Genomic DNA, 72,089 nt, shown 5'->3' on the forward strand with positions numbered 1-72,089 from the left:
ATGTCTCCTAATCTTATTTATTTTTAATTTCTAATCTTACCCAATCTTCTTTTAACAATCAGGAATTAGTAAACTTGCATCTTTAAGATAAATTGCTTCACTTCCACACTCTTTTATTACTAAAAAGAACAGACCCAACATACTATGATAGCCAAAAAGCTCTATGGGCTCTGAGATCATTTTAACATGGCCTTCATTGTTGCTACCTCATTTGCTTAGGATGGCCTTTTCAAGTGAACATTATTATTAATATGAAATACATCAAAGTTTTATTTGTTTCTAGATAGCATAGCCAGAAACCTCAAATAATTTCACTTAATTACAAATTTCACAAAATAGAAAATACTAATATCAACCATTTAAATTGTATTTACTATATGCTGGGAATGTACATATATTAACTCATATAATGTACTATAACTCATATAGTAGTGCAGTATTTAATTTTTATTCCTGCATTAATTTGCTTAGGGTAATGGACTCTATTATATTAACTCATATGATTTTCACCAGCCCTTTTGGAGGATGCTATTTTATTCCTATTTTACAGGTAAAAAAACCTGAATCATAGAGAGGTTAGGTAATTTGCTGAAAGTCACACACTGCTCTTAATGTAGTTTTTCTGAGTTTGTAACCATGAAGTCTGATTTTAGACCCCAGGCTCTTAATAAGTACACTTATGCTGACTTTCAAAAAATAATCTTGAAATTAAAACCATAACAAAAACTACTAGTTTCAATGAGCTTCTATGGAAGTCAAGAGCAGTGCCATTTCTTAATGAAATTATGACAGGGCTACCACATATTTCTGTAACTGAGCACCATTTAGAATGTTCCAACAGATGATACTGTCAAAAGAGAGTACACCGATTGTTCTACTTTGGTCAATTTTGCTGTCTATGAAGTTTTATTTGACTTCTTGCTCCAATTTTTAATCTGAGGAAATGAGTAAGATATTGTATATTGGGAGCTGAAATGGTGAAGTGCAGTGATCTTTAATCATATGAACAGAGTTCAGATTTCATATTCCAGTACTGCAGATAACTGCCTGCATGCCTTTGCCATTCAACTGGTTTTATGTGCGGTTTCTTCATCCATAAAGTTAGGATAATAGGTCAGCTCTTGGACATTCTAAGGACTTGAATTTACAACATTAAAACCTGACCCAAGTAGGAAAGCTGCTTGAAGTAACCAGTGTCTTTCTCCAAAAACAAAACCATATTCTGCTCTTTTACTCTGCTAGTCTGAGAAAACTATGGCTCACAAAGACCCCCTACCTTTGCTCACTGAAATGTGAGAATGTGCACTCAAGCGGGGAAAGAAGTACCATTTTTTAAACAGCTTCTGTCAGCCAGTTAGAGAAAAGGGGTGATGTATAGGGAATGTTTCTCACCACTTTGATTGTTTTACAGATTCAATTTTAAAGATAGATATGAAAGAGAATTGCAGATAACATATGTATCTCAATTTATATCTTAGTAACTTTTCCTGTTGTTCTATGTGTCTGACCAGTGCCCAATTCTACTAGTGTACCATAGAAGAAATAACATTATTGCCTGTATGATATTTCCTCCATTGTTCAAGACGGTGTTTATGCTGGTATGTAATCAGAATGGTCAATCCAAACTCTAATGCTGTAAGCCTACTGAATATTAGTTGTGTTTCAAGGCCCCCTCAGATGTGGATATAGGGCAAAGGACTACACGGAATTCATATAGAATGGGAATAGATGAGTTGATCCCAGCAATGTCAACACCTAAGCATGAGAGATTGGATATAATGGCAAGAGAACCACTGGCTTTTTGATAGGAAAAAATACATATGACCCTTGTGCTTTAATATATTCAATGTCAGAGGTCTGGGTAGATAGGGATAATGGCAATTTAAATCATTCAAACTATCATGTATACATGTATTTATCCATGAAGGACAATGCATTTTGGTTGTATAAATTAATGCCATTGATAATAACTCATGTCAAGACTAATTATGGCTAATTATCATGTAACACATAATGACTTTAAAGTTTAACTGTTTCAGATGAATGTTGATATGTTTTATGCATTAGTTTAATAAAATCTATGCATATTATCTCAGTCTTCATTATTTTATTAAATATCATGTTTGCTATTCATGCCGTCTGGTATATAGAGAAGGTACCACTGTCTAGTCTTCTGTATTGAAATGCAGTTGGTGATTATGAGTAATGAGAAGGGATAAGACTGCATTCATGTCAGTAGGGCTGATCTATTTTCTGTAATGTTGCATTGCCAGTATCAGAGATGACATGCACGTATGTTGTGGATAATGCATTCATAGATTCTGAAGTAAGATATGGAATAGTTATGGATTCCTGACAGACATTTCCAGACTCCAGGAAAAAGTACTGAAATAGTCTATAGTATGCTGTATCTATGGGATATTGGGTACTTTTATTTATATTTAACTGTGGTTTTCAGATTTAGCATTGATAAAAGAAAGAGAATACATAAAGTTAAATCCATTAAAGTGAAAGAATTTCTCTACTATTTGCGATATCAGTGTGAGACTTCATACATACAGGATTTTTTTTTTTTTTTGGAACAGCAAAATGACAAAATATCTCACCTATGCCTCTTTCCTCTTTGAAAATTGTGCCTAGTTTTCCATTTTTTAAAAAATTCTATGCTGACACCTTAAGGTTGTAATACCCTGCTTAGAAGTTTATTATTATTGTAATGAATCCTAAAACAGTATATAGGACATTTTAAAGTGTGAGAAACCTTTATGCGAGAATGGAAAACAAATCAGTAATGCTAATATTCTTGCATTTGAAGAAGTCCACGATTACTAATGCATAAAACCTGGCACTTAGTGTAAGAGTGAAACAAGGATGAAAGCTTTTCACTGTTCGTTGTCAAAACATTTTTTGAAATTCTTAGGCCTGGAAAATTAGCTTACTGTCATCACAGCAGTATTTTGCCATGAGAGCCATTATTTTAATTCCTTACTTCAATTCCTGTTGAGAAGTCAAGCTCTGCAGCATCTTGTTTTACATAAACTAAACATGATTACAGATATGGTATGTCTCCATATGACAGATGTGGGTAATGTCAGAAATGGGAAATAAGATAACGTGTTTCTCTGAACAGTTGCCCTGCCCCATTTCAAAAAAAAAAAAGAAAGAAGAAAAGAAAAAAACAGACTGTTGTTTATTTATTTCTAATGATTTTAATGTTGCTCTGGTTTCTTAGATGGATTAATTAAGACTTAATGATTGTTTAGGAAAGAAGGAGCATGGAATTGATTTTCAGTGCCTTTTCTTCAAGTGGCTCTATGAATTGGGAAAATCATATCAAATTTATGTTAAGGACCTTCTCTTCTCATTCAATATCCAGTGACTCTGACTTGTGAGTAATTTTATATTAAAGCCATCATAATAGGTCTCTTAGGGGTCAGAATTTACTACAAATATTTATATATAAAGAAAGAAGGGAAATCATTTTAAATAAATAGGATAAATAAGAAGATGGACAAAGTGAAATATTAAAACCAAGGCAGCAGTTAGCTAATCCTACACTTCTGGAAACTTTAAAAATATATTTTATTATTTTTTTTTTTAGCATTGATTTTGGATTCAACAAGTACATGCGCAGGTTTGTTATGTGGATATATTGCATGATACTGAGGTTTTGGGGTACAGATGATCCTATCACCCAGGTAGTGAACATAATACCCTATAGGGATTTTTTAGCCCGCACATCAACCTTTCTCTCCCTGCTCTAGTAGTCCCCAGTGTCTACTGTTCCCATCTTTATATTCGTATGTACTCAATGTTTAGCTCCCACTTATAAGTGAGAGCATGCAGTATTTACTTTTCTGTTCCTGCATTAATTTGCTTAGGGTAATGGCCTCCAGTTGCATCCATGTTACTGCAAAGGACACAATTTTGTTCTTTTCATGTCTGCATAGTATTTCAAGATGTGTTAAATTTTGTTTATCCAATCCACCATAGATGGGCACCTGGGTTGATTCCATGTCTTTGCTATTGTAAATAGTGCTGTAATGCACTTATGAATGCATATGTCTTTTTGATAGAACAATTTATTTTCCTTTGGATATTATTACTGGGTCAAAAGGTAGTTTTAAGCTCTTTGAGAAATCTCCAAACAATTTTCCATAGTGGCTGAACTAATTTGGATTCCCACCAATAGAGTATAAGCATTCCCTTTTTTCTGCTGCCTTGCCGGCATCTGTCATTTTTGGACCTTTTGGGAATTGCCATCCCTACTGGTAGTATAAGAAAATGTTGCATTGTGAGTTTGATTTGCATTTCTCTGGTAATTCATAATGATGAGGATTTTTCCATGTTTGTTAGCCACTTGTATGTCATCTTATGAAATGTGTCTGTTCCTGTTTTTTACTCATTTTTTAATTTGATTATTTAATTTTGCTTGTTGATTTAAGTTTCTTGTAGATTCCAGATATTAGACTTTTCTTGATGCATAGTTTGCTAATATTTTCTCTCATTTTGTAGGTTTTCTGTTTACTCTGTTGATAGTTTCTTTTCCTGTGCAAAAGGGCTTTAGTTTAATTAGATCCTATTTTTCAATTTTTGTTTTTGTTGCAATTGCTTTTGGGGACTTGACCACAAATTATTTGCCAAAGCCAATGTTGAGACAGGTATGTCTTAGGTCTTCTTCTAGGATTTTTATAGTTTGAAGTTTTACATCTAAATCTTTAGTCTATCTTGAGTTAATTTTTGTACATGGTAAAAGGCGGTAGTCCAGTTTCATTCATCTGTATATGGTGGGCCCATTATCCCAGCACCATTAATTGAATAGGGAGTCCTTTTCCCATTGCTTATTTTGTCAACTTTGCTGCAGATCAGGTGGATGTAGGTATGTGACTGTATTTCTGGGCTCTCTAGTCTGTTCCATTGGTCTGTATGTCTGCTTTTGTACCAATACTATGCTGTTTTGGTTACTATAGCTTTATAGTATAGTTTAAAAATCAGATAATATGATGTCTCTGGGTTTGTTCTTTTTGCATAGGATTGACTCGGCTATTTGGGCTCTTTTTTGAATTTAAGAATAGTTTCATTTTTCTATTTCTGTTGAAAATGGCATTGTATTTTGAAAGGAATAATGTTGAATCTAATATTTTATACAAAATTTAAAATTTGCAGTTTTCATAGGACAGATTTTGGCAAATAATAACTACAGGTAATTTTGACTATAATATAATATGACTTAAACCATTTCCAAATTTTCTTAGCAGAAAAATCACATCAGTGATGCTTTTAAAGGAGTGTTTGGGGGCAGCTGTGTAATTAATGGATTGGTCTACAATGTTCTGTTAAGTTAGGCATTCTCACCTTTTCTGAATTCAGTAGTTATATGTATGATACCTAAAATTTATTAAAGAATAACAGAAGCAGATCTGCAATTATATATCCAAATGGACATTTTGCTCAGAAATACATGCTTATTTATTGCTTGACACACAGCAAGCTAGTGTTTCTTAGGTCAATATTTACATGAGGCATAGGTGGTTTGGTTGACACAGCTATTCCCTTAAGCTCTACAGTCAACTTTTTACCTCTTTACATGGGACTCTGGCAGAAAATACATTATATGGCTTCTTCCTTTAATCAGTACTTCCTTCATTTTTGACCTTGTGGACAGAAGTCAAGTGTAGGCCAAAATGTACAATCTCATTATAAACCGTAAGTTATCTATGCTCATAAACACCTTGTACTGTACTACAACTCTGAAGCCGAGGTCATTTGGAGTAGTCTTTCAAAGGATCCATTAATAATTTCCAGGGGGGAGAAAAAGGACAGGCTCTGGTAACCAACTTCTTTTGAACTTGTTTCTTAATGATGATGCTACTTTTGAATAAACTGGATCCCTGCCTTGCTTCTACAGGAAAATGAGAGATACATATTCTTATTTATGAAGAATATATGGATTTACAATCATGATCTGTAACAGTCTTATTAATAAATGACCCTGCTTTCTAACCTTTGCAAGAAAATGTCCAAATCAAGATTCTAAAAATATATTATTTGGGGGAATATTTCCTGTCGTTTAATTGATGTGCAGTTGACAATTCTAAACAACAATTATTTTGAACAAACTTGAAAATGTTTAGACTATAAGATTTTGTGATACCAAGCAAAAGGAACAAATATTTAAAATTTCTATTTTAAGAAGGAGAATTTATAATCTCATTTGAAATGTATATTTTTATATTTTCCACATATAATTCTACTTGCTAATATTTTCAAAACAATTTAAAAATCAATTTTCAGTACTGGTTAGTTCAGTAATGAATTGGTCAGTAGAGGGATATATTTTAAATATAGTAACTGAAATAATTAACTCTTCTCAATGATACATTTTCAAATAATTCTCCTTTTATTATTGGGACATCCCAGTCTTGCCAGAGAGACATAAATGATTATTTTATGAAAGAAGAGAGTGATAAGATTATCTCAAATTATGCAGTAGTTAATACTAGTACTTGAATACCTCTGATAAATTCTAAATTCCAGTTCAAATCTTACATATTTTATAATCTATGCATTTTTAAAATTGCTCATTAAATTTTTCCTGTTGAGAAGTCAAGCTCTGCCATTATTTGTTTTACATACACCAGGTATAATTATAGAAATGATGTATGACAGCAGCGAGTAATGTCAGAAATAGAAAATGAGGCAACATTTGCCTCTGGACAGTTACTCTATCACGTGTGTGTGTGTGTGTGTGTGTGTGTGTGTGTGTATTTTGTTTATATATATAAATGTCCTTTGGTGTAGATTTTTGTAAGACAAAAATTACTGTTTAAGATATTACATGGTGATTGATATACTAATATTTTATATTTCACTAAGAAAAATGCTGCCAATCAAAATATGTCATCGATTGTAATATGCTATTCTGTTTCCAAGTTAACATGTAAATAAATTTGCATACTAGATCCAGCTAAATGTAACATGATAAATCCTGCTTTCTACATTTAGAAAATCATTTACTTTATTTATTCTAGTTCTTAGTTGATGGTTTTTTTATTTAAATATATACTTTAATCTTTTGGGCTGCAAGGGAGTATTTTGCCATTTACCATAAAATACATTAAAATATGGATCAAATGAAAATATTTGACTAAAATCAACCAAAATAAAGTTGTTAAAATCATCATGCATGGCTTTCTTTATCCCAGAGGTTTTAAAGAATTACCATTGCAGATTTTGCCCTTCAAGAATTACCATGAATCAATATACATCCTTCACCACAGTGTTTGAGACCTGAATAATTATAGTTCTATATTTTGTTGATCAAATTCTACTGAATGACTAAGATACTTGATGAATAAGCTAGTCTGGCTAGTTCCAAATTGTCTCAAGTTCTTGATAGTAGAATGAATAAACACTAAATCATAAGTCAGTCAAATTTAGATTTTTGACACTGTTGTTTAGTAAAAAATGTTTTAAATATGGAAAGTAATAAGCAGATTTTAAAAAGTGAAATAACAGTTACTGGGATGGAGATTCCTACTATGCTATATGAATATGCTCAGTTTTAGTGAGAAGTATATTTTGAACTGTCCATAATTCCCAGATAAAACAATCAAGCAATTTCTTGTACAGTCTTGTAGATACTCTCCTTCCTTCTCTGCATGTGTTGGCATATCTTGCCTTATGAAAAATAGATCTAAATAATAGACTATTTCATTTATCACCTTAAATTTTAAATACTTTCCCAGCATATTTTAAATTACATTATACGTTTGAATCAGAAAGTTAGTAGCTCTCACAGTCAGATGTCTGATGGTTCTATCCTTGAACTAAAAGATTTTACAAAGTTTTCTGGATGTCCCCATGCCCCTCACCTAGTTTATTTAACATATGTAGAGAAGTTAGAATTTGGCCCAGGTACAGTCTGAATTCCAGATATTGGAAATTATTTAAATTACTAACTTCTCAATGACCACTTTTTTAATAGTAGTTCAATTGGCTTGGAAGTTATACCTTATTCTATTGTATGACTCTTCAGTGTTGCCTACTTTTAGCAATATGCAGGTATACTTAATCACCTAGATTATGATCATGAAATCTCAGCAAATCTTTTTAACTCAGTTGACCTCAACATTATTTTGATATTCTTCTAATCCTTCCTGTTGCTAACCCCACCCACCATTATTACATTTTAAGGTATTACTTCAATAATTCAATCTTACGATAGCCATTACTGTGTCAGAATATTTTTTTACAGACTTACATGCCATACTATTTTAAAACAAAAAAGAAGGCAAAATTCTATTCCATATACAAGATCTTTCACATTACTAACTTACATTATCATAAATACTATCATAGCTAAACTTTTTTTGTTTTTACTTGAGATATAATAAACAAAATTTTGAATAAAATGAAATTCATCATTTTATTTCAATTTATTTATTTATTTATTTATAGACTGATTCTCATTCTGTCACCCAGGCTGCAATGCTTGGCACTACCATAGCTCACTGCAACCCAAACTCCTAGGCTTAAGCAATCCTTCCACCTTAGCCTCCTGAGTAGCTGGGACTGCAGTGGCGCCATGATGCCCAGCTAATTTTTTTAATTTTTATAGAGATAGGGTCTCACTATATGGTCCAAGTTTGTCTCTGATTCCTAGCCTCAATTGGTCCTCTTCTTTTGGCCCCTAAAATTCACCACTTTAAAGCATACAATCTATTGTTAGCAGTATATTCAGAAGGCTGTGCAACTGTCACCACTAGAATATTTCCATCACCCCAAAAATTCCAGAATGTTTCCATCATCCAAAAAACAAATACCATATCCATTCACAGCTAAACTTTAGTGAGTGTATTTTGTGATTAGCTATTATACTGGCCAGCTTATGTATATTATACCAGACTGATAACATCCAAAGATGTAGATAGGAAACATGTTTCTCTCTATTTTATAAAAAAAGGAAACTAAAATAAAGAGAGTTTGGTTAGTTTTGCTAAATGTCAATAATACTTGACTACTGCCCCCACCTTGCAGACATTTTGTATTCAATAAAACTCCAGTTCCTTTATCTTCCTGAAGATGAAATGGACCTAGAGTCACCTTCTTCCATATAGACAGAAAAAAGACTAATAAGCTATGGGATTCATATCTGCCTTTCTTCATCTTTATACTTCAAGAATGCATATCTTGAATTCTCTAAGAGGATCCTAAAGCTAAATCATTTGTCCTGTTGTCTGACCACAAGTCAGAAGATGTGACTTGGGGTCCATAGACATGAAAGTCTTATATACTGAAGAATTGTTTCTAATAGAGGCATATTCAGTTCTTTCAGCACAGCTGGAAATTCCAATTACATTTTTCCTATGAAAAGCCATGGTGTTTAGGTAAAGAAGAAATTTCCTACTGGTGCAATACGCTTTGGTAGGTATAAAGTTCATTTTGTAAATTGTCATGAATATATAATCTAGCCTGATACTCTTGCAACAGAAGAAGATGGATGTCTGTAACAGCAAGTTTGCAAATAATGTTTTTTCTTACTACAAACTAGATACTAGTTTGTAATAAATATTAGTTAAATAAGTAAATTTGTGAATGGATGAATACATAAATAAGAAGTTGAAGTTGCCTGTACTGTCATAAAGTAATTCATCCTAAGTATTGCAAACATATTAGGACACATAAATGAAATATGCTTGATTTTATCTTGGGAAAACTTATGCTTTGTCAAAAACTAGACCCTATATTAATAGTCTGCAAAGTGATTATACTTACATGAGAAGTATTACACTGAAATCTCAATCTTATAAATTTTCCGTAAGGACAAGTTTACACTTTTTTAGATAAAGTTACCATGATGCTTTCTATTTTCCCTCACAGTAAATGTCTGTTTGTTTGTAAAGTGGTGCCAAGTGCTTCCCATAATAATTGTTGCAATACTAAACACTCATATTCTATTAGTACATTCAGTTATAAAACATTGAAGCACCCGGTTCCACCTACAAAGCAAGATGAACACTTAATTTCCTTTGGGTGCTCTGTGAAGGGATGTTTTGGAGAGTTCTCATAGCACTCTGGAAGATCAGTTATTATAATATTAGTCTCTTAGTGTTGCCAGATTTCTTCCTGGTCCCACTCTGCCTGACAACACTTTGCTCAGGTTTGATAGGAGGCTGTAGTTGTAGTGATATAATGGATAAACTACTCTCTGAAGGATCAATATTGAGAACAGAAGTTGCCCACATCTTCAATAGATAGTGTAAAAACATACTTAGCCTTATTGGAACATCTAGTAACAATATTTGTAGGTATTACTTTTATGTAAATTCAAAATTTTAGTGGCTTAAAATTCAGTCCTAATGCTATCTTTGTGCCAAAGTGAAGATGAGCATTTCCATTTGGGAGAAGAATTTTAAATATAAAATGAGTGCAATATGCATATGTGTATGTATAAAGTTTAGTTTAAGAAAAGTAACTTTTGTGAAGTCTTTATTATGTATATTACACTACTTTTCAGTTTCTAAAAAAAAAAGAGAAAACTCTAAAACGTATTTGAGAAAAATCCAGCATTGTTTGATTCTTCGCTTTTGTTTTCTTTTCTTAAAAACATTTCCTCCAGAAATTTGTAAAAGGCTTATAGCAGATTAGTTCAATGGTCAGCAAATGATACTGCTGAAGCCTAAATTAAGTTTGAGTCCAAAATCACAGTCTTAACATTTCCTAAAAGTGGAGACTGCTATAAACTTTTAATGTGTATTAATTCATTAAATTTTATAGATCAGTTTTATAGATGGATACACATATACACAAAAGGCATTTAAATTGTAAATAGTAGAGCAGAGATTTGAACCCATCTCCTAAAATGAAAGCAAATTATCAAAGAAAAGTTGCAACAGCGAAGTTGTGTTTGCATTTTTGTTTCATTTATCTTAAACAAGATACAGTAAGGAATGGATTAGAGAGCTCTTCCTAGGGCTACAGTTGATCGCTTCAGCATTGCCTATATAGTTAGACATACGACCTGCACACTTGAACTTAACCTCAGTCCTCACAATCTGGAAGGAACACTTTGCTTGCCTAAAATGAGGATCACAGCATTAAAAGTATTTGTCCAAGTTTATAACAGCTGGAAAGGGACAGATATTTCAAGTCAAGCACAGACCTATCTAATGTGAAATATATTTACTTTCCACTTCATGCCACTGAGACAGGAAGTAGTTTGAACTAGAGCTTAAGGGACTGAGCTCCGGGTTATGGGAAATTTTCCTTCAGTGGTAATCACGGTGGCTGAAAAGGAGAGGAGAGTTGGGTTGTTCTACTGTTGGTAAATGGTATGGCACTGTGGGAAACAGACTCCCAGACAGCGTAGTACTGATGGAGGATCAGCCATATACTATTTTATATGGAGGATCACATGCATCTAAAATTGCAAATAAGGCTACAGCACTGTTACACAAATGATATATTTAGGATTTTTACTATTAGACTTTGCATTTTCACTATGAAATTCACCCATTTTTAGCCCTCATTATGTGCCTTCAATATGCCAAAACCTTTATCAATTCTTACACATTTATAGTCAGATCAAAGTAGTTTTCAGTTATCCTAGCAACTAATTTCTATGTATTGAATTGAATCGGTCATATAGTCATTACATTGCACCCACTGGTTGCTTAATATACTGCTAGGATTTTTATGTTGTTTTTATCCATTTAGCCTCATATCATATTAGATTTCATGGATCAGAGACTTTCACAGAGTAGGGTTAGCAGTTCATCACACTGCCCTGAAATATACTTGAAAAACATTTACCAACGTTACAGGTGACCTCTAAGAAAACTGATAAGACAGAATGTTTTTACCTGAAAAATAAATGGCAAAATGCTGGTTTCACCTACTTGTTTTTCACCTGGAGAGTTGTTGCTAAGCAAATGGCCATCTTTGCCTGTGTGCATGTGTGTGTGTGTGTTGTGTATGTGTCTATGTATGTGTGTGATGGTGGTGGGAGGAATGCACAGGCGCGCACCAGTATTCTTCATTAGTCTATCACTTTTCTTCTCTGTCTCTTGTTTCCTGAGATTGAGCTTATGATCCGCATCTCTTTCCCTTTTCTGCTTACATCTCTTATGACATATTGTGCTGCCTGGAGTCTTATTTCTCATCACAAAAAGATGAAATGACCAACAGAAACAAGGTTTCTCAGTGAAGAACTCAATCTGTCTGCCACAGGTTTAGGATCCTGAAAGCTATTCCTATTGCTTAAAAAATATTTCTAGCAGTTGCATATAAATTTATTACCTCTTATATTCAAAATTATTTTGGCCAGGTTCACCATGATGTCAATATTAATCAGGAACTTCAAGCTCATTGGTTATCTTGGCCCCACTGATGTAGTTTTTTAAAAAATTCTTGCCACATCAGTTGAAAAGGCTGTTATGTCCTCAAAATTGGTATATACTTATTCATAAACTACACAAATATGCATATAATACTGTAGTAATTTTTTTTACATTATTTTACTTACACAAATATAAATTTTAAAAGAGAATGAAGGAGAAATTCGAATATTTTGTAACCATTCCTAATGAATGCTCGTGTACCAGCCCACCATACCACACACCCAGAGGACATCCTTTGATTTAAAAGACATTGATATTTATTTCTCTGGACTATTTCCAATCATGATATGGTTTATATCTGTGCACCTTCATGCTATCAACCTGTGTGTTTTTATCTAAGAGAGTTGAGACTCCTATTGAGATTTTCTATGTATGCTAGGGTTTCTGTGAGATTTATGTATTATGTTCTAAGCATGCTGTGTTGAACTAAATAGGAACCAGGAAACTACAGCCTGTGAACTAAATTTGGTCTACTACTGAATTTTGTAAATAAAGATGTAAACATAACCATGACTGATGTTTCACATATTATCTAAGGCTATTTTCACACCACAAGTCAGAGTTGCGAAGTTGTGTGTCTTGTAAAACCTAAAACAAATTATTATTTAGACTTTTACAGAAAGTGTTTGTTGACTCCAAAACTCAATAATCAAGTGTTCTTTCCAGCTAGTGATACTTATAAGGAAATTAATATCGATATCTAAGAACTCCATCCAGTAAACACTGCCACACTTACTCATGCAAAATAATGTGTGAGTGGGTTACAATTCTGGCATAATTATAAATATATGATAAACAAAAACTGGTTTAATAATGGATTTGATTTTTTTTTACATTCTATCATTTTATTTATAGTATAGATTCCTATATTTTCTTCAGTTCCTCTCACAATTTAACAGATATACAGTTGGGTGTACCTTATTATTTGAAAGTTAGCTACAGATTTCCAACGTAGTAACTAACATTATAGAAGGATTTATATTATCTTTGGAGAAACAAAATTTTAAAATATGCTTTCTGTACTTCAGAAAAGATAGCTACACATGCAAATATTATAGCTGATATAATCACTCAACCTTTTTCTAACAAAACAACACTTTAAAAATTATAGAACATTATAATATATTACTATTTTTACTTATTTCACTTAGTACTTATAACCTAGGAGATAGTTACAATGCCAATTATTAACTGTGCTTCTAAAATTAGGATATAGAGGCTTAGGAGATTTTAGGAAGTTTAAATGATTTGTCTAAAGTCACATGATCATTAAGTGACCAAGTATGACCTTGAACCTAGTTCTCTATTCAGGCCTCCCAAATGCCAGGGCTATGGACTAGTGCAGACAGGGACTGGTCTGTTAGGAACTGAGTCACACAGCAAGAGGTGAGTGGCAGTGAGTGAGCATTACTGCTTGAGCTCCACCTCCTGTCAGATCAGCTGTGGCATTAGATTATCAAGGAAGCATGAACTCTATTGTAAACTGCATATGTGCGGGATCTAGGTCACGTGCTCCTTATGAGAATCTAAAGCCTGATGATCCCCATCCACCTCTGACTCCTTCCGTAGAAAAAATTGTCTTCCACAAAGCTCATCTCTGGTGCCAAAAAGGTTAGTAATCACTGCTCTAGATGACTGTAGATTACTGTTGGCCTAGTGTTAACCCATTTGTGAGGGTTTCTTCTATGTCATCTTCCACTGTTAAATAACCTGAATTTGCATTTATATATTAAGTTCTCATTAAAACTTTATGCTTTTATTAAAATGAGTTTTGTAGACATGAATTTTCTGATAAAAGTTAGCTCCCTAACAGTTTATGCAGGCTTTGAGAAGCAAATGCTTCAGAAGTATTATCTATTTCTCTTTACAACAAGCATTGTGTATCATGTGATGCCCTTTTCATACAGCCACATGTTGAAAATCTAATCTGTGTATATGAAAATCTACATAGGCATTGAGAATGCTTAAGACTTATAAGACTAGGCACCTGCCTATAAAAGGACTTCTAATCCAAATGGAGACCAAATTTAATATGATGTAAAAAGACAAGCTATTATAAGATATCATGTATGAGTGAGTTAGATAGGCTGTATCATAAGAAATCATAAGAGAACAATTTCCGGGGACTAAGAGGGTCAGGGAAGTCTTTAAGGATAGGGTATATTTTATAGGGTACAGATTCTCGTCATAAATAAAGAAGCAGAGAGAAGAAGGAAAAAGGCATTATAGATGTGGGATTTATTTATATAGGTTCAAAACATCAAATAAGAAAGAATTAAAGAGGGAGAAAGTCTTTAATATTGATCTTTGAGTCTTTGTTGTGGCTGTTGTTTTCTTAAAGTAAGGACTGTCGTTTAGTTTCCTTTTGAATGATCATCAATGTGAACAAATAATGGAGTTTTACCATTGACAAATCAAAAAATATATTGGGGGTGTGTGTGTGTGTGTGTGTGTGTGTGTGTGTGTGTGTGGAGGAGGAGGTGTAGAAGAAAGGGGTGTGCTTTCCTTCCTAGTACAGATTCCCTTTTTTAATGAAATAGTCTCTCACACATGGTTAAATAAACATCAAGCAACATATTTAGTTTGTCAGCTGTTCTTAAGTCCATGTATTTAAGTGCACTCCTAGGGTTCAGGCATCATTTTTGTGTTACTTTTTGGCCTTATAACCTCTCAAATGCTCAAACTTGAAATGCATATAAAGTTTATATAACTTCACCTCTCTGCCTCTTTCCCTCTCTCTTTTTCTGTCTTGTAATTTGTAATTCACAGTACTTGCTAATTTCCGGTTGATAGAATTGTTTGCTGTCAAATCCTGTAGCCATAGAAATCAGTACATCCACACTCTACAACATAATCAGTGCACATGTCTTCTCAACGTCAAAGCAGCAACTCTTATGTAGGATGATTGCTCTTACGATATGCTGTACATCCTGACCACATTTGGGACATCCCTAAGTCACAGGTCAAATGTGTCAATTCATTTGATAAGTGTGAAAAAGATGATGAGAGATAATTCTAAACCTGTACCAACTAATCAATCAAACACTATGTTTGCAACCTTTAACATTTATTATTCTAACTTAATTCAGTAATTCATTCCAGGAAAGTAGATTTGTGAAATTGCTTAGAAGATATATGCTATTATTGAATATTGGATTATAATGAAGAGGTTCATTTTGTATGGAGTCAACACATTTGCGTCTTCCATACCAAGTTGCCTACACACAGATTAATTGTTGATATTTTAAGGAGGTATAACCCTTATATTCAGCCCAATTAAAGTAGAATAAACTTAGCTTCTCTTAAATCTCTCTGTGGCCTAAGTGTAAAATTTTTCGTTAATTGCAAAACACTGATTGTGACTGTATTACACTGTAAATAATCAGATGAGAAGTATATGACTGCATTATACTAAAATCAGATGATTAATAAGCACTCAGCTATCTTCATGACTAAGAACAAATTTAAAACCTGAATAAAATTGGTGAATTTAGAAACTCCATCTATTTGTGACACCAAAAACATCACAACCAATGCTATTTCCTTATATCAAAAATATAATAACACCCCTGTCTTACTTTACCCATTGCTTGGGGTGCTATCACAAAGCACCATAGACTGGGTGCTTCATAAACAACAGAAATTTCTTTCTTATAGTTATGAAGATTAAAAGTCTCAGATCAGGGCCCTAGCATGGTCTGGTTGCAGTGAGGGCCCTCTCTTGGCTGACAGATGGCCGTCTACTCACTTGGCAGAAAGACAGCAAGAGAGCTGTGAAGATCTCTTTTATTAGGGAACAAATTCCAGTTATGTGGGCTCCACCTTCATGATCTAATTGCCTCCCAAAGGCTCCACCTCCTAGTATCATCACACTAGGGGTTAGGATATCTACATATAAAATTTGAGGGGACACAAACATTCAGTCCAATTGTAATCCCCATTGCCTTTTTCTTTGTAATTGATTACAATCTTTAAAACACAGTCTTCAATATCGAGGTAACTAATTATTGATGTGTATGAGAATCTTGAACAAGCACACTGCTGTATTACAGTACTATTATTTTGAAAGTTATTAACTTCATAATATTTAAAATAATGTCTGTAAATTTAAGAATTAATATTTATTTCAAAGAATTATCTAGAAGCATGCTTATTTATCCTTATGCCTTAGCTATAAGATGGACATAGCAGGTTTAAAACAAGGAGAAAGAGAAATATTCTTAGTAGATATTCCATACAAGTTATTTGGGTGTTATAATTTAAGAAAATTGTAATTTACTCAAATGATGTATGTACAGTCTCTTAAAATAAGAGATAATTGTTCCTGAAAGTAGTTGAGAAACAAATATATGGTCATAATTTATTTTAATTATTATCAGATGTATTTGCTTCAATATTTATATAATGTTTTTAGAATATTCATACCAATAACAGTATGTCTCAGAATGTCTAACTTGCCAGAACTTTTAATATTCAAAATGGTAGCTTTTTAATGGTCAAGAAGATAAAATAGTGTTTTATCATTTCTCTTTGCCTCCCTAGCTAAGGCGTAGGAACCCCTATAAAGAAAATAAAAGGGGTTATTTTCATTTTTTGAAATATATATAATGTGTATGATAATGGATTTTATCTGGCATTTTATATTGAGATAAGACAAAGCCTTTTATGTTAATTATACTGTTATTTGCATGTAGAACATGTTTCTTAACGGTTTCAAATAAATATGAGTCTTCTGAGAGGCCAGGGCTAGGAGTTTAAGCAGTTTAAGCTTGTCACCCTCCACATTCCCAATTTTCTTGTTTCTTCTAATGCATTTCTAATTTCTCTTCTTTTCTCCTTGTGTCATGATTGAATTAAAGTGTGGCAATGACAAGTGGTTTGAATACCAATGCCTCCCTATCACATGTACTCTGCATACAGTGTTAACATTTCAGGTTTAGTCTAATAAAGGAGATACAGCATTTTGTCCTCTGGTGAAATTGTCATTATTTCTATTTCTATTTTGGGTTTGCCTGCTCCTGTCTGATTTTCCTTTAGTGTGAACTGTTTTGCTACTCTGTGCTATCAGCTATAATGGTGATGATTTGTAACTAGTTTCCTTCAGAGGATATGCTGTCAGGCTGTTACAGAGAGCTTCCTTAACTTACCATTTAAATGTATGCTGTTCTCTTTACACTTAGATTTTACTTAGACCATTAGTGGAATTTTCTCCTTCTTCTCTATTTGTGTTTGTTGTCTCCTAAGTTATGTTCTCTACTGTTGCAAAATTCCTTGCTTGTTCTGTCCACACATTTGACAGTGACATCTGTTGAGAAGGGGTTGTGCATACCAAGCTGAAAACAAACAAAAAAAAAGATTGAATTACCTTGGATACTCAGAAGTTTTATTCATGTATTCACTAACAATTATTCATTGCAAACATCTAACTATGTGCACTTCATATCCTTTAGGGTCGGTGACAATAGACCTATTTTGCAGTAGATTTCAGAATGATTTTGCATTTCCTGAGTGCACATTACAAAGGTGAGGAAAACGAACCTTAACGTATCCAAAGCCAATTCACCCAGTGACTAGCACAAAGATTTACAGCTGTAAAAGATCTTGGGGTTTAACAGATGAAACAACTGAAGTTAGGGAAATAAGGATTGGTTTCAAGGTACTATATTTAATTCAATATTCTAGAATTAGCAGCAAGGCCAGAATTAAAATCCAAATCTCTATCCTTGATGCCCGCACTCAAACATGTGGCAGTGCAGTGGCATGGTGAAAAACAGCTATGTGAAAAACAAAAGGGTCTTGATTCTGGAGTGCCTCCTGCCTGGATGCTTCAGGGGAGGAGAAAAATACGACAGCAAAAACATGACAACCCAGGGGTGTCCTCAGGATTTTATTCCTGCCAATACATATTTTAGTTTAAAAAGAGTATTACCACTTCTTTTAATGAAATCCTTGCATACATGGCCAACAGTGAATTTGCCATCTGGAAGAGTAAAGCCATCACAGTAGCTGCAATGGCATGCCCATCTGGATCAGATCAGCCTAGATTAGACAGTCAGGCACAACCTTAACCTGGGAACATGGAGTGCAGAAGCTTGCCAGTACCATTTTCACCTTCGCAGAATGGGTATTTGAAATCAGCTTAGACAGAGGGATAGCAATAAAAGAATTTGGTCTCTTAAGAGGACATTTTAAGTTTTAAAATACAGGTACACCCAGGTGTAAAGGACAAAGATCTGAAAGTTATCTGCATATAATTGTTTGAATTTCAACACCCCCCCCCAAAAAAAAAGAAAAAGAAAAAAAATGTTCTACTCATGTTAATGATTGAAAGTAGATTTAAGCTGGATCATGTTCAACCAGAAAAGTTTCAGAAGAAGACAACCAGATGGTGAGAAGTCTGAAAACCATGTCTTATATTTAATGTTGTTAGGAGGAAATGTGTAGGGGGAAAACACTGAAACAATCTCTAAAATATTTGAAGAATTATCACCTGAAAGAGGAAGCAGACATTTCACAGAAGAAAGAATAAGAAACATTGAATATAAATTCATAGGAGGCAAATTTTGAAACAGTAACCACAAGAGAACTGTGGAGATTTGTTATACAGGCTATTTTATGAAGTTGGTAAATGATGATTAACTCACTGTCTCAAAAGTGAAGAAGAGACTAGTTGACCAAACACCCCCTGATTGGGATATTTAATGATGCCAACAATGAGTAGAGGGCTAGATAGGATTACATAGGTGTGTTTTTTGTTTTTGTTTTTTGTTTGTTTTGTTTTGTTTTGTTTTGTTTTTGACGGAGTCTTGGTCTGTCGCCCAGGCTGGAGTGCAGTGGCATGATCTTGGCTCACTGCCACCTCTGCTTCCCGGGTTCAAGCGATTCTCCTGCCTCAGCCCCCAGAGTAACTGGGATTACAGGCAGACACCACCACACTCAGCTAATCTTTTTTTTTTATTTTTGGAAGAGAGGGGGTTTCACCATGTTGGTCAGGCTGGTCTCGAATTTCTGACCTTGTGATCTGCCTGTCTCAGCCTCCCAAAGTGCTGGGATTACATGTGAGTCACCGTGTCCAGCCCTGGGTGGGTTATTTCTAACACTGAGATCTATGATTTTGCATAATTATTGGTATAAAATATTTGGTTATGTTTAGAAATGTATTATTTATCCTTAAATATTTTTTCTTTCTTTCTTATTTTGGAGATACTAAGTTATTTTCTAATATTTCTCAGGGTCCTTGGAATTATTCTATCTTCAGCCATTTGTCTGTAGATAATTCATTCCCATCAAAATTGAGAATTTAGAATATATCAATTACTATTTGTAAAGTGTAGAGGAGATACAAAGATGAATGTGGTATCCACAAGTTATAGTAATATTAAGATTATGGTAGGTGAATTGCCAAAACCAGAATTAACAGAGAAGGCTATTTAAAAATGCAGATTCCACTGTGCAACCTTTAAAAAGAAATGAGATCATGTCCTTTGCAGCAACATGGATGGAGCTGAAGACCATTATCCTAAGTGAACTAACTTGAGAACAGAAAAACAAATACCAAAAGTTCTTACTTATAAGTGGGAGCTAAATATTGAGTACATATGGACACAAAGAAGGGAACGACAGACATGTGGGCCTACTTGAGAGAGGAGGAAGGGAGGATGGTGAAGATTGAAAAATTACCTATTGGATACTATGCTTATTACCTGGATAGCAAAATAATCTGTACACCAAACCCCAGTGACATGCAACTTATCTGTATAATAAACCTGCACATGTACCCCTGAACCTAAAAGTTAAAAAAAGTAATAAATACTCCAAACATACTGTTTAAATGCAGATTCTGAGCCGTAACCTAGCTCTAATTTTAGAATCTCTAGAGGTAAATTTGAAAAGTCTACATTTCTAAAAGCTTCACAAGTGAATCTTAGGTAAATGAATTTTGAGAACCACAAGTTAGGAAGCTAGAGTACATTTGCATGAATTACTGGAAATATGTGAAATCTCTGATACATTTTACAGAAAATTAACATGTTTAGATATGGATGTTAGGGATAATGGGAGAAAGGGGTGAGCAGGCAAAGGATGATAAAAATTACAAAAAAGGCTACAGGTATTGCTATGTTGATAATTCATTCATGTAATTGTTATGTGACATTCTGTCAAACACTATGTATAAGGGGTGGGAAATAAATAAAATGAATGTGAAGTTTTGTTCGAACCACAGTTTGCTTGGTATCTATAGTAAGTCTCTGGTTGTAATGTGTTTTACCTTCAGCTGTTGACATCAGAATTTGTTTTGCAAGGAAAAGGAAAATAACGTTGAAGTCAGGTTGGACATAGCGTGTACCAAGCTATATGGCTAAGCAATGAAAGAATCATTGGTGCCGCAACATCTACTCTATAAATGCAGCAATGGTCTTGGTTTCAAATTGACCTTCGTGTTCACAGGGCACCATTAGCTGTAATATGCACTAGGTTTATTTAGCTGTAAGGAAGGATGTAAGATTGGAAAGAGAACATGTCAGCATGATTTTATCAAATACGTTTTCCTCTGGAGTTCTTACTGTCATCTTGGCACTGCTCCCCAGGCAGCACAAGGGGCATGCTCAGTTTTAAGGGTTGAGACCCCATGAGTACATGATGGTCATTTCAGCCTAGGCAAGGCTCATATATAACAGTCCGTGAGAGGAGCTGACAGACCTCCTTAGGGGTCATATCCAAGAAGTACCAGACAGTGAAGTTAAGGCTTCTCATTTACTGCGTGTTTTTGTAGAGTTTTATCATATAGATCTTCGGGGTCTATATATCCATTCAGGGTCCTCCCAGTACAGATGTAGTTCTCCAATCAGAGTTAATAAGCAAAGATGCCTAGTAACACAGTTTCCTGTTCTTACATTTCCAAAGGAACAGAGCTGAGGAAGGTACATCTTAGAAAATCTTCCCACAGAGATAAGGTTTATATGTGCTCTTAAACCTTTCTCCCCAGCTGGCTTTGAGCAGTATAGGATAATGAGTACGGTGATTGAAGAAGATAATGTGTAGCATGTATGTGGAAGTACTGGAAATAAAACTGGAGATGAGGGAGATAGAGGCGGCAGGCAGTGCAAGACATAGACACTCAAACCTGCATTCAAGAAGCAAGAGGGCCACATACACTGGTTTAAATGACAAATAATGGGATTATGAAGATATTGGCAGTGAAAATGGGAAGATGGAATAGATCAGGTAACCGTTATGGAGGTACTGAGGCCAGAATGTAATAACCTTTGTCAGGAACTCAAAATGGGTTATTAGTTAAACTGATTCAGGGTGTACTGTGAGTAGAATATTTTTGCTACTCCACAGAAAGAAAACTATGAATGTGAAGACTTTAAAGCATTTATGTAGAAGAAAACATATTCATAACATATCGTTATAGAAGATGAAGCAGATATCTTGGATAGATTATTCTAGAAATTTAAGATAGACTCTAAAGCTTTAATTTTTACAAAGACTCTGGAATCGTATATCTAATACGGTAACTCACTTTTATCCAGAACACAACCAACTTCCCCCCTCCCCACAGAAAATGAGAGAAACAAAGATGAAAAAATGATGTATTCATTGAGCAAATATATATTGAGTGCCTTCTATGCACAAAGTACTGTCTAAACACTTGTGATTTATCAGTGAACAAACCTGATTAAAATTCCCCATAATCAAAATGATAAATAAATGTTGGATTAATATAAAATATTAGTTATTTCATAAAATAAAGTATATAAATCAAATAAGTTATAAAAGTTATATCGATAACAAATGAGAAATACTGTGGAAAATGAATGAGAATGCAATAAAGCAAGTAAATGACTTTCATAGTTGGCTTAGATATGTTTTGAATCTGTTTTTTACTTAAAATACAATTATTCTGGAGACTATAAAAACAAAATGTGGAAAAAGTAGATATCAAGTAATGTACTCAGTTTTTACTTTGCAGTTAATAATAATTATGCACCTTCAAGGGGGGGATCTCTTTTTTAACAAGTAGGTTTTCAGTAATAAAAATAAATGTAGGTTATTGCAAGTACTTAACAAAAGATACAAGCCTTGTCTCATTGTATTTTATTCCTTGACAGAAATGAATATAATCCACTGAAAATCTTAATGTGATACCCATATCAATATTTGCATCAATAACTTATTACTCCATGAAATCAACAGAGAATGAATTTATGAATTTGGGATTTATTCAAATTTTATTTTTCTCTCTCTTCCCCTACCTATCTCCTCACTTATTGAAAGGATAGGAAAGGACACCTAAATCGTTTGACTAAGTAATACTTCTCAAAAACTCCTGGATAAATAAAATACCTCGTAAAGAGTTTTACGGAAACAATGCTTCCATCATTACTGGAGGCCTGAAATGGTGGCTATATTACAACATTTCAGATGGCTTCAGATTGATGCTATATATACTGCGTGTGCTTCAGCAGAGCTTATCATTTCCCTCCCACTACTCTGGTTTGGAAACATAAGCTGAATGCACAACATGTGCAGGAAGCTCACAGGAGCCCACTCTTTCCTCTAAATCAGAGCTGGTACAGAAGAATTTCTGAATAACCTCAAAAACTAGTGACATTAACTGCTATCCATGGGCTTTAGTGGGATCAGAGAAAACACCATGAAATCAAGTGAAAATAGAGTGTGTCTGCATTCTTTTTTTCTAAAAAGAGCATCCAAAACATTAATCAGATCCTCTAATATTCTCACACCTTTTAAAAAGGATAAAAGTACTATTCCTCTGTTAGCTTTAGAAGTTCCAGAGATCCAAACTGAGCCAATAACACCCTGAGTACATTGATGCGTGATGAGGGACTGGAATAGAGCCATATTCTTTTATCTCTGTGTTTCTAGACATGGCAGTGGCTTTGGATTTGGGCTGACAAACTACAAGCTATTTTGCATTGCTATGGATATTATAGTTATCTAAACATTCTCAGGCTGCTATAGGAGCCTGCAGAGATGAGAAATAAAGCCAAATGGCCCATGGTCTTAAATGGCACATAAGCAGGCCAATGAGAGGAACCAAATATTGGATGATGCCATGATTCTATCCAGTAAATATCGGCAGAATTGAGTAGGCCATTTGAATAACTGAAATTGTGGTGGATATCTGAAATGCCTCAACACAAATTCTGTGACAGCTTACACAAGGTAAAGTTTCACCCTGGAACATATTTATTTGTTGATTATAAGCACCACAGTATTTTATGTGCACTTTACCTCTTATCGATAATACTAGAAATTTCTCTTTAATTCAATTTTCTAGCTATGCTGGTTTCAAAAGTTACATCAGTCCATAAAATTTATAAAGTATTAATGTATATTTTAAGAAAATTAGTTACTTTTTGAAAAATCTTTCAAAAATCCTCTGAACCCAATATAGTGGTTCACTCACAAAAGAGAGTAGAGGATAAACGTGACATAATCTAGTTGAATAATCTGGCTCTTGCCAATAAGAGGCTTTTAGTTCCTCAACTATTGGCACATGCCAACGATGTAGAAATGGGTCATTGTCCAATGCATGCTGATGAGACCTCTTTCCTTATAGTAGGAAGACCACTGGACTCAAAGGCAGAGGAACTAGACAGGCGAACTAGCCACCAACCATCTTCCAGCTGCCGTCTTTCAGCTTTGGGATTTTTAGCAAATCAAATATTTCTTTCTCTTTTATTAACTAAAGTGCATGCTTACTGGGATTTATTTAATTTTTACCTAATGTCATTTCTCTATTCTACCATCCCATCCAGAATACCATTTTTATTTATCATGTCTCTGTATGCTCCTCTTGGCTGTGACAGTGACAGACAACTTTATCAACTATAGTATAGTATTTATGTGAAGTTTCCTTTGCTTTTAGTTTTAGAGACAACATTCATTTCCAAAGTTACTTAGGGCAACACCTACTGCTCACCCCACTCCCTTTAATGAGATTGTTTCCTGAATTTGTAATACAGAGTCTTACGTTACAGCCTGCATTCCATCCTAGTATCCCACAACTATATATATATATATATATATATATATATATATATATAATTTTTAAAATTAGCCCTAAGTTAAGGTTCACTCTTTGTGCTGTAAGGTTCTATGAATATGGACAAGTGCATATTGCCACACATCTACCATTACAGTATCATAAGGTAAAGTTTCACTGTCCTAAACCTTATGGGCTTCATCTATTCAATGTTATCCTCTCCACTAAACCCCATATAACCACTGATTTCTTTACTGTATCTATAGTTTTACCTGTCACCATTTTGGACTGGTTTGGTTCACTTAACAAAATGTATTAATCTATATTTTGTATGGCTTAATAGCTCATTCATTTTATAGTTGAAGTATTCTACTCTATGGATATACCACAGTTTGCTTGTCTATTCACCTACTGAAGGACATCTTGGTTGCTTCCAGTTTAAGAAAGTTATTAATAAAACTGCTATAAACATTTTTGTGCACGTTTTATGTGGCTATATATTTTCAAATCAGTTTAGTAAATAACTAGGAACGTGAAAACTGGATCATTTGATAAGACTTCATGTAGCTTTGTAGAAAACTACAGAACTATCTTCCAAAGTGCATGTACAATCTTGAATTTCCACCAGCAATGAATGAGAGTTTATGTTGTTATATTGAGAGGTGAAGCCAGCTGGACTTCCTGGGTTGAGTGGGGACTTGAAGAACATTTCTTACAAGAGGATTGTAAAATGCACCAATCAGTGCTCTGTAAAAATCCACCAATCAGTGCTCTGTAGCTTGCAAGAGTATTGTAAAATGAACCAATCAGTGTTCTATAAAAACAACCCAATCAGCACTCTGTAGCTAGCAAGAGGATTGTAAAATACACCAATCAGTGTTCTGTAAAACGCACCAATCAGCAGGGTCCTAAAAGTAGCCAATTGCAGGGAGGATTGAAAAAAGGGCACTTTGGTAGGACAAAACAGAATGTGGGAAGGGACAAATAAGGGAATAAAAGCTGGCCACCCCAGCCAGCAGTGGCAACCCACTCAGGTCCCCTTCCATGCTGTGGAAGCTTTGTTCTTTCACCCTTCACAATAAATCTTGCTGCTGCTCACTCTTTGGGTCTGTGCCATCTTAAGAGCTGTAACACTCACTGTGAAGGTCCATGGCTCCATTCTTGAAGTCAGCAAGACCATGAACCCACTGGAAGGAACCAACTCTGGACACACTATATCCTCACTAACAATTGATATTATCAGTTGTTTTTTTTAAAAAAAAATTTTAGATACTCTGCTACATATGTAGTGATGATTCATTGTTGTTTTAATTTGCATTCCCCTGAGGGGAAATATTGAGCATATTTTCATATACTTACTTGCCACCTATATCTTTTGCTTATGTTTTGAATGGCTTTCTTTTCTTATTGATGAGTTTTAAGAATTCTTTGTATATTTTATATACAAGCATATTATTAGGTATGTAATTTGCAAATATATTCTCCCAGTCTGTGTTTAATCTTTTTATTCTCTTTTACAGAGTATACATAATTTTAATTAAGTACAACTTACCAAATTTTTCATCATTTATACTATGTGTGCTAAGTATCAAATACACAGGATCTCTTCCTTCACAGAATATATAACTTAGTAGACAATAATTATTTTTTAAAAACAGGAAAAAATTGAAGCAAGATACAAAAACATATCAACACATATCAACTTGTTCATTTTATAATTGTCATAATTGTCAAGGTATATGATTTCTCATTATTATCTCTTTTTTTTCCCCTGAAACTAAGAATATGAGGCATTATTCATATGCACCATGCTTATGGTGTTGTACCTAAACATTCATCACCAAATCAAAAGTCACGTAAATTTTTCTTGTGTTTTATTCTAGAATTTCTAGAGTTTTATACTTATATTTAAGCCTACAATCCTTGTTTGAGTTATTTTTTGAGTTTTGAGTTATAAAAGTTATTAGTTCTATGTCTAGTTTCTTTCATTTTTTTTTGCATATGGACATACACGTTTCAGCAACATTTCTGGTAACAATTTTCTCCATTGAAGTGTCTTTGCTCTTTTTTCAAAGATGGGTTGACTGTATTTGTATAGGTCTATTTCTGAGCTCTCTATTCTGTTTCATTGATATGTGTGTGTTCTTTCATCAATATCCCACTGACTTGGTTATTGTAGCTCTACGGAAAGTCTTGAAATTAAGTAGGGTGAGTCATATAACTTTGTTCCTCATGTTCACTATTGTGCTGGATATCCTATGCCTTCTGCCTTTCCACATGAATTTTACAATCAAGAATCAGGTTGTTCATATATACAAAATATCTTGCTTGGATTTCAATGAGAATTGTGTTAAATCTATATTCATGTAGGGAAAATTTGACATCTTGGCAATATTGATTGAGTCTTCCAATCTGTAATCATGAAATCTCTCTCCATGTATTTAGATTTTCTTTGATTTCTTTCATCAGAGTTGTAGTTTTTCACATATAGACTCTTTACATCATTTGTTAAATTTATACCACGTATTTGATTTTTTGTACTATCATAATTGTTTCTTACATTTGAAATTCAAATTCTTCATTTCTCATGGAAGAAAGAAGTTTGTGTTTCCCTAATTACCATTTGCCCTGAAACTTGCTGTACTCACTTGTTCATTCCAGGGAGTTTTGTGGACTCATGACTCTATTTTTTTTAATCTACAAAATAAGGTAATCATAATCTCTTCCTGACAGTATAGCTTAAAAATTAACTATAATATATATGATAGTGGCCAGTGGAGAGTCTTACACATAGTAAAACTTACTAAATAGTCATTGAAAATTTCATTTTAACAAGAAACATTGATGTAAAGACTGACTTCATAATTTTTTGAAAAATCCTAAGCAAAATATTTTCTTTTTTTGATTAAGTACTTCTGTCATTAATTAAAATGTAATCAAAGAAGTATATAGTAATGTGATTTTATGTTCTCCATAACTGACTCTTTTAATTTTATTCAAATATCATGTTTGTTAATTTGTGTATGTTTTTAATTATTCTTAGTGTTGCTTTCTGTTGCAGCATTTCTTATGTAAAGAGCTGAAAATCTTTCATAGAAATGCATAAATTATTGTGCTAAATATTACTGTCAATGCTACAAAGACGCTGAACCCAACTTAAAGAAATAACAATCTATAATTAATTTGATTGAGCAAGAGGTACATACAAAGGTTAGAAAAAAACTTTATAATCCGCTCTCTTTGACTTTGTCATTTCTTTGAATTCTGTTTAAGTAATTAAGATAAACAGTAATGAGGGAATGGAAAAGCTTGAAAAGCTGCAGGGGTCAAAAATGGTGCAATGGACAAAAAAGTGGACAAAAGAGACAGTTTATTACCTAAGCCAGAAAAGCTAACATAAAAACTGATTTCCTCTCTGTGCCCAACTGGCCCATATATTAGTCCTATATTAGTAATTTCCATTTCTATTGAGCAAGGGAATTACCTTTTATGTTATTATTAATCTTTGATATTCCCATGCTTCACACCAAAAATTTGGAATCAGTAGGTCTTGGCTTCACCCCAAGAATATGTGTTTCAACAATAATCAGTGTGTTCATGGCACATATTTTGAAATAGTATCCTAGAGAATCATTTATACTCTGTGGACTAACTATCAAATACACAGGATCTTTTCCTTTACAGTGTATATAATTTAGTAGACATTAATTGGTTTAAAAAGCAGGAAAAATTGAAGCAAGATACAGAAACATATCAACACATATCAGCTTGTTCATTTCATAATTGCCCAAATTGTCAAAGTGTATGACTTTTGATTCATGATTATCTCCGTTTTATTCCCTGAAACTAAGAATATGAGTCATTACTCATATGCACTACTTCTTTTTAATTGTTTAATTTTAAAATTGAAATCTTTTTGTATTGGGGTCAAAGTCAAGTCTCAGTGGCTAATTACACTGAGTGTTAAGCTAACTAATCAGACACCCGATTTGTGCACCATAATTGTGAATAACTGTATCTGGTTTTGTGAGGGAAAGAAAAAGCATTGTTTTCTCTAGAGAAATCCTGGGAGCAACTCCACTGGAGCTATTCACAATTGAAAAATGGTCAGGCAGTTTGGACAGGTATGTAGAGGAGAAAATCCAACTCCAATATGGAGCCTGGCATAGTATAGCACTACAAACCAGCAAGGGGCTAATGTTCACAGACTGATTCCTGCAGGTGCTCACACTCCTAGAATTGTAATCGAGTATCACAAAGGGAGCAACTTCTTGTTTGCACTCTGCTTGGTAATGAGACTCATTGACCTTGTTGTCTTCTTGTAGTCTGGGATTCTTGTAGTCTGGGTTACCATCTCCAGCCTGTGTCTATTCTGAAGATTGGGGGAAATGTCTTATCTCCCTTCCCTGTCAGATAGATGGAAGTTGCACAATGCCACAAGGATAGGCAGAATGACGAAAGCCATTTCGTGAATAAACCATGGGTTGATACAATAAAACCAAGCTGCTAAATCCAAAAGGCTGAATAGGATCTGGCAGCCAAAAGAGGACAAAGAACTAATTTTGCTGATGAGTAAAGATTATAATGATAAACTGTTTAATATGGTGGGAATAAGCTGAACCTGAAAGAAGTCTGAAGGCAGTCTACAAATGCATAGGATGGCTTTTATTTCAAATACTGCTTCTTCTTTATGGATATGTTGGGTGCATTTAAAAGGGCCAAAAATACAAAGACAACATGTGTACTAAACAGAGTGCAAAAAAGGGAGAGTATATTGCTATGCTCATTCTTCTTGGCATTCCACTCTCTTTTCACTGTTAGTGGCCTTCTACCTGCTCCAACTTGGAAATAGAAATGCCGGTTCAGTCCTAGCAGAGGTAATAGGCACAGAGTAAAGGTACATCAAAAACCGTTGTGGTTACATCAGTTTCTAAGTATTAACCTAGAGAAACTGAAAAAAGAGGGACAAATATGGTTTGGTGGTTGAAAACACAGTCCCACTATTGTATACCTCGCATCTGCAAAGTCTGTGTTATTTCTCACATATTCCCATATTATGTAGATGAATTTAAGTAGTTTGTATGTGAAAGGGCATGGAATGTGTAGCAGACCAATTCAAAGGACCAGGAGACTATCAGCGGTATTATTTACACTCTATAACTTCTTCACATTTTTATATATAAAATACTTCAGAATGGATTATCTTATATTCACTTTGAAGGCAATTAACATAGGGGTTATTATATTCATTTTCATGGTGAAAAAACCAAGTTCCTGAAAGATAAAGGCTTTTCACCACTTTTTCCACATTCAGCTATCCAGCAAGTGGCAGATTTGATATGTAAGCTCAGATCAATTCTTCTTACTCTTTGTCTGATATGCTTTCTCCTACATCCAGTTGTCTTTCTCGTAAAGCAAAAACAACCCTATAAACTCAACGTTCCTGGATGCGTTGATAATTTCAATAGACCTGTTGAATCCATTCTTTTTTATCGGAACTGGAAGACCTAGAGCAAAGGAACTCAGGATTGTATCAGAAATATAGAAGGAAAAGTTTGAATTGTGATTCAGTGTGGTGCTAGAGTCAGCTAGCACAAAATCCCAAGAGCCATCTCTTCCCAGCTCCAGGTTCAGTAGCATCACATGGCTAGCTTGAAATTAACCATAATGGGAGTATTTCACCAGAAAGACTGGCAAATGCTACAATCTGGGATTTTTCATCCAGAGAGATAGTTATTAAACATTTATTAGGTCATCACTGCATCTAACTTGTTTGTGCTGTTGGGGTGGGAGATAGGGATATGAGTAATGAATAATGAAAAAGCATGGTCTTTAGAGTAAAAAAGACTTTAGTTTGAATTCCAGCTTTACCATTATAATCAGGTGACCTTGGCCAAATTACCTACTCTCTGAATCTCTAATCCTTCGTAAGTATAGTATTACTTAGTTGTTAATAGGAGATAATAATACCTCCTCGCAGAGTCTCAGGATTAATAATCATGTATGTAAGTGCTGAAATATAAAAAGCAGTCAATTTTAGGTGCTAGTGTTAGTATTATTAGATATCTCCCTGCTTTTTTTCCTTTTGTGTCTAAGTTTCCACATGAGTAAAGTTAAAGTTACGTTAGTGCTCTGTGAAAGATGTATGACATTGGAAAAAAAAATCTTTGAAAACTGATGACAGTTTGAAAACTGATGACATTTTTAGAATCTGTAAGACCCTTTAGAAACAGGTACCATTATAATTGTAGCTATTTACTGTTAGTACACAATACAATAAAATATCAAATCCAGCTAAGGGAGAGCTACATTTGCCGAATTGAAGTAACAGGAGGTGAATGGTACTGCTCTTCTCCAAAGGATCTGTGGATTTATAAATTGGTAGGAACATAGGATTTTGATTATTTTGTTTTATATGATTCACAGTGCCAAGCACTGCAATCTCAATTTTATCCTGGACCATCCATCTAGTGCTTACTTGGAGAGAATAGTGCCACCAACATTACCCTCATAAGCACGGCCAAATGCCCAGGTTTCTTTTTCCTGTTTGGAGAGGAATGCACTCTAGAGAACATCTTCTGAAGCCTAAGCTATTTTTTTTTTTTTCCCAGAAGGACAACCAACTCTTACATCAAAGCAACAGTTTAGACAAGGAGTGAGATTTCTATAAGATATGTTTTACTCTAGCATTCAGAGATTAAGAAACATGAGACAGTAAAAATATTGTGAGAATATATGAGTAAACACAGTAGAATTGAAACCAGCAACAATCCAGAAGCAAAAACAAGCACACAACAATAAAATAATAAAAAATGCTTTTGTTTAGTGAAAGTGTCAAAGAGTGTGTACTGCTCTGAGTAACTTAGACTTAGGGAAATCTGGCACCTTTTTGGTCCTTCAGGCATATTGCACTGAAGAAGTTTAAAGGAAGCTGTAGTGCATGCCAGTGCCATGGAGAATAAGCTACGCAGTGGGAAGCCGCCCCATGGAGGCATGATTTTATGCTAAAAATAACAGCTTTTGAGCTACTCCGTTTCAGCTTATTCCATGAAAAGGGTTACTAAGTATCAAGCATGTTGAAATGAGTCACATGTGTGATTATGTATACATCTTTTGAAACCTGGTAATGAAATTATAAATAAAATTATAATTAATAGCTTTGATTAATGAAGTGGTTAAAGGGCCTCTCCTCAAGAGAAGGAACCATGGTTGTAAATCAGGAATCCATTGAAATGGGTGTTAAATTTCCTACTGCTTTTTTTTATGCAAATGGATAAACAGATCTTCAGGACAGTGGTTTAAGTTGTGAACTGTGAAGCTTTATTGTAATGATAAACTTGTTTATTGTTTATTCATAACAGTAAATAACAAAATAACAAGGTATGCGGTTTTTTTTTTTTTGGCCTCTTTAAAGAGCTGTACCAAAATCATTGCCTTTAAAAAGAAAAAAAAATGTCCTGCAGAATTGGCAAAAAGACCAACAATCCACTAAATAGGCCATTCACTTTACTAGGAACAAATATTTCACTTTAAGTTCCATGTGAAATGACATTTTGCTAGAAGATATTAGTATCAAATAATCTGAACATTTGTGAACGATAAAGTTTAGCTACTTTTGTGCTATCTTCAAAATGATATCTTAAGGAAATTTTGCAATTGCTTAATTTGCTTTGTGATATCAGTAACATCAAAGAAATACTAATAAAGAAGAAATTGGTTGGAAATAGACACCAGTTTTCTCAGCCCCCTCCCCCCAGTATAATTGGTCATGATTGATTTCCTTTGTTTTCTTAATCACTGGAAAATGCTTTTCTTCCCAGTTTCTTTGGGAAAACATTTAAGGAGCAATAACAGGGCTACTACATTGCTTTGTTTCTTGACTGGATTTTGCAGTCCTTCTATCTGAACCTTCCAGCTCTTCCACAAATTGGTTGATATTTAGGGTTTGCCTTTATAACTAAAGCAATCTGTAGCTAAGAAAATTTTTTAAAAGAACGTTTTCTTTCAGGCCCTAGGGAACACAAATGTATCAGACCAAAAATTTGATTTTATTTGTACTGAAAATGGTAGAGCACTATAACAAAAATCAAATGGTCTAGTGGTGCAAGCAAATAAAATAGGCCTTCTCCCAGGGAAAAAAAAAAAAAAAAAGCCTAATGGAGTTCGTGCTTCAAAGCATGAAAAGTAAAGCCTTCTGACCATAACAAAGCTGCATGGTATTTTGTTTTTGTCAAAAATTTGGACTTATATAGGGTTGGTGGACAATAACAGAAAGCAACCATGAATCCATTGACTACTGTGCAACTCTGCACCAGCTACCCTGGATTAGAGTTGTCTTCTCAGGCAATAAATACGTGCACTGGAAATGATAAGTTTCTGGATCTCTGCAAAGCATCCTTTTCTTTCTTTATTTTTTTTTTTAATTCAAGTAACAACAAATTATTAGGTAGAAGGTTTTATTTGATAATGTCCAGAGACAGCGTAGCAATCTAGGCAAGGCAAATTACTCTGTATGTTTAAAAACATCTTTTTATACCTAGTTGGATTTCCCTGGTTCTTAATTAAATGTTAAAATTCAAATCGCTATTGACTGAATAAACTGGAAATTTTAGGAAAGTAATTGTAGAGCTGTTAAATTTAGCGCAGCATTCTCCTTTAATATGTAAGACACTGGCCTAGACCATAAAATAGCAACTCTAGTTTTCTTTTAAATAATTCAGACATTTATTTATTTATTTTATAATTTCAACTTTTATTTTAGATTCAGCGAGTACATGTGCAAGTTTTTTATATAAGTATATAGCCTTATGCTGTGGTTTAGGGTATAAATGATCCTGTCACTCAGGTTGGGGGTGACATGTGGCTTTGCTTATATGGTTTTTGTGGATCAATTGCTTAATGTCTCTCAAATGCAACTCCCCTTTTGTAAGAGGAACGATGTTTGGGAAGTAATAAGACCAAACCTACTCTGAGCTTCTCGGAGAGAGTCAAGCTTGTAGAATTTGTGATGATGGTGCTTAAAAATGATAGACCATTAACCATAATGCCCTGATGGAAAGGAGTTTGATTTCATTGGAAAAGTAGGTAACAGAGATAAATATATTTTCCTCCCTTCAGATACATGTAATAATAGGAAGCCTATATAGATTTGATTTATAGTCTTCTCATGATTTTCATCTTTTTGAGGTAATCTGGGTATTGGAATATCTATTATTCAAATTTAGCAAACATTTGTTGTACAACTAATTAAGATTCAAGTACTCTGTTGGGCATGAAGGTTTTAAGTTAATACAGCATTGTCATGCCCCTCAACACAATTCACTGTAGTATTAATGCAGAATTAAATAAAAGCTAACTTGAGGTATACAGAATTTTTAAGAGAAACAATGAGGAATAATTCTGGTAAAGAAAAGACAGAAAAAGTGAAAAAAAAAACTGTCTTTTAAGTTACACATTGAAGACTGAAAAAGGCCTAAATGAATGAAGAACAAAGGAAGGATATTCATTACAAGCTGAGAAAAGTACTCTGAAAAAGAAAATCCAGAAAACATATGAAGGGTTAGGGAACACATTTGGTGTGTTTTTGCTATTGTGTTCTATTAATAGCTGTGAGGGAAGGTTTTTAGTCATAATATTGACTAATAGTAATGCTCTTTGAACTTTATAATTTGAGGACTATCCACTGGGAGCTAGAGATCCTGAGGTGGTGTATTTGCCTTTTGTTTTTGTTTTTCCCCAGTACTGCTACCTGCAATAGGTATTTCACAGTCCAGTTACCTCTGAACTAGCTGGTATTGCTACATTGGAAGAAATGTGGAGTATTTTTCACCTACCCTCATACCTCAGATTACATATCTGAATGTTATAGTGCTTTCAGATCATAATTAACTAAATTTTATATATTTGTAATCAAGTACATATGACGTTATGTGTTTTGTATTAGAATTGATGATTCTTTTATTACATATGCAGTATTCTGCCACACAATACCTATCTGTTCAGTTCAAAGATGTGAAAGCTAACACTGAAAGAAGTTAAAATATTTCCAAGGTTCACCAACTAGGTATTTATAGATCTAGATCATAAACTCCAAGATTTCTCTTTTTGCTCTTCATAACCCTTTTTTTCTTACTATACTATATTTTATTGCTCTTTTTTTTTAATCAATAGATGCTTTAACAGTATAATTAAACCCAATTTGATATTGACAACCGATATATAGTGGAACATTTATTTCTTAAGAAAGAACGAGAAATGCTTTATTTTCTCTGGTATTGCCAGGTTCCGTTTCATAACTTGAGTAGCTATGTCAGTATGAATTGGTTAAAAATGTGACAGAAGTGGAACAGTTGAATTTTGCTGAATTTACACAATTCTTCTTTGCAGAACTTGACCTTGTTACATAGAATAACATATTAGTGTACTTGCTGTATTTGGTACATTGGATTCCTACCGCTAATTTAGCAGAATTTCACTTCCATGCACATGATCCGTAAATGACAGCAATTTATTGGCTATACTAAAAACTCAAAATATTGGTCTTCTGTTTCCACAATCTTTTCTTAACATATTAATTCTTAGGACAATAAAATGTTCACATGGTACCTACAAAATAAGACAAATTATTTCATCTCTCTCTTCTCATGTTGCCTCAACTAAATTGATGAACAGAGGTAAATTGGGAACAAGACTGAGTCACAGGCTTAAAATGAGTGTGTTGAGCTGGCATGACTCAGAAATTCCAAGATGAAAGATGTTTAACCATAACTAGCCTTTGGGAAGCATGAGTTACATAGATTTTCAGGAAAAAAAAAAAAAGTGTGGAAGACATTGAAATGGGCAAGATAGAAAAAAGAATTACTCTACTAAATAGGGTACCTCTCCCTAAGTGCCACTGGCAACTTAACAACTCTGTTGTAGAAGACCAAAACTGACTCAATTTAACTCTTCGCCCAGGCTGGAGTACGATGGCACGATCTTGGCTAACTGCAACCTCTGCCTTGCGGATTTAAGTGATTCTCCTGCCTCAGTCTCCCGAGTAGCTGTGAATACAGTCTCCCGCCATCACACCCAGCTAATTTTTGTATTTTTAGTAGAAACAGGGTTTCACCATGTTGGCCAGGATGGTCTCGAACTCCTGACCTTAGGTAATCCACCCACCTTGGCCTCCCAAAGTTCTGGGATTACAGGCATGAGCCACTGCACCTGGCTGAAGACCAATAATTTTATAAATGCTCCATAGAAAGGCAAATGGGTTGTGCTTGGTGGAATGCAATTATCACCCTGTGGATAGAAAAGTCTTACATCTTATGTAAATTTATTTCAGCATCTTTTATTGCCTAGATATGTGTAGTTATTTGAGTTCTCCTTTGAACTGGTTGCAACATCCTACAACTCTCCTCATTAGTGAGTTAAGTAAATTGACACACGTTTGCTGAAAATTGTATGAGAGTCACAATTTTAGTTTTTTATTAAATCTTTTAACAGTATAAATCAATGGTTCTCAAATTCTACTGTGCATTATAATCCCCTCGAGGGCTTGTTAAGGCTCAGATCACCAGGCTCCATTTCCAGAGTTTCTGATGCAGTATTGGTGGGTGGGGCCTAAGAATTTGCTGCATTTCTAGCAAGTTCCAGGTGATAATAAAGCTGCAGGTCCAGAGACCATGCTGTTAGAACCACTGGTATAAATTGTAGTCACTTAGGCTGATAATTACAATCCCCAAAAACCTTCATTTTTACATAAGTGAAAGATGTTCATTCTAACATCTATTCTGAAGCCCTAAACTATTTTCAGATTCCTCTGTGAAAAAGAATGTTCCTAGCTCTTTCATTTTTCCCCTTCTGGCTGGATAAATCAGCCTCTTAAATTTCCTAATTTGGGCATTAGAAATAGTGGCAGCTTTTATCAAGTGACACGATGGGGAATAGGAAGGTATCATAGAAGACAATATAAGATTCACTCTAGACTAATTATGTAGTTAATTACTCAAGTGTGTGAACTTAGTCTTCAAAGCAGTCTCATTTGAGCTGAGGAAAAAGCTACCACAGACAATTACAGGATGCGTGTGATGTGAGAAGGGGAAAGAGAGAGCTATTGTTGGAAGAACAGTGTAAATGCTAAGCAATGTAATCTGAAATAAACATAAGTGGAACTGTGTTTTCCCTAAGTTCAACGCATAATAGGTCCTTTCCATTCTAATTTCTATGATTCATTTGCTCATTGGGACAAGTTACATATTTTTCTTCTTTCTCCTTTCCTGTTGCAGGATATGCATTGTCTTTCCCTATTATGGCTATTGAACTTGTTATGCATTTTCATTGTCAAATAGGAGGGTAGCAGTGGAGAGTAACTTCCATGAGCAAGTATCTCTTTTCTATTTAAATTAAAAGGAACATATCACACCCATGGGTGAACATCATGTACCTGACCCCAAAATGTGACCTTTGTTTTTCTTTTGTATTTTTATGTTCTGAGAGAGAGACATGTTCTGAGAAATAGACAGAGAGAACAGAAAGAGAGAGAGACAGAGAGAGAGAAAAGGAAGAAGACAGAAAGGAAGAAAAGAAGAGAGAGAGAGAGAAAGAAAAAAGAAAGAAAGAAAAGAAAGAAAGGAAAAAGAAAGAAACAGAAAGAGAAAGAAAGAGAGAAAGAAAGAAAGAGAGAAAGAAAGAGAGAAAGAAAGAAAGAAAGAAAGAAAGAAAGAAAGAAAGAAAGAAAGAAAGAAAGAAAGAAAGAAAGAAAGAGAAAAGCAAGACCTGTCATTTGTATGCTGATAGTGGGAAAAATAGAGACTGAACTTTCAAATATAATACTTTTTAAAAGCCTTTTGTGAACCTATAAAACATAAGGTAAATTAAATCTAATTTGCATGCAATTTGTCATGTATTTAGAGGTTGGTGGCAATTAAAAATGCAATTTGCTTTTAACACTATATTTCTCTTTTATGTACGTTAAAAAAATTCTTTGACACATTTCTGTCATGTTCATGAGATTACAATAGTGCACTCTAGTGGACAAATTAAATTATACAGCATATATTTGTAGCGTTTTCATAATTTTACACACGAGTTGACCTGTATTTAATTCAAATAAGGAGGCAGTAATCACACTTTGAGTGGTGGAAAACAATGTGTTATTTTAATAGGAAAGAGTTTGTGGATGGGACAATATATCTGAGTGAATTTGCATTTAGAAAGCAGGTTCTTTTCTCCCCCATTCTTTTCTTTCCCTGTCTTTCCTTCTATTTTTAATCAATAAACCTTCAATTTAACATTATAAAGGAAATATAAAATTGGGACTTGAAAGCTGAGGACATAAATGAAATGTGTTATTATCATCAAGTTTAAAGCCATTTTAGGGAGTTTTGCTTTGGTAGACAAAGCTATTTTAGCAAGTGCATTATGCAGTCGTAACTCCTCATATTCTTTGAATATGGGTTGTCAGGGAAATAGAATATCAGAAGCATCTAACCTAGAAATTCATAAAGATTTTCTCACTAGTTGATATTCAACACTAATAATTAGAAGGAGTAAAAATATCTGTGCAATATAACCTTACTTACATTTTTATCTCTGAATGCAGCAATATTTTGAGAGTAAGATTTTTGCCATTGTCATTTTCAATTATGTAGTAATGAAGCGTACTTTATTTTGAATTTTCCAAAGTAATCTTATTTTCCATACTCTTAAAATATCCACAGGTAAAGCTTAGTGTTCTTTTTTAATTTCTAATGTATTATATTATTGTCCTTAATCAGTAAGATATTTTTATGTTTATGATGCTTACAAATTAAAAATGATTTGAGATGTAGTAATTTGTTAATCTTCAGATCTAATTTTGTATCCATAGCTAAAATATGAGAAAAAGAAATACAGAAAATAATGAAAGACAAGAGTTTTACAATCTTGTTCAAATACTAAGCACCTAAATTCTCTAATTCAAAGTAAGGTCTTAGTCCATAAAAAAAAAACAAAAACAAAAACAGAAAAAAAAACCTCTTTCTCTTGAGCCTTATATACCAAAGTATGCTGACAAGAAGTAAACTATACCCTAAGTGACTTACCCCTTTGCATGTTGCTATAAGAAATGGTTAGTACAAGCAACTGCCTTGTAGAATAGAATGATCCAATGGATGCTGCAATTGTGACTGTGGTCTCTCAGGAATACATGTTGCCATATGTTTCTCTTAAATTTACCCGAGGTTGCTGTGCAAATCCTTGAAGAGAAGCAAATGAGTATTGTACAACATGGAAGTTGTAAATATTGGCTGAACTGCTGAACATGTGAAGAACACGTCTAAACTAATCCCCTATTCTAGTTCAGGCTCACTCTTGAGACTCAGCTGGCACTAAAATAATCTTAAATTTTGAACTTACTGCTTCAGGTCAACACATAACGCTGTTAGCAAGGGAGGCAAGACTGAAGTAGCTGCCTCTACACATTCTCACTGATCCACTTTTATGGAATTTTGTCAAATTCAACTTAGCATGTACATACATGTTCAATGTAAATGAACTTATTTATATATTTTATTTTGTTGGTTTTAAAAAAGCTCTAATATTGAGACAAAAAAAATTCTGACTTATTTCAGAGAACCAGATATTATGCTATGTGCTGTCTCAGTTAAGGTTATTTTATTTCAAACGATAGAAACAAAGCAACAGGAATGTTAAATATTTAGAACTAAAATGTGGTGCATAACTCCAAAATCGGAAAAAATAAAAATGGTGCCTAACCAGTGCCTGGGAAATACAGGTGCTGTGACTGAGCAGGAGATGTCAGTATTGCAAACTTATGGACCTTCTTTTGAATGTTCCATTAAATAACTCAATATGAGAAGCTTTTGTCTCTGGAAAAGTTTCAAATCCCCATAAGAGAGAATCTAATTGGCCCATATTGCATCAAACACTACCACCTTAGTCTAATCCTCATGACTCAGTTGATAGCAGGATCCATGATATTCAGGTTCATGATATCAATCTAAAAGGAAGAAATTCAGGCAAAATTAACATAAGGAGAGAGTTTATTTGGGATAGCTTGAAGATTGTAACTTGGAACATAGATTTCAATTGTCTAGAGTATACATTTTGATGAGTAGCAGTTACAAGTAGTTTTTTAAATAACTTGAGTTGTTTACCAAGATTTACATTAAAATAACATAAGCTATCGATTGGCTATACATTGTTAAGCTATAACATACGGGTTATAGTGTCTGGTGTGGCATTACTGGGTTAACTTATAGTTAATTGTGTTAATATCAAGCGGTTTTAAGACGTGAATATATAACTCAAAAGGGGGAGAATAAGACATGATCATTGTCTCACTTTAATGTCTCTCTAGGCCTAATCATTTAAAGCCTCACAATCTTTAAATAAAGAATAAATATTTTTTTTTCTCAATGAGAATCATTAGAACGAAGGTAATGGGAAAGAGATACCTTCACAGGAGAGAAAGGAAGTTGAGTAGCCAAAATAATCACACATTTAGTATATTTCCACTCTTGTCTTCTCAGCACTACACACATACCCATATACTGGCATTTTAAGAATATTCTCCTTTAACAAAATGCAATCATCTTCCATGTTACCCAAAATGAACTCTCCCTTTCCAAAACAGGCTAAAGTCATTCTTATTTAATGTCCATATCACTGTCATGGGCCAGTGGTGTGCTTCTTCAAGTCCTGAATCATTCCATTATTCCACGACTTTTTTTTTTTTTTGAGACAGAGTCTTGCTCTGTTGTCCAGACTGGAGGGCAGTTGTGCAATATCGGCTCACTGCAACCTCTGCCTCCTGGTTCAAGTGCCTCAGCTTCCCAAGTAGCTGGGACTACAGGCACATGCCACCACACCCAGCTAATTTTTTGCATTTTAGTAGAGATGGGATTTCACCATGTTGGTCAGGATGGTCTCCATCTCCTGACCTCGTGATCCACCCGCCTCAACTTCCCAAGTGCTCGGATTACAGGCGTGAGCCACACTACTTACCTTTTAATCTTATTGATATGACGCAACTTATGAAGAATACTCCAAATGTTTAGGGAGGATTGTTTTCTTCTTTAATGTCCTTAGGTCTATGAAAGAAAGAGTGTGAATGTTTGGAAGTTTACTTCAACTGATGCTGCTACAAAACAGCTAATGCTGCTGTTAAACTCTGGGCTTCTTTCCATACCCTGCTGGCTTTTCACCTCCTCAACATCTTTGTAACTATTTCTTTCATTAAATTTCCTCTGTTAAATTATCTTTCATGGCCTTTGTGATCCTGACTGTACTCAGACTGATATAGCAGTGCACCAGTAATTTACTATGTTTGTTATCATTGTACTAACATAAACCAGTAATTTACTATGTTTGATATAATGTTTGATATCAATGCCAATGTGCAGATTCTTTATAAATACTGTACAACCTTCCAGAACTTTATGATTCGCAGCCACAGCGTCTCAGAAATGAGAAACTAAATCCAGGAAAATGTAAGAGAACCATCCAATGTCTGATATTTGGGGAATAAGATGGGACTAGGAACCAGCTTTGCTGACTTTCAATTTGGTATCTTTTAATTTCTACTTTGCCTTGTATTTATAAACATTATATTTCTGCTTATGTTTACAATTCTCTACTTGATACAAATTCACCTATTTTTATAACTGAAATAACAATCCCAAAGTGGATATGTAGGCAGAATTTTCAAGGTTGAACAATTTATAAATTTTAAGATGGATTGTCTGCAAGTCCCTGCTTCTGTGCAATAAATAATACTCAAGTGACCTGTAAGAGTTAATACAGCTTGCAAAAGAGCTTAATTTATTCCCAGGATATAACCCATACACAGGGAGAATGTGGCTCATTAAATTCTTTTCAATGCCTCCCAGTAGAGAAGTTTGTTTTTGGATCAATATTATGCCCCTCTGGATGTAACTGAATCACAATTACTCTTGGGAACATGCTAGCTTTTCCTTTTGGGTGTGGGCCTCTTTGCAAGGATATTGTTCCTATGGTTATTCATAATTCTGTTTTAAAAGCAAACCGACTCACTATTAAAAACACCAAGGCAATTTAAGAACAAAGAACAGAGTAAAATGTTTTTTTAATTAAATACAAAATAAAAAGAATGATTTCTTTATTCAATAGTTTTTTTTTTTTTTTTTCTTTCCAGCAGCTAATAAAAGAGCTTATCCTTCTGCGGGTATCTTGTTTTATTGATAGTTTTTGCACCTGAAGAAAGATGCATCTTCAGGTAGTCAGATTTTGTAATAGAAACATTCTCTTGTTTTTGTTTGTTTGTTTGTGTGTTTGTTTTTTAGGGACGTAGTCTTTCCCTGTCACCCAGGTTGGAACGCAGTGGCGTGATCTCGGCTCACTGCAATCTTCGCCTCCCGGGTTCAAGCAATTCTCCTGCCTCAGCCTCCTGAGTAGCTGGGATTACAGGCACATGCCACCATGTCTGGCTAATTTTTGTATTTTTAGTAGAGACGGGGTTTCACCATGTTGATCAGGCTGGTCTCAAACTCCTGACTTCGTGATCCGCCTGCCTCGGCCTCCCCAAGTGCTAGAATTACAGGTGTGAGCCACTGTGCCCGGCCCTTTAATGACATATTCTTAGGAAGTATTCTCAGAAATCATAGACTACAGTGCAGAAACAAGTGTGCTTCATTAGATGCTACTTTATCTTATTTCTCTTTCCTTCATATTAATCAGATGTTGTGGTACTTACACACACACTCATTTATACATTATACATTATATATATACATAATGTATACATTTGTATATATAATGTATGTTTATGTTGTACATTATATTTATATATAATGTTCCTCTGGAGTTAACTGCATCACAGTTTCTCTTGGGAACATGCTAGCTTTTCCTTCTGGGTGCAGGCCTCTTTGCGAAGATGGGTGTTGTTCCTATGGTTATTCATAATTCAGTATATATACACATACTGCAAAATAAAACTGTGTTTAATGATGTTGGACAGTTGGATGAAATCTCAGCTATTGTGATAATTGCCCCCATATATCATAATGAAGTGATTAAGAGTGAGGACCCTAAAGTCAGATTCCTGTGTTTAAATCCTGGATCTACCATTTGCTAGATTTGTGGCCTCAGGAAAGCTATTTTGAGTTTCCAAGTCTCAGTATCCTCATCTATATACTGAGCTAAAAAATAGTATCTACTCCATTAGAACATAGATGAGAGGACTAAATTAAGTGAAGGAGTATATGGAAAATGTCTCATATTCATAAGTATTTAATGGATAGTAACTGTATTTATCATGCAGACCTTTGTAAACTCCATTATTTTTAAATACACAAGTAGAAGTTCATTAGTATACTGGGTGTCAAAGAAAAGTTGCACTAGACCAGTAAAGCAGGCAGGTGTCTTGGTCAGATGTATTTCTATAACAAAATACCATGTACTAGATGGCATAAACAGTAGACATTTATTTCTCAGAGTCTGGAGGGTGGAAAGTCAAAGATCAAAGATCAGGAAGATTCAATTCCTGGTGAATGCCCTCTTCAACTTGCAGAGGGCCACCTTCTTGGGTCCTCACATGGCAGAGAGAGAGAAAAAGAGAGGGAAAGAGAGAGAACATCCTGATCCTTTTTTTTTTTTTTTTTTTTTAATAAGGACACCAATCACATGATGATGACCCAGCACCCCTGACATCATCTAAACCTAATTATCTCCTAAAGGTCCCACCCCCAAATACTATCACACAGGGTATGAGGACTTCAACATATGAATTTTGAGGGGACAAAAACATTCAGTTTTTAAGGGCCAGGATGACTTTCTTCAAGACTATTGCAATAGGAAAAAGACTGTATTCAACTTTACTAAAACAAAAGGTAGGAGGATTTTTAAACACTTGTGGATATTAGAGAAAACCTGGTCAGTGTGATGAGGCCACCTGTGTTTGCTAATTCCTGTGTATTGAAGTTAGACTCCTACTCTCCCAGTGAAACAGAAAAACAGGGGCCCTACCTTGATAACATTTCAAAGGAATGGCTCCCAGGTCCCTGAAAAAGACATTTCTGGGCTGTGAGAGATTCACATCTCAAAAGGTCCAAGAAAGGATTTGCAATTACAAGTTTTCTAAAGTGTGTGGTCTAGGAAAGTGGACATCAGGGAATTAGTTTGAATGAAGCCTTTCTATAGCGTAGTCAACTAAGGGAAACTTTAAGGGCATCTTGGTTCTAGGCAAATACTAATGTCCTAACAATCCCATCTTTAAAAACAAATCTTGCAAATTTTATAGATTACGTAGTCCTCATGAATGAGAGACACATAACATTTCTCTGCTGGTATCTATTGATTGCCTCTTCAAATTACAGATTTTATAAATACAAATAGTGTCTATAGTTTATTAAGCACAATATCATTTGTGTCATTACCACATATCTGTCAAATATTTTGTTTTCATCATTGGCCATGGGGGATTTTTTGTTATGATTCACACTAGTTTTAAATAGAATAGACAGGTGGCAAGCTTTTATATTTGGAAAGTTTAGTAAACAAAATATTTGAGTCAAAGTTATAAAGTCACCGGGTGTGGTGGCTCATGGCTGTAATCCCAGTGCTTTGGGACGCTGAGGTGGGTGGATCACTTGAGGTCAGGAGTTGAAAACCAGCCTGGCCAACATGGTGAAAGCTTGTCTCTCCTAAAAACACAAAAATTAGCCAAGTGTGTTGGCATATGCCTGTAATCCCCGCTACTCGGTGGCATGAGGCACGAGAATCTCTTGAACCTGTTAGGCGGAGGTTGCAGTGAGCCGAGATCATACCACTGCACTCCAGCCTGGGCTGCAGAGAGAGACTGTTGCCAAAAAAAAAGTTGTGAAGTTGTCCTATGTCCTATACAGAATGAAGACAGAACTAATAGCATAAGTTTCTAGTATCTTCATAAATTAGAATGGTAAAATGTATCAAGCATTCTGTGATGATTACAAAATACAAGATATTGCCTGAAAACCTCAATGAGCTATAAAGAGTTGCCAGGGTTCAACTGCTGTTCATTTATGAGGTCACTGTTTCTTGATAGCATTAATTATCTATAGTGGATATACAAATATATGTTTCCAGTATTTCCCACTGAGAAGATCCATAGCTTTTTCTTCTCCCTGTAGTTACAATACATCACATTTCACATTCCTCATGGATTATTTAAACTCCTGACCAAATGCGTCAGTCCAATTCCCTCACTTGTAAAACCTACTGATATCCATGAGAGGCAAAAACTCAGACTACCTCATGTGGGAACACTAAGAACAAAAGAGAATATGATTGCAGAAATAAGGCATTGGCCTTCTTTGTGTTTTCTAATATGTGCAGCTAAAATATTAAACTCCAAACAGTTTTCAAGGCTTATTGTACACTTTAAAGTCAGGACGTCTTTGTTTATTAACAACAAATCATCCTTTTAAGCATACATGGATCATAAGTCAATCTTTCTTGAATTTCATGTAGTTCATCTCCATATTTTGCTTACATCAGCATCTCAAGGGCAAAACATTTGCCTTATCTATTTTGCTCATGAGAAAGTGTGTTAATATGCTATATATGTTCATTCATTATGCACATTATACACATCTTACATTAGTATGCCATTTAGCTAGTTATTTACAAGTAAATGTATGTAAAGTATTATTGAAATATAATATAAAAAAATATGCTCTTCACAGTGAGTTCCTGATATTTAATGTAGTAACTGGTACATAGTAAACGTTAAGTATGTCTTTGCTAGAGGAATGAAGGTGAGATGGGAAATAGAGAGGGAAAGGGAAAAAGAAAGAATGAGTAGATGAATAGTTGGATGGATGGATACATTTTGAGGAAAGAAAGAATTTTGGTAGAAAGAAGAAAGTTTGTCATGTTTCAGGGGGAAAATCATAGACTTTGAATGAGAAACATGTGTTTGAGCCTGGATCTTTTTTAGCTGTGTGACCTTAGCCTTAGTTTTACACCTGTAAAAAATATATAAATAGAGATGGTAATAACCATCTCATGTGTTTTCAGAATTAAATCAGAGAATGTGTGAAAAATACCCAGTTTTACAATACCTGAAATATAATAGGTGCTCCATAAATGTCAGTTTCTCCTTTTTGCATAGCTTGGCCTGATTTTACCTTAAAGGCAGGTTTCTCAGTATTTTCAAGTTACAGTTGAACAGATGATTTGAAGGTGGGGAATGACACAATTCCAACTCTTAGCACATCTCCCTCCTGTGCTGCTTCTTTTGGGAGTTTGCCACTAAGCAGGCGCCTTTTTTAACCTCAGTGTTTGAATGAGCTCATCTTTAGAGAAAGTTTCCTTCTTGTACTCTACTTTATTCTTTTAGTAGGCAATATTGATTTGTAAAGGCAGGTGAAGCAGCCCGTGAGGCATATGACGGTGCTATATGAAGATCAAATTACAATGTAAATAACAACAGTTTGTGACCAGCCTGGGCAACATGGTGAAAATCTGTCACTACAAAAAATAGAAAAATAGCTGAGCATGGTGGTATCTGTCTCTGGTCCAGGGCTACTTGGAAGCCTGAGACAGGAGATTTGCTTGAGCCCAGGAGGTCGAGACTGCAATGAGCCGTGATCCCACCACTGCACTCCAGCCTGGGTGACAGAGCAAAACATTGTCTCAAAAATGAAAACAAAAAGAGAGGAACCTAAATAATTAATTAAGTGAAACATGTGGTTATTGTGGTATATTTTTAACTAATATGTGAATTTGAAAATTAAATTTGCATAGCATTTCTTATCTGAATAAAAAGAGAATTAAAACATAACCATATTTGAAAGAGAAGAGTAATTGTGTCAATTAAAAAAGATAATATTCTTTTTTGACCACAGAAAAGGGGTAGAGGATGCCTGGCACAGAAGAAGCAATACACCGTTCCTTGACATAAGAAAAGAAAGATTGTAATATCACAGATATCATGGAGGAAAGAAACTACAGATGACTGACAACAGGAGAAGATGAATTAAAATGTGCTAACTGCAAGAGGGCTCACAGTAGGAGAAGAATGAGTACTGGTTACTCTTTCTAATACTTTAAAAATAGTACTGAGCACTAATTACCAAATGATAGTTAAGTCATGTTTTCCTGAAACAGAACTCTTTTCTTCAAAATTATGGATATTCTTTTCTTTTTCTTCGCTAACATACAAAATGAACTCTTTGCTTAAAAATAAAAATGACTTCATTCCATGCTTGCAGAAAGTAATATATTAGGTACCCAGAATTCAGTGGCTTCTGCATTTTTTTCTTTTTTATGTGGGTGTCAAATCTGTTGTGAGAATATAACAACTTTTATTATGCTTAAAGTACATTTAGCATAGCATGGGATAATATGTATTTTACATTATTTAGGAAGTTTTAATATTTATGAAAAATAAGCATTACATATGCTTACCCTTCTCACAGTGTTGAAACAGGAAAGTGAATCAACATTTGACTTTATGTAATTTTCTAATAGATGGTTAGATAGAGCATTTTTTGGAGTCCAATATGTATGGAGACTCACAACTCACCCAAAATTGGATGGGAAATTTAGGGTTAAGAATGAAAGGTATGGTAAAATAAAATAAGGTAAGGATATACATTTGGGAGAGTTCCATGGATATTTGTCTTATTTTTGGTTTATTAGATAATCATTTACTGAAAATACAATTTTACATATTTTGAACATTTGCTTAAGGTTTGTTAGTTTTACTGTACCAAATCAAGTTAGTTTTTAAATTGACATAGAGTCTTTTTTTTTTTTTTTTTTTTTTGAGACGGAGTCTCTCTCTAATGCCCAGGCTGGAGTGCAGTGGCACAATCTCTGCTCACTGCAACCTCCGCCTCCTGGGTTCAAGCAATTCTCCTGCTTCAGCCTCCCAAGTAACTGGGACTACAGACACACGCCACCATGCCCAGCTAGTTTTTTTGTATTTTTAGTAGAGATGGGATTTCACCATATTGGCCAGGCTAGTCTCCAGCTCCTGACCTCATGATCAGCCCACCTCAGCCTCCCAAAATGCTGGGATTACAGGCGTGAGCCACCGCACCCAGCCGAATCATAATTTCTTTAAGGTTATTGCAGCAGTCTGCAAGTATGGCCAAGCACATCCCCACCTTACTGCCCCTGAAACATAATTGCTTTGTCTGCCTCTTTTCTTATTCACCCTCATTCTTGGGGATCTGCTCAGGCACCATGCCACAATCTTCTCAAATTCCCATTTGTCCTTTAATTCCACAGTTATTTATTTTGAACCTATTATTCCAGGTGCTGGTAATAAGGAATGGCACTAACAGATGAGCTCTCAGGCTTCACAGAACTTCTTCCTGATGAAAAAGTAAATAAGCACATAAAAAAGTTTGTGATAACTGCTATAATTAGATTGTGATAAGTGACAAAATAATTGACTAGATTCTGAGACAGGTCAGGCTACCCTAATAAGATGAAACTTGACTAATCGACTCACACCAAAGTCCCTTGTCAGGTGTAAATGTTTTGCTATTTTAGGTAAGTACAAGGACTTGGCCTGCAAGCATTTCTACTCATCAAGCATTAAGTTGTCACTAGAATATTTACAGGTAGCACTGCTATAAACGTTTTATTTAAAAATATTTGAAATGAAATCAGCCCTACTTGGTATGCACTGGTCTTTCTTAACTGAAAATTCTTATAAACTGTAGAACATCACTGTTGGAAAACTATGAATATCCCTCACATAGTATATATAGCAAATTAACTTTCTCTGCAAAAGATTCCCTTATAACTCTATTAACAATGACCTCAAATCTTTTGCAGCATTACGTCACTGGATATAAAAAAGGGAACCTGACTTGAAGTGGAAAAAGGAACAGATGGCAAAGTGTGTTCTACACACATATAGAAGAGGTTTTTTTTTTTCATTTCTTTTCTTTTTTTTTTTTTTTTAAACCAGAGAAGCTGCTTCTCCTTTTAATCCAGTTCAGTATGTTCTAAAGAAGCTACTATTTCTGAAAGTATTGAACATGCAGGACCAGTTTCTAAGTATGGACCAATAAGAAGCAGGAAAATAATGATGTATATTAAATGTCTGTCCTGGAAAAATGAGGAGGCTGCACTAGATGATTGCAGGGATCCCTTCCAGCCTGAACACTCCATGCCTCCTTTTTCCACAAACGCCACAGTGAAGTGGTATCAGTGTCTGCTCTAGCTTCCAATTGACATCACTGCTTTTTTTTTTTTTTTCTCTAATGCTCTGCTTTTCTCATTTCTTTTATGACACTTACATTTTAAACATCTCCATCTTTTTTCTCAAACCTCATCTTTATCCAGTTCAAGGACTGCAGCTCTCTTTTGCTCTTGAACTAACCGAGTGTCAAGGCTCCTTCCTAATCCCTCAAATAGCTTATAATTCCAGACATCCTAAACCTGCATGATCATCCCACCACCACCTTTCTGCTCTTTCTTGGTGAACTTGATTCTGTTAAAAATCAGATATCTTTGGGGAATTTACCATTTAAGTTACTATGAATTGTTAACATTTTAGTGAAAGAAACACTTGATAATAGGATTTGTTTTGGGGAAGGATGGGAGTTGATGGTCAACATTAGTTTTCAGGGTTGATAAGGAGCTAAGAGGATTAAATACATGAATGAAAAGTTATAGGAAACTTCTTTCCTTGCCTTACATGCTAATAATCGTCATAAATCTTACCTCCTCAAAGATGTTTTCCCCTAGCAGTTTCTAGAGTGGTTTTAGAGTATTCATGAAATTAGTAGTATAAAATATGAGAATCAATCACTGGAAGAGTAGGGATTAGAGATATGTAATGAAACTGGAAACCAAAATGAATCAGTGAATATAAAGACAAGTAGACTGCTATAATGAATCCAGATAGCAATGGTCAGAAGCACAGGTCAAAGATTATATAAGAAGCCAGTACCCAGGGTTTACACCGAAGTTGAAGGTCACCATGAAGTCATGGGTATAAACAATATAAGGGGTCAGTAAGCAGACCTGAAGTACTGGGGGCTAGTGAGTCTTGAGTACTTATTGACCAGAACTGAAACAGAGATTGGAAGTAAGAATTTAAGAAGAAAATGTTAGCAAAGCAGAACAAGGAGTACAAAGGACACGAGGGCTGAGGTTAAGGCAAGCAATAAAGCAATGCAGAAGATCAAGGAACTAGTCCCTGGTAGATGTTAGAAAACCAGGCAATAAAAATGTGACAAATATCTGTCCCATGTAGGAAACCTTGTATATGTTTTCTGCTTTGCAGCAAGAAATAGATGGCTAGATTCAAGAGCAGAGTAGCACACAACTCAGAGACAGCAAATGCTTACTTAGGAAACTGAAATGTTCACTTTGTTGTGATGGGAACTATCAGAGTGAGGATCATTTGATAATCCTGTTGGAAAGACAGGAAAACAAATAGAATAAGGTGGGTAGTGAGAGGAGCTAATGTTTCTGTGCTAGGCTTTTTACCTGTATTAGCCCATTTAACCACGCTTGCAGCAATTTTGGGAAGTTAGTAGTTGTCTTTGGTAGATGAAATAATTACGTCTGAGTAAAATTAAATGAATTGCCTATGGTCACCCACCTGATTTTTCAAGGAAGTAAACAAATTAACACTGTGAGAATAAAACTTAATTTTCCAATGTTATCCTATTTACAGTGATGTGCCATATGAAAAAAAATGAAATTTCAATGTTTTCATAGCTATAGAGTCAACACAAATTTTGGCAGGGGTATAAATGTTGGAGCCACAGAAGTGGGAAAAAAAAAGTATGTGGGCAGTGTTGAAACAAAAGTCCAGGGATGCTAAATTGCAAACACAAGGAAGATATTTTCCTCAGCTACATTTTGTAGAACCTGATTTGCTCTCCAGAATTTTATTTATTCAAACTAATAAAGTGAAATAAATAGTTGTAATGTATATCTAACAATCATTGTGTGCTCAGCAAATGCCACATAAGCTAAAATATCTACAGGCATTATCACACACACACACACACACACACACACACACACACACACACACACACACAGAGTTAGTTGCTATTATTATCTTCATTTTACCGATGAGGAAACTAAAATAGAGATAGGTTAAGACACAATCCTAGATCAACATATTTATTAAAGGTTTGGAACAGAGATTTGCACACCAGTGGTACTCCTTCATATTGTAGTCTTCAGATGTTGTAATTTTATGTTCACAAAATAATATTTTTAACTTACATACGCTATAGGTGGAAGTATTCAAACTATAGGTGAGCTGACTCTTAAAAATCATTCTTTGTCATATAAGATAGAAAAAGATGTTTATGTAGTAAAACACTCATGGGACCAAAATGTCCTTGGCATTTAAAATTGAATATACAATTTCCATGCATATTTGGTCTACTTATTGATAAAATATTTCACTTTGGATGGCTATAATTGTTGTTCACTGAGTGTGCAAAACGTATTTTTATATGACAGGTGTAGTGATATTTTGAGACCAGCACAGTTTTTGCGGTATTTCCATTTTTTAAACAAAGAAGGCATTTCGCTAAACTAACTTATCTTCACTGTAGAAATATCACCCAGAATAACAGCATATACTTGTGAATCTTTGTTAATTGAGTGAGGAATATTAATTGCTCTCCTAGTGCAATCATCCATCTTATCATTTCAAGTAAGTGGTCCATGTTTAATTGAATGTATTTTTCTCTAAAACAAATGTTGCATAGTTGCAAGTAAATAACATCTATATTTAGATATACCTTGTTTTCGGATAAACTTTGAAGCATCTGAGGCAACTTCTCATATACTTTCATATTTTTCATTCTGTTTTTCAGAGTGTCATGTGCCTAGAAAAATCAATGTAGGGAATTTAAAAAAAATAATTTTTAAAGGTAAAAAAAAAGATTACAGGATTACTTTTGGTTTTAAATGTCCATATTTTTCTAAATCCCTGAAACAACTTTGAACATTGCGGCTATAATTTAAGTTTCTCAAATTCCTCAATGAACAATAAGAAATTTTTCTAAGATGAAAAGTTAGAAATTCAAAGATGCAATTGTGTTTCACCCAGGGAAATCTTAAAAATTTGGGGGATAACTGAGAAAGTAATTACATAAAGCAGAATAGAATATTAAAGTTATCTCTAATGCTTTGGACTTTTCTGTGTTTATCTATTGTCACTAATGAAGTCATCTGGAAAAGCCACTTGATGATGATTTGTTAGTAATGTGTGCAAATTAGTTGATCATTCCAAAATCCAGCTGCTAGAATATTTTTGTATATCAAATTAAAGGAAGGTATTATTTTGTAGTTTATCATGCCTCATATTTTCTAGTTTAACAATAAGTATTAAAAAATGTCACCTTTCTTGGATTTAGAAACAAAAAGGACCATTGTTAGATTTATATTTTGTTTTAAATGACAATTTTCCCCAATATTATAGAAAATGGAAAAGATCATGAGATATCATACAATTGTGATTCTTAACACAGAATAAATGCAACTAGCTCCTTTTAAAAAAAATCATTTGATGAAAATAAATGTTTCTGATACAACAGCACAGACTAGTGGCAAAGCATTTGTAGCAAATGTTTGCTTTGTTACGAGATATGTTGTCTGAGGTAGTCATCTTTACATATTATGAAATTTTATCAAATAAGCTATATATTTAAAATAAGAATGATTATAATACAATATAGTTTTATGGATCTTAAGAGCATATTAGCTAAATCTATTTCATTCTTTCTATTTTATGTTTACTCCAAATAACTTAGATATTATTCTCAAAATGATAGATGAAAATATAGACATAAATGCAGATAGTAAATTTAAAAATATCTTATTGTTTAGACAGATACTTCTGAGGTCACATTTGTTGTTTTAAAGTTGCAATATAAGCAATCCTTTATAAGCAAGGCTATTTTTCATTCAGGTTAACTACAGATATATACACTACTGTAGCCACTTTATACAGATGCTAATTTGCTTGTCCCAAGACTTTCAATTTATATGAATTCACTTCTATGACACTCTTCTAATATTTAAACATTATTTTCCCATTTTAAGTGTTTTGCTAATTGTTAAAATGTTTTTCCAAAAAATAATTTTTTTATTTAAGAAACTTCTGAACAAATTTGCCTGTTAATAAAGGGATGCTACTTTGGCCAAAGAAAAGTTAAAATAGATGTTTTCTGAACTGTCTCCTAATAATTCAAATTGCAAAACAGGATGAGCAAATGAGTTCATGGATGATTACCAGACCTCATTTTGACCTCTGAATCTTGAATAAATGTTCTTTCCCAAAATACATACTGAGAAATTTCTGCATTGATTATGCATACCATCTGGAACAGCAGAGAGAGTAGCCTCTATATTCTGCAATATGCAGGAGATTCTGGAACTGTAATTATTAGTTGACTCTTATTGAAATGACTCATAAACTGATAGTAAAAGGGAGAGATAATATTGAATGGTCCCAAAATGTCAGTGTAATGGATACTAAGCCCACGATAACTAAAATTGTGTCTATTCTGATGGAGTTGCAAAATATATCCTATAGCTTCTGAAGGTTTGTGTTACTCTATGATTATAATAATAATAATTTTAATTTGGGTTCCAGTCTCAGCTCTATTGCTTACTCTCTCTGATAACTTCAGAAAATTTCCCAGCCTCCCTGAGCTTTAACTTCTTAGTCTGTGTATTGTGTATGACATTAATTATCTAATATGGTTCTAGCGCTAGTTAAGTGAGATAATGTTTGAGAACACTGAGATATGCAAAATGAGAGCAAATTATTTGATAATTCTCAAATCTAGATTCTCTGTATTTGTGGCTACTTCGTTTGTACATTTGTTCAGATAGCAATGATTTTAATACCTCTGTTCAATCTCTTTTTATGAAGAAATATAAGTATCAACTAAGTCTGATCCCATTTTTTACATCTGAAAACATATTCTTCTGAGATACAGAGCCAGCACAATGAATTAGAACAACGACTTCATTGCTGAACAGTTTTTAAATATAAAGAAAAAATTAGTAGCATAATTTATATCCTCTAAAATTTGATGATAATCTGTTATGGCCTCTGTAGTAGTCAATCGCAAAGTAATTTTTTAGATAGAAACTCATAGACATTATTCTCTTACTCCTGCTAAAAATACTCACAAACACAATTATAGGGAGAATATCCATTCCACACATTCACATTTCCGGTGAATTACAAATATCTTCAACAGCAGATGGCCAGGGTGTTGAACAAGAAAGAAGTTCCCCTGGTATCTTTCATGACATTCCCAAGACGGACCTCCTCTCTCTCATGTTAGACCCTCTTCAAAGGGAACTTGAGGGGTCTAAATATTTGTTAAAAACTCTGAGCTTTTGTCTCTGTGTTACAAATAATAAAAAATAGCCAGTAATCAAAATAGAAGAGTTAATATAAATCACAATTGTCATAGCTTATGATCAAAATACTTGTTTTGCAACTGCAAGTTATTGTGTACACTCACTAATTTGGATATTTATCTTACTAAAGATAAAATAGACTTTGGAATTTTGCAGCTGTATGCAGATAGATCCTACAGGAAATAATCGAGGGATGATTCTGCAGCACCAGTGGCTTCATCCTTACCTAGAATATCTCCTTGGAAACATCATAGTTCTTCTTGTTTCTTTCTGTCATTTTGATCTTTAGGTGTGAACCACCATTTCACCTTTTTTTGCATCATAAACCACTCTGAATTGCAGGCCTAAACTATAAAACATCTTAGAAAAATATGCATATGCACTTTACACAAAATTTTCAGACTTTTTTAGAAGGCTCATAGGAACTCCAAATTAACCTCTGAATCCTATAGAGTTTCACTGAGAGAAGTCAAAGATCTCCAAGCTGTAGGATTTTACTCCTTTACCAGTTGGCGATAGCCAGCCTTTGTTTTCTATACTCACCATGGATAAATTATCACATTGAAAGAGAGGAGTTTATGGTTGGAATATCAAAATGACTTTCTTTCACAAGCATCATTCTGATCTCTAAGTAAAGCAATGGATATGCTACCTTTCAAATCCATGTGATTTTATTCACTTTGATTGTTTAATATGATACTAGTTTTACATATAAATTGCAGGTTTTGTAAAAACTGGTGCCTACGTGTATCAGAGAGGCAATATCACATTTGTATTTTTAATTTACAACCAGAAAACATTTTATTTTCTATAGCTTTGTGTCTTTAGAGCTTTATTATGTCCTAGAGATTACCTGCTCTTACTGCCCTCTGTGTAAATGAGAACTGTACTCTAATTCAGAAATATCCAATGAATGACCACACTTGATTTGTGTTAGAACTCATATTAGAATTCAAGTATTCTCAGTTAAAACTCAGTGTTCTTTCTTTACTGATCTCTTAGATTAAACTCTTCAACTGTTTACATGTTACAGGGATTCAAAGACTTTTTCACAAATACATTCATATTAGGTAAATAAATAATCTCCTGGAAATGTTCTTTCCATTTGCAATAAATTATTGTCAAGATTTTTAAAATTCTGGATAATTACTTGTCATTTAGATTTATTTGAATGAAGTCTGGTGGGGAGAAGGACAGTGTATGCTACTGTTGGTACCAAGCTACACCTACCCATGTAGCCTTCAGTCTTCTATTTGCATCTCCCTCATCTGGGGGTTCTCTAATTTTCTCAGTTCTTTGTATTTTACCTTCCACAATCAGCATCATCTCTGTCAGTTTCTTCACCAACACTAATGTATTAGCAGTCCTGCTAGTAGCTCTGCTTGTTACCTTTCCTGAGGGTAACTGCATCTTAATAAGGATCCCAGCATATGGCAGTAGTGTAAAAGTGCTGAGGGTGGAATTCTACCCCAGAGCAGGGATAGCAACATTCTCAGTTCTCAGGAAATGGTCTGGACAGAGAGTTTTCTTTTCTGCAGCTCTATAGAGCTACCTTTGTGTAAGTTGGCAATCTATGGTGCTTTAATAGATTGCATTTAATAGATTAATCTACTTTGAGGATTCATCTCTGAGTCTTCTATCTCTGCATGCCTCTTTATGCTGATTCCTCTGAACTGCATAATAGTATGGCAGAAATGGAACAAATTTTAAATTACACATAGAGAAATGACCCCTGTGGCAGCTGAACAGGTGAAAGGGGGGTTAAATTTGCTCTTATCTTTTATATGCCTACAGGGCCTTATTTGCTGGTGTTTAAATCTCTGGAAAAAAGCAGTCGAAAGTTTTAGCATTTTGCTACCTCTGCTACTGTGTTCCCACAGAGGCAGTGCCCTATTTCTTAACATTATTCATTGTCGTTCTGCTTCTAAACAGCAATACTTCTGAGGATGATTGTGTAGTACTGCAGATGCTGCTTTACTTCAGCTAGGAATACATTCCAGAAATTCTGTCACTGAAGATGTGCTTCTAAGGAGGATGTTATTTTGCCATGAGCAGATGAGATCATATGTTATATTTAGGATTCATAGGGAAGGCAACTCTTAATGGGTTACAGCATAGATCTAAAGTTTATATGTTATTTAAGTTACATTAACTTTAAGAAATGAATTTTCTTCTTTGTCCAAGGTAATGCAGTTTTGTAAAAGTGCTTAATCATTTTCTGTATATGATTGTGCAAAGAAAATTATAATTTCAGTAAAATTAGACCAGTTTGTGACATTTTCATATCATTGATATCTAGACTGCTGAGATTTTTTAATGTTTCTTTCTCATATTACATTTTGTAATGAATCTAGTAAAACCTCTAATATAACACAGCAATTGAAGGATTTTGCACCTTTTCCACTCCTTGATTTTATACGCTAGAAAATAAAAAATTTGAAATAGTTGCTCTAAAACATAATATGCTTATTTCAGTAGTCCTATCTTATTTTAGGTGCTTTAAAAGTGGGTTATTGACCTACTCAGAAAGCTATTTTCTGTAAATAAGATCTAAAAGTCTGGTTTTTTGAGCCTTATTTTCCTAGAAATCAATTCCACTGAATTTCACATTTCTATTTATTTTCTTTCTAGCACATTCAAAATAAAAATTGAAACCTCTTCAAGGATATAGTCAGTCTTTCCATAATTTCAAGCTACCTCAAGATACAACTACACATTTCTCAAATGACAAATTTTTGTGTGGGCATGAAAAAACAAAATATCATTTACAATAGTTATATTTAAAAGCTGTTTTCTTTCACTAGCGGCATAATGTGCTTTTGTGAGTTGTTTAAATATATTTTTCTTTTAGAGAAAGCATGTGCTTTTATGAAAAATTATGTTTTTACATTCTTGTTTTTCAAAAACAGTGAAATACATTTACTTTAAGCAAATGAAAAACATTTAAAAATGTATCACTCTTCAAGACAGCAAATAGAAATTGTGAAACAAAAACAATCTCACCCACATTACAGTAAATTTGGTTAGCAAGAGGGTGGAGTTGCACAATAATAGCTCTTAAGCAGATTATCTAATTTTCAAATAGCACATATTGCACTTTGTGTGAAACTGAGATGGAAAAGCACATTTCAATTTGACTGAGTATCTTTAAAAGTGAGGTTTATCAGTGCTCAATTTAATTTTGCATTTAATACATTTTTACTAGATTCATTTCTTCTCTCTCATTTTTGAAAGAATCTTTTATTGCTAGGGAAGAAAATGCTTAAGCCATTTTATACTATGACTACTGATTTAGGAAGAAGTGAACTATGTGAATTTCATAAACAAGCCTGCAGAAACCAAATATAGCCTCTGGTTGCTAAGTAGCTTGCTGCTGATTCTCCCTACATAGCTGGGTAGTGTGTTAAGTTGAGAGGATCACTGATGTTTATTTGGAAGAACAAGGGTGAATAAGCCGTGATTGCATCCTACACTCAGGGTACTGGCAATTAGGTTATAGCAATTTGGCTGCCTGTATAATTGGAATTCTCAGTATGTAGTCTGGGCAGAAGCACATCTGCTCCTGGGACCCCTTATTAGGTGTATCTAAAATGTTTCGACCAATTGTTGAATGTGCTGGATGGCTATCCATTTATTCAAAGCTACATCCAGCATGTATAAAAACTGTCAGTGTTCCTAATTCAATAACATCAAACTACAACAAACTGGGAAGACTTTCGAGTTCTCTGGTCAACAGCACATTCATTTTTATGAATCCGTTTAACCAAAAAAAGCTTGCTTCTGTCACTTCTTTCTCTCATTTGAGCTTCGTTTTCTAGATAGAGTTTTACCTACCAAACACTGATTTTGCTGCTGTCATTCACTATTTTCATTCCAGTCCTATCCTCACTTTGCAGCAAAGCTATGCGTTACTAAAAACAATGTGTACGCCTTTGAAATTCTGACTGCTATGCATTTGAACTAAAGGCAATTTAGGAGAATGGCATTTAAGCTTCTGAATTTTTTCTTTAGAAGTTAGAGAAATTAAAATTGTGAAGCTCAAATTTTAAATCACAGATGTCTCATATTCTTTGTTTGACAAACAGACATAATATTGTTTTATTGATTGTTTTAATCTTTAAATTTTGTCCTCTCTATGATTCACATGATGATACAAAAGCAGTCGTATCCAATTTGATAAATTTATCTCAGTCAGAAGGTTAAAGCAGAATAAAAAAAAAGTCTTAGAATTCATGTAGTAAAATCATACCCCTTTGTTTTTTTCCCCCATAAAAGAAAACTGAGGGCCATACTTAGTGACTTTTCTTAGAACACAGATAGATAGGACATTTTAACCCAGGAGTTTAGATCATAAGCTAAGTGTTCTTCATATAACGAAAATATTTTTCAGGTGGAAATTAAAATGAGTTTGAATTCATAATAGTAATCTAGCTTATTTGTGTAACTTTCCCCATTTTATATTGCAACTTCTATTGTATATATGTAAACATACACAGATAATAGAGATTTATATACCTTACATTTTGGTAGAGATTTATATACCTTACATTTTGGTAGAGAAAACTCATATGGATACTTTTTTCTCAATACTTTATTTTGGCATAGTATTCAAATAATTGGCTATAGGGACATGGACAATTGGGATTTTTTAGTCTTTACCTGACAAATAAAGTATGGTCTTTCTTTGTATTCATTTTCTGTTGATTCAAATAAAAGTTTTAAATTGTCACAATAGAAATAGGATAATCACTTTTATTTCATAATTTTTGTAGATGATTTCAAGTTTTTTGGGAATTCAATTATAATGTTGATGATTTGAATTTAATTCTATAGGAAATTGAGTTATAGAGATGGGAAGAGTGTTGTGAACAACAAACCTACCACATGCCTATACACCTTTTTTATGTAGCCAATTGAAAACTAAGATGGCATTTAGGGTAACTTTTTTCATAGTCATACATTTTTGTACCTAGACTCATTGTAAGCAACACAAGAATAAAGTGTTTAGAATCAAGATCAGAGATTAAAGTTTATGGTCAGTGTTAGAGGCTAGTGTAAAGGGCAATAATTGTTCACACAATCTGGGAGATAAGTGAAGATCTAAACCAAGGTCAGGGCCATAAGGATTGAGGGGAGAGAATAGATACAATAATAATACAATGTTTTATACCCGTAATCTAGAGAACTAAGTGATTACAGTTCTCTGAGAATAGATGAATAAAAGAAAAATATAAAGTGAGTTCAAATTATCTGATTTGTGCAACTGGGCAAATATTTTCAAGGTGTAATAGTAAAGTGTGTAGGCAGTCTGTTCAGGTCCCATCTCCAATAATTATTAGCTGTGTGATTTCAGGCAAGTAATTTTACCTCTTTGAGGATCAGTTCTGTGATTTTCAAAATGGTGATAATATTAGTATCTCCAATATGAGATTGTGGAGTAACCACATAAGATATCAGAAGTGTAAGATACATCATAAGTGCTTAATCAATGTTACCTATTGTTATTGTTCACTGAGATAGAGAACACTAAATCAGATTAATAGAATAAAGGTAATTGGATATTTTCACAAGTTGAATCAAAGGTGTCTTTAGGATATTCATGTAAAAATGTCCAATTTAGGGGCTATCTATTTGGGATTTACAGTAATAGGCTATTATTCAAGCCATGGCTTTGTATTAAGCCATCATGAGAGATGTTATAGAATGATAAGGGCAAAATGTTAAAGATGAAGTCCTGAGAAGAAATATCATGAGATATACATGATCTATAATTAAGAGGGAATAAATCGAGTTATAGGAAGAAAAAAAGAGAACAGTAGCATCATGGAAGTTAGGAGATAAGTTGTAAAATGGTACCCATGTTCAGTAGAACAAAATATTAGATGTGACAGATAAAATAAATGCAAGTCTGCATTTGGAATTATCAATATGAAGGTCATTGGCAATTTCAGACATGTCAATGTCAGTAGATAGATTCTCATGTACAAGGTGTGACGAAAAGGTTTGGAAATAGAGGTAGTGAAATTAAACTACTTTTTGAGAGAACATGACTGAAAAGAAAATGAAGAACATAATAACTATATAGGATACAAAGCCTTTAAGAGATTTGTTTGTTTTGTTTTTCTTTCTCATTTAAGATGAGATATTTGAACTCTCTTTAAAGCTACCTTCAATAGAATTATTTTCTAGATATTGAAGTTTCAGGTTAACAAAACATCTTTTTGCATGTAAGATAAATGACATATTTTCCAAGAAAACAAAGATTGATGCTCTCTCAAATATTAGTCGTCAATTCCCATGGAAAACTTGTCTTGGTTAAACCACCCTTAAATGTAAAGTGAATGTGTCAGTTTCTGAATTAGCTTGTTTTTTCACTGCTATAAAGAAATACTCAAGACTGAGTAATTTATAAATAAAAGAGGTTTAATTCGTTTACATTTCCACAATACACAAAAGCATGGCTAGGGAGGCCTCAGGGAGCTTTTACTCATGGCAGAAGGTGAAGCTGGAGCAGGCATCTGCATATGTCCAGAACAGGAGGAAGGGTACAGAAAGGTGCTGCACACTTTTAAACAACCAGGTCTCATGGTTACACACTCATGCTACAACACCACCAAGGGGGATGGTGTTAAAATATTAGAAACTGACCCCATGATATAATCACCTCCCACCAGGCCCCACCTCCAACATTGAGGATTGTGATTTGATATGAGATTGGGTGGGGACAAAGATCCAAGCCATATCAGTTTTCTATTTTAAATATTATTTTGTGGTACATGGTGCTATAATCCCAGCACTTTGGGAAGCTGAGACACAAGGACTGTTTGAGTCCAGGAGTTCAAGACCATTCTGGGCAACATAGTGAATCCCCGTCTCTACAAAACAAAACATTAAAAAATTAGCTAGGCATGGTGGCACATACCTGTAGTTCCAGCTACTTCAAGGAGACTGGGTTGGTAGGATCACTTAGACCTGGGAGATTGAAGCTGCAGTGAACCATGATCATACCACCGCACTCACCTTGAGAAACAGAGTAAGGTCCTATCTAAATAAATAAATACATAAATAATAAGAATCTGGCTCAAGCCTGTAATCCCAGCACTTTGGGAGGCCCAGGTGGGCAGATCACGAGGTCAAGAGAGCAAGACCATCCTGACATGATGAAACCCTGTCTCTACTAAAAATACAAAAATTAGCTGGGTGTGGTGGCACATGCCGGTAATCCCAGCTACTTGGGAGGCTGAGGTAGGAGAATCACTTGAACCCAGGAAGCGGAGGTTGTAGTGAGCTGAGATCGCACCACTGCACTCCAGCCTGGTGACAAAACCAAACTCCATCTCAAAAATAAAATAAAATGAGATAAAATAAAATAAAATAAAAATTATTTGTGCTGTTTGTAGAACCCTGGCAAAATATGTGTGTGTGTGTGTGCATGAGTGTGTGTGTGTGTGCCTTGCTGCTATTTGATTTGATATCTAAGTGATCAGTTCATTTTACAGTGGACTACGATCTGAATATGATGCTTAAATGCTGATAAACTTGATGCTTAATAAGCAAATGGACTTCAGAATGTTTATCCAGGCTTAACAGTAAAATACATCAGGGAATTAAGTATGTGGGTAACATGCTGATGATCATTTACCTGTCAACAATCTACCATTTTTATGTCTTAGATGTCAAGAAGAAAGGGATCCAAATAGGCCTGAGAAAGCAGAGACTCCACTAGTGTATGTAGACTGTCAGCCCTAACCTATCCTGACTTTTATTAAAATAATTAATAAATGTGTATCTTTCATTGAAATACTTAATACTACATTTATTTGGGAGATATGCAGTATGAGTATCAGTGGGTGTACTGCCAGATACCAATGTTGAATATCCAAGAATAAAGCTTATTTTAGACCTACAGACCAGTGGGAATCTGAAATATTCATTGGTCAGGTATGTTCCACCCCATGATTTAGACACTTACCTATGTCCTCTGAAGTTTTAAACACAAACAAATGAAGATATAGGTTTTCTGCTTCCTGAACAAGGGCCAAAGTTAGTTGTCAGAAGCATGCTGTCTTGCTGGTATTTACTCACTTATCTTTTCATGCCTAATTTTTAAATGAAGTATACTGTTATTATTAAGCAGGAAACCACTAATAAGGAATTTCATGAATAAGGAACTTAAGCTAGCATAGTTGGGCACCATAACATTTGGGATGGGGGAAATGGACTGTAAGATAGGTCTGGAGTTGTTAATTAGCAGGGTGGTGAGACTGAAGGAAGGCTGAAATGATGAGGGTGTGGAGAGGTAGACCAAGGGTCAACCTAGATAGGGAAGTAAGAAGAGCCAGAAATTAAAGACTTAAATGTAAAACCTAAAACTATATATATATATAAAAAAAAAAAACCCAGAAGATAACCTAGGCAATACCATTCAGGACATAGGCATGGGTAAAGAATTCATGACAAAGATGCCAACAGCTATTGCAACAAAAGTAAAAATCAACAAATGAGATCTAATTAAACTAAAGAGCTTCTGCACAGCAAAAGAAATTATCAACAGATAGACGACTTACAGAATGGCAGGATATTTTTGCAAACTATTCCTATAACAAAGGTCTAATATCCAGTATCTGTAAGGAACATAAACAAATTTATAAGAAAAAAAAAAAAAAACCATTAAAAAGTGGGCAAAGGCCATGAATAGGCACTTCTCAAAAGAAGACCTACATGTGGCCAACAACCGTATTGGGAAAAAGCTCATCACTGATCATTAGAGAAATGCAAATTAAAGCCACAATGAGATATTATCTCACACCAGTCAAAATGGCTATCATAAAAAGTCAAAAATAGTACAAGCTGGCAAGGTTGTAGAGAAAAAGGAATGCTTATACACTGTTGGTAGGAGTGTAAATTAGTTCAACCACAGTGGAAGACAGTGTGGAGACTACTCAAAGACCTTAAGACAAAAATAATATCGATCCAACAATCCTATTACTAGCAATCCTATTACTATATACTCAAAGAAATATGAATTGTTCTATTATAAAGACATATGCACGTGTATGTTCATTGCAGCACTATTCACAACAGCAAAGACATGTAATCAACCTAAATGACCATCAATAATAGACTGCATAAAGAAAATGTGCTACATATATATATGGAATACTATGCAGCCATAAAAAAAGAACAAAATCATGTCCTGTGCAGGGACTTGGATGGAGCCAGAGACCATTATCCTTAGAAAACTAAAGGAACAGAAAGCCAAATACTACATTTTCTCACTTATAAGTGGGAGCTTAATGATGAGAACACATGACACACAGATGGTAATAACATACACTGGGGCCTATTGGAGGGGGGAGGTTGAGAGGAGGGAGAGGATCAGGAAAAGTAACTAATGGATATTAGGCTTAATACCCTGGTGATGAAATAATCTGCACAACAAACGCCTGTGACACATATGTTTCCCTATGTAACAAACCTGCACACATGTACCCCTGAACTTAAAAGTTCTTTAAAAAAAAAAAAAAAAAAAAAGTAGAACCAGGAGCTGAGACAGAATGTGAGAAGAAGAAAGAGTAAAAGGCAAGAATTTATGTGGAAGAAATGATTTAGTGAAAGGAATAGTGGTTAAATAATTAGAGGTTATTGTAAGAAAGATAGAATTGCAGATAAATTTAGTTTTAGCTTTATTTGTGAATTGAAGACAATCGTTTGCCATTTTAAAAAAGTGGGTCTGTAGTTAGTCAACAAATTAATATCCTACAGCATGAGCTTTTATATCAGAGCAAATTTTTTTTTTCCATATGAATTTTAGAATAGTTTTTTCTTATTCTGTGAAGAATGACATTAGTAGTGAAATAGGAACAGCATTTAATCTGTAGATTGCTTTGGGCAGTATAGCCATTTTAACGATATTGATTCTTCCAAAAGATTCTGTATATTCTTTAAATATTATTGGCTACAATACTTTACATCAAGGAAATAATATAGACTCTCATTTTAGGATATCATTTCTTAGCATTAATTTGTTAACTTCATTTATCTTTAAGGTAGTTTTTACTGTTCTCCTTTTTTATCTGAACAACTGACTTAAATGTGACATAATACAACTGCCAGAAAATGTGAATTAAAGCTATCTCTCACTTTTCCTTCCAGGGAAATCTTGAGGAGTTTGATACTTTTCATCCTCCAGCCATAAAATCATCTTGTGGGGGGAGGCTGTACACTGGTAAGTCTCACTCATTCTAATTTTTCTCTTTAATGCTCAATATAATACAGTCTTTGACTTGGTTTTAATGTACAACTAGCATGACTCAAAAGATATCAACATCATTGCTTGGCTAATTATAGAATAATTCTTTTTTGAAAAAACGTATAATATGATTTCACTTTTCCTTCTCATTACTCTAGTAATAGGAGTGCTATTAAAACTCATAGATATAAAATGAAAATTATGTGCTGGAATGGAAAGTAATATTTTTAATTTTAAAATTGTGCTAGTATTACTTACAGCTAATTTTTAGAATATTATATATGTTTACACCTTGGCTCACAAGCAATAGTTGAGTGAGGATCCACGAAGAGATCTGAAGCTATGATTTTTAAAAAGCTAATACACTATACTTATTATATATAAATTTTATGCCATAAAGTCAAATATGTAACCATTATGTTTTGATGCATTGTTTCTCTCTTACCAGTATATAGCATTAGTATTTCTTGGTATCATGTTTCTGAGCAACACTCCTCCCAATTTGCCATCGCTCTCTCTCTCTCTCTCTCTCTGTCTCTCTCTGTCTCTCTCTCCCTCCCTCCCTCATTTACAAGTACACATACAGAAACACACTCATACACACACACACACACTTACATGCTCCTTAAAATATTTATCACATCCAGGTCACCATTAGTTAATTTCAACTTCCCCAGTTCATGTAAACTACAGACTCAGCAGCACTTCTCATGCCCTCACTTTCTGATTAGTGGAGGTTTGGGTGGAATACTTCATTAGTTACAAATGCTCAATCTGCACCCAAGTTCATATACATTGCTATAAAATCATGTAAATTAACTACTATCTTTATAGTAGTAAAAAATATAAACTGCATACAGTTGAAATGTAAAAAGATATAACAACAAAGTCATGTATAGAAATTAATTAGAATAAGATTTTGGGAATCTCAATCCTAAAAATCCCCTGCTTTTCCTGATTTTTATCTACTTCCAGAAGTTCTATTTGATACTCAAGGACTCTTCAAAAACACTAATTCTAAGCATTAGATTGAACAGATATATTGCATGTTGCAAGGTAGCAAGTGTGTTTTTACATTTATACATACAAATAAGCTTGTACATGTGGCTGATGTGGAAAAAATTCACTATAGCAAGAGTTTGAGGAGACTTAGAAGAGTCCCTAGTGATCTTATTTGAATATTCCTATTCTGGAAAGTCTAGGGAGTGAAAGAATTTCAGGAAGGTAGTTATATAGAGAATCAAAGTACCAAATAATAGGGAAGGATAACTTGTGTCCCATAGAATAGCTCCAAAGATACTTTGGCAAGTTGCCATCTGTTGACACACATCATTTATGATCACTGTATTGTAGAATCCCTTAGTCATGGATAAGCTTACTAATTTTTTTCTTAGTAATGTCTTTAGTTTTGGGCTACCAGATGTTATACTATGAGGAGAAAAGAGGAAAATTAAATGGCTATAGTAAGAAACCATTTAACCCAAGTTGTTTCTGCATGTGTGAACCACCAATTCTATAAAATAGTTGTTTTTCAGTGTATCAGATAACATCCTTTGTTGAGTATTAATCTAGATGTTCCCATTCCTACTCCTTCCAATAGTAGCTTACATTTAATCAACCTTCAGTTCAAATCCAAAACCAGGCAGGTAGGATGTTAAGTGACAAATTCAAGACATTCCAGCTAGCCAGCTTTCATCAAATCTTTAATATGAAAACATTCCTAATTCCTGATTCCACTTATTTGAGACTTCTCATTGAAAACCTAATAATGCTGAAACAATTCAAAATCCTTTTAAATGTTCTGTTATCCAGAAATCAATTCACCATCTCTTGTCTTCAAAAAATGTGCACACCTTTCTGAAAAACAGATATATATTGTGTCTACATCATTCCTTTGATCTATGAATGTAGTAAACTCTATAAAAAAAGAAAAATAGGCTCTGCTGGCACAACTCGGTGAATCCTTAATGACGTATTTGTATTAGGGACAGAACTAATAGGATATATATATGTATATGGAGTTTATTAAGTATTCCACAATAGGCTGTCTGCAAGTTTGAGGAGGAGGAGAGCCAGTCCGAGTCTCAAAACTGAAGAACTTAGAGTCCAATGTTCCAGGGCAGGAAGCATCCGTCACTGGAGAAAGATGTAGGCTGTGAGGCTAGGACCGTCTTGCCTTTTCAGATTTTTCGGCCTGCTTTATATTCACTGGCAGCTAATTAGATGGTGCCCACCAGATTAAGGGTGGGTCTGCCTTCCCCAGCCCACTGACTCAAATGTTAATCTCCTTTGGCAACACCCACACAGACACAACCAGGATCAATACTTGCATCTTTCAATTCAATCGCACTGACACTCAGTATTAACCAGCAAAATATTGATTATGGCATTTTTCACAGGACACTCAGCTGTTAGATAATTCACTTAAATTCAACTATCTTTTGGGGATCAATTTCTGCCTAACCAAGTCATAGTCCATATTATTTAGCTTGTCTTAAAAAAATTACTACCTGGCACTATGTTCTCTATACTTGGACCCTGCAATTTGTCCATATTTTTCCTCTACAGAAAGACAAGGACAGATAGATTAATCAGTTTTGGTCTCTCATTTTGTATTGGTTTTTTTCCGAGTAGTCTTTCACTTCACAAAGATATCTGTGTTATCTACTATCTACCAAACACTTAAATAGGGAAAAGTTAGTTTGCTACTTTCCCAGAACACAATGAAGATTTAAGCAGCTTTGTACTCAAAGTTCAAGGTTGCTTATGAATAAAATGACAAACCATAGAGTCCGAAGGTGAAGATGAAGCGGAATGTGAGTATGACAAATTACTTGGTTTGTATCTTCGCTAAATAATCCATGGGCAGTGCTCAGGACACAAGGCCCCATTGATCAAAACCAAGATTTTCTCAACTGTAATTTTTCTATTGGATAGATTCTCCATGTGGACTCCAGTCCTTTTCTCACCCATCACCAGGCCCCTCATATATTTGACCCTTCTTATTCCCCTGAGCCTTCCCTTCTCCCAGGTATCCCTCCTAGGGGTTAACATTAGTCTAGTCACTCATGTTTCTTCTCTTTTCAGTCTATAGCTTTCATGATAGAACTCATCTACCCTTGTAGCTTCAAGGGTCATTTCTATTTCGCGACACTCAAATCAATATGTACCCCTAAGGCCTCATTTCTGATAAACAAATCAACATATCTATTTGATAGCACACTAGCTTCTTACCTTACAATATGTGAAAATTGAGTTCATAATATTTTCCCAATATTTTCCCACAAACCCCTTTCTTTTGTTTTCCCATTTCTGTTAAAGGGTCATCTACCCAGTTTCCCCAAAAGAAACCTAGAAATATATTTGACTCCTTTCTCACCTTCTCACCTATCTTAACATTTTACTCACAAAATCTTGTCAAAGCCATTGTGTTAGTCCATTTTCATGCTTCTGATAAAGACATACCTGAGACTGGAGCAATTTACAAAAGAAAGAGGTTTAAGAGACTTACAGTTCCACATGTCTGGGGAGGTCTCACAATCATGGTGGAAAGTGAGAAGCACATCTCACAGGGCGGCAGACAGGATAAGAAAGCTTTTGCAGGGAAATTCCAGTTTTTTAAAAACCATCAGATCTTGTGAGACTTATTTACTATCAGGAGAACAGCACAGAAAAGACCTGCCCCCATGATTAATTACCTCCCACCTTTGCCCTCCCACAACACATGGAAATTCAAGATGAAATTTGGATGGGGACACAGCCAAACCATATTTTTCTATCCCTGGCCCCTCCTAAATCTTATGTTCTCATATTTCAAAACCAATCATGTCTCCCTAACAGTACCCCAAAGTCTTTTTTTTTTTTTTTTTTTTTTTTGAGACGGAGTCTCACGCTGTTGCCCAGGCTGGAGTGCAGTGGCGCGATCTCGGCTCACTGCAAGCTCCACCTCCTGGGTTCATGCCATTCTCCTGCCTCAGCCTCCTGAGTAGCTGGGACTACAGGCGCCCGCCACCGCGCCCGGCTAATTTTTTGTATTTTTAGTAGAGACGGGGTTTCACTGTGGTCTCGATCTCCTGACCTTGTGATCCGCCCGCCTCGGCCTCCCAAAGTGCTGGGATTACAGGCTTGAGCCACCGCGCCCAGCCCCAAAGTCTTAATTCATTTCAGTATTAACTCAGAAGTCCACAGTCCAAAGTTTCATCTGAGACAAGGCAAGTCCCTTCCACCTATGAGCCTGTAAAATCAAAAGCAAATTAGTTACTTCCTAGATACAATAGGGACACAGGTATTGGGGCAATACAGCCTTTCCAAATGGGAGACATTGACCAAAACAAAGGGCCTACGGACCCCGTGCAAATTCAAAGTTCACCAGGGCGATCAAATCTTAAAGCTCCAAAATGATCTCCTTTGACTCCATGCCTCACATCCTGGTCATGCTGATGGAAAAGATGGGTTCCCATGGTCTTGGGCTGCTCTGCCCCTGTGGCTTTGCAGGGTACAGCCTCCCTTCCAGCTGCTTTCACAGGCTGGCATTCAGTGTCTGTGGCTTTTCCAAGCGCACGATATAAGCTGTCAGTGGATCTACCATTCTGGGGTCTGGAGGATGGTGGCTCTCTTCTCACAGCTCCACTAGGCAGCACCCCAGTGGGAACTCTCTGTGGAGGATCCAACCCCACATTTCCCTTCCACACTGCCCTAGCAGAGGTTCTCCATGAGCAACCCACCCCTGCAGCAAACCTCTTCCTGGACTTCCAGGCGTTTCCATACACTTGAAATCTGGGCAGAGGTTCCCTAACTCCAATTCTTGACTTTTGTGTAGTCACAGGCTCAACACCACATGGAAGCTGCCAAGACTTGGGGCTTGCACCCTCTGAAGCCATGGCCCAAGCTCTATATTGGCCCCTTTCAGCCAGAGCTGGAGCAGCTGGGACACAGGGCATCAAGTCCCTAGGCTGCACACAGCCCAAGGAACCTGGGCCGCACCCACAAAAAACACTTTTTCCTCCGAGGCCTCTGGGTCTGTGATGGCAGAGGTTGCCATGAAGACCTCTGACATGCCCTGGAGACATTTTTCTCATTGTCCTGGTGATTAGAATTTGAATCCTTGTTACTTATGCAAATTTCTGCAACCAGCTTTAATTTCTCCACAGAAAATGGGATTTTCTTTTATATTCTGTTTTCCTTATAAAATTGAATGCCTTTAACAGCACCCAAGTCACCTCTTGAATACTTTACTGCTTAGAAATTTCTTCCACCAGATATCCTAAATCATCTCCCTCAAGTTCAAAGTTTCACAAATTTCTAAGGCATGACCAGAATGCCACCAGTCTCTTTGGTAAGAAATAGCAAGAATCACTTTTGCTACAGTTCCCAACAAGTTCCTCATCTCCATCTGAGACCCCCTCAGCCTGGATTTCATTGTCCATATCATTATCAGCATTTTGGTAAAAGCCATTCAACAAGTCTCTAGGGAATTTCAAACTTTCCTACATTTACTTGTCTTCTTCTGAGCCCTCCAAACTGTTGCAACCTCTGCCTGTTACACAGTTCTAAAGTCAATTCCACAAATTTTTAGGTATCTTTTCAGCAGCACGCCACTCTACTGATACCAGTTTACTCTATCAGTCTGTTTTCACACTGCTGATAAAGACATACCCAAGACTGAGCAATTTAAAATAAAAAGGAGGTTTAACGGACTTACAGTTCCACATGGCTGGGGAGGCCTCACAATCATGGCAGAAGGTGAAAGGCATGTCTCACATGGCAGCAGACAAGAGAAGAGAGCTTGTGCAGTGAGACTTCATTTTTTAAAAACCATCAGATCTTGTGAGACTTATTCACTATCATAAGAACAGCACGAGAAAGACCTACCCTCATGATTACCTCCCACCAGATCCCTCCCACAACACATGGAAATTCAAGATGAGATTTGGGTGGGGACAAAGTCAAACCATATTACCCATCAATGGACAGGTGGGAAATATTATAGGAATAAGAAAAGTGTAATCCAATATATTTGTAAGTCATGTTTAAAATTCATCAGTGGAAACAAAATCCATTAGGAAAAACAAAATAATCACCCTCATCTAAAGGAGAAAAAGGCAATTCATATCAAAGTAAGAGGTAATGCTCTCATATTTCACCATTTAGTTCAATGCCTTTTACTGGAAACTTCAATCTCTATTATTTTATTTCATTAATACTTTAGCAGTTTCTATTACATATATGTGCATATGTATTTACATAAATATTTTTAGAAAAAATATATTTTTGCCATAACCGTGGTAAGTTCAATGTTCAAAATTTTTCAATAGACAGTGTCAGCGAGAATCACCTTATGTGCCATATATTATTATAACAAATGCTTCCACATATATTATCTGAACATGTATGTTCTTCTCTTATCCTTTTATATTTTATAATACATGTGACATGCTTACACCTGACCAAATATTAATTGTGTTTTGGTACTTTTGTATAGAAACTTAGCACAGCCAAAATACTGTTGGAAGGAGGTACCTATGTGTCTCTCCATGATGGTGAGCCATGTTTGCGAACTACAGAATCTTTATTTCCCTGACAGTTTGGAAAAGGTCAAATTCTATCTGCCTCTCTTTCCCCCCAGCTTTAATGCCTGTGCTTTTATCTCAAACAACTATTTTTAACAACATGATGAAAAGTCCCCATTCATTCACTAAACATATATTTTAATTACTGGAAGAAGAAATTTTGGTTACCTACAGATATATGACATAATATAATCATTCACATTGTATTTCACTTTCTATTTATTTATAGTAGACATTTCCCCCCAAGTGTAAGATTTTCAGGAATCTGACTCTAATTCCTATCAATGGCCAGAGTGAACTGAATTAATAGAAAGAATTACCCCTTTTTATTTATTTTACCAAGGCCAAGTCTCTAGAGAAATTCTTTATTATTGCAGACAATACATTCTCTGGTTTGCTGGCTGGCTTTAATGGGATGTTAAAATCGATTGGAGCTATTTCTCTGTCACCTGAGAAGCACTGTAGGTTTTGTGGTGTGTTGCAATTTCATATCCTTCTCATGTCTTTTTTTTTTTTTTTAAGACACTCGCTAAACCAAGTGTCTTACTTGCTTGTGAGACCACAACTTCCTTTTTCTGAGGAAATAATTCTTGTAAATGTATAATGTACATGGAATCCAGTCCCCACCATGATAGTTGTGTCAAAGTCATGATACATAATATTGTCTATTGTAAAAACTACACTGAAATCGTGGGGAGGTTCAGATTTTGCTGTATGCAATTACTGACAGTGCTCCTCCACTGAGAAAACAGTGCCCCCTTGTGATGGCAGGTTTATTACTGTAACTGTACTGTGACTGCTCCGGATGAGCACAGATTGTGGGCTAAGATAAACAAAATGATTTTTTGTCTATCTTTGTCTTTTTTAATTCACTCTATTAAAACAGTTTTTTTCCATGACTCTTGAGAAACTTAGGCAGGTCATTTGACTTTTCCAGTAATTTTTAGATGCTAAAAAATATGTTCACAATCATTTCAGATCTTTTAAACAATGTCAGTTTATGTCCAGTCCCATGGTTATTTAATGCTGAGACCTCTCTTCTTGGCCAAGTTTGTGCCATTTGTAGGCTAGTAGTCTAAGAAAGATGGAGTCATCAGCTTCCTTCCATCTCCTTGTTCAATCTTTGTACTATTTCTCTTCCTCCAGCTAGCCAAAGGCAGTTTCAGAATGTTTGGCTTTGGGACATGATGAGAGAAATGTGTGAGGAACAGCCAAATTTTTAGTTAACGGGCATTGGCTTGGACTGGTTATTATTTAAAGCTGGCACTTTCTTATCAGTACATTTGTGGTTTCTCCAGAGACACCATCAATTGCAAGAGACACATTAGAGCAGCATTGGTTATGCAAGTGGTGAACTCTACTGAGATCCATTGCTTAACCCTTCCTTGGCCCTGAAGTATCCTGAGTTAATCTCTAGTTTCTCTTTCTTGAGATCTGTTCATGCCTGCCTGGGCTTCCTTTTGTTAGGATCT

The sequence above is a fragment of the Macaca fascicularis genome, chromosome 15 (assembly GCF_037993035.2).
Source record: "Macaca fascicularis isolate 582-1 chromosome 15, T2T-MFA8v1.1".
In the NCBI taxonomy this organism is placed as follows: domain Eukaryota; kingdom Metazoa; phylum Chordata; class Mammalia; order Primates; family Cercopithecidae; genus Macaca; species Macaca fascicularis.